A 72,089-nucleotide genomic window follows, 5' to 3' on the forward strand; every position below is an offset into this window, starting at 1 on the left:
GAAGATTCAAGATAAGAGAAGTCTGTAGATTAATTCTTTTGTGATGTACATGTTAAATTATGTGTTGCTTATCACGTTACTAGCTTTGGTGTTGATTAAAGAAGTGAAAACCTCCATGTTTAAGTTTTTAGTTGTGCAAGGTGACTGTAGTAGTAACGATAATCTAAAATCTTGTTGATGCATGACTGTTAATTCACTAGTGGAAAAAAGACTTTTAAAATTGGTTATTTTTTACTTTTAAAATCGGTTATGTAACCGATTTTGAAAGAGCCAATTTTAAAAGTTAGACTTTTAAAATCAGTTAAACAACCGATTTTAAAAGTCAACTTTTAAGATCGGTTGTTTTATAACCGATCTTAAAAGTCTGGCGGTGAAAAAAAATTAAACTGGAATGGCCCGTTCCAAAACTAGAACGGGCCATTCCAGTCTGATCAAAAGGCCAAAATATTCACTAGAAGAACGGCCCGTTCACTTGGTGAATGGCCCGTTCTGCAAGGAGAACGACCCATACTCCTTGGAGAACGGCCCGTTCTCCATGGAGTACGGCCCGTACTCCTTGGAGAACGACCCGTTCTCCTTGGAGTACGGTCCGTACTAACGACCCATTCTCCATGGAGTACGACCCGTTCTCCTTGCAGAACATCCCGTTCCAGCTTCAAAATTTTCCCAAAACGGACCTGCAACAAAAATTGAGACGAGAAAAGAATGAGAAAACGATAAGAGACACAAAAAGAACATAAGCAGACAAAAATAAAAACGAAATTTACCTGGAGACTTTAGAAAATGAGAAAGATTAAAGAAAATGAGAATGAAGGGGAATATAAAAGATTTCTGACGATACTTTTAAAATCGGTTAATTAAGAACCGATTTTGTATACTACATATAAAATCGATTATGAGAGAACTGATCTTAAAAATGACACTTTTAAGATCGGTTCTCTCATAACCGATCTTAAAAGTGCTTTTAAGATCGATTCTTTTGTAACCGATTTTAAGATTGGTTCTTTTATAACCGATCTTAAAAGTACTTTTAAGATCGGTTAAATTTTAATCGATCTTAAAAGTATTCATGTTATTTACAAAATTGCCACCGCGTCACTTTTAAGATCGGTTACCTTATAACCGATCTTAAAACTCCGATTTTAAATCTAATTTTTGCACTAGTGATTTCTTGTGAATTTTGAGTTGTTTAAGATATGATGATTTAATGATTTCATGTTTAATTGGTGGTGCTTGATGGTTGAATTTTCAGTGAGCAGTTGTAAATCCTTGGGTGTAAATTTTGTTCTTGCCAGGCGAGATTATGTGGCACCTAACATGCATTCATGTTCGAATGAACACCTATCCAAAATCATGATCTCCTTCAGCGACATATGTATTGCCTAGCGAGAGAACATTTTTGTGGTTAAGCTTACCCAGTGGGACATATCGTGCCCAATGAGAGGACCCTTAGAGGATCTTATCAACCAATAATATATGGTCGCCCAATGAGGGGATCGACATAGTGTTAATTGCTCAATGACCTTTTAATTGCCTTGCGATAAACTCCAAAGAAGTTTGGTCGTCCAACAAGCCAAAAGCTCGCTTAGTGAGGAAAGTCACACAACACTTTCTTTGCTAAACAAGAGTAGTGTCGCTTAGCAAGGAGCTTCAAAGATCCTAGCTCTCCCAATGACAATATCTTTGTCCAATGAGGACTCTATTTTCATGAATCCCTATATTTTATATTGCATATCCATGATGAATTTATAATTTATAATATTATGAAGTTGTGTTGTATTATGTTGCTATGATCGATGAATCATGTTGTGAAGTATGTTAAGTTGTTTAAGCGTAATTATATGATGTTCCTAGTGTTGTAAGTTGTGTGTTGAGTTAAATTGTCTTGATAAGATGCACGATGCATGTTCTTGAGTTTTGTTGTGAACTTAAAACTAGAGGAAAAAGTGGGTTTTAAAAGTTAAAATATTCCATTGTGTGAATATGTGTTGTGGGGTTCTATTAGACCAATGTTGAAAAATCATTCTTGAGTAAGTTGCCTTTTGAAGTGGAGTGTTGAATTTCCTTTAGGTTCTTAGTTGATATTGTATGGGGGCAAGTTCGAGTCATACTGATTTGAAAGTGATCAATTTGGATAAGATATGAAGTCAAGGGCTAAATCGCTTACCAATTTTTGAAAAGGGTGTGTAGTATTTGGAGAGTAGTCGATGTAGACACCCAATTTCGTCCGGGGGGCATACAAACAAAGAAATGGACGTCTATTATCAAGGAAAGGAACTCCCAAAGCAGGAAAATAACAAGACAGGATATCAGAGGGCCGAAAGCCGAAAACAACTAGTTTTAGTGGCCCGGAACGGCAACGGGCTATTCCAAACAAGGAACGGGCCGTTCCCAAATCTGGAACGGGTCATTCCTAAATTGGAACGGACCATTCCGAGCCACCTAAAAGGCTTAAAGACTCTTGGTTGGAACAAGCCGTTCCAGACCAGAACGGGCCGTTCCAAACCAATCAAAAGGCCTAAAAAAAACTTGGTCTGGAATGGGTCGTTCCTAAACCAGAACAGACTGTTCCAAACTGTTAAAAAGGCCTAAAAATCTAGTTTGGAATGGGTCGTTCTAAGCAAGGGAATATAGTGTTAATCTCAACTCTGGAACGGGCCGTTCTCAGTTAAGAACGGGTCATTCTCAGGTGCGTGAATAACACATAACGTTCGGATCCAGAACGGGCCATTTCGATTTTGGAAATGCCTATAAATAGATAGCTTAGGCATAGTTCTCAGGAAAAAAATTTCGTCCAAGACTCTTTAGAGCTCAAAATTTCTCTCTCTCTCTCTCTCTCTCTCTCTCTCTCTCTCTCCTATTGTATTTATTGAGATTTGTGAGGCATATTGTAGAGTGAAAGGTTGCAATGAAACACCTTCTCCATATTTGAAGATTCAATAGAGCTCGTTCAAGAGGTTAGTCGTATAATTTAAATTTTAAATATGTAAATAAATATTAATAAAGGGGATTCAATATTTAATTTATTAATTCTTATCATGTTAACTTCATCATAGGGTACAGATTGAGGGCGCTGTAGGGGTGCTCAATACCTTTCCTACACGTAACCGACCTCCGAACCCAATTCTGATTATCAAGGCTAGGGATGGCAAATATACCCGTACCCGCGGGTAATACCCGAACTCGTCCCGACTTTGACGGGGAATACCCGGTTTGACCGGGTACGGGTACGGGTATGGGTAAAACCCGATATATTAAATCGGGTACAAGTACGGTATGTACTTACCCGCCCCGTACCCGTCCCCGTTTTCATTTTTAATTTAATACTCACTTTCAATTTAATTATATTAAAAAAATTTAATATTTTTTTGTGTGAGATTATTTATTATAATATGAGATAAAGAAATAACTTAATTATAATTATAATATAATAAAAAAATAATTTAAAATATTATTTTTTTTACAAAAAATAAAAAATAAAAAAATTGACGGGTACGGGTATACCCGATACCCGACGGGGACAGGGATGTGGAGAAAAATCTATAACCGACGGGTGTGAGGACGGGGACGGGGATGGGTTTAACTCGCGGGAACGGGGACAAGTATAATGAAACCCATACCCGACCCGCCCCGTTGCCATCCCTAATCAAGGCCATTGTTGGATCTTTAAAAACCTTTTCTTTTTCCAATGTTTTGAGTAAAATATTGGTGGAGACTCCATGAACCTATTTTCAAAACCATTAATTAAGGATTAGTCTGGTGTCCAGACATTTCTTAATTAATGAGACTTTTAAAAGGATGTCTAAACAATAGGTCGCAAGATCAAAAATTTTCGGGTTGCGACAGATGGCGACTCCACTGGGGGCATTTTAAGATGGTCAGGCCCAAATAAGTGATGAAGTTAATAAAATAAGAATAAATAATTTAAATATTTTCCCCTTTAACTTGTTTGTTTTCTTTGTTTGACTTTGATATTTATTTGCTTGTTTAAATTATGCATATGTTTGAAATAAATTGCACACAACAGTTCCCCCTACACCCGGGGGCATGAGGTATTAAACATAGGGTGTGGTTAACGTACGACCGACCCAAGTTTGGCCTTGGAGCCTGCGAGCCTTGTTAGAAATTACACTCAAGGTGATAACCGGTTACTCTAACCCGAAATACTGCGACAGACCTTAGACTTTGCCAGGTGATGGCGACAAAGATACTGGATCCCTATAATGGGGGCACCTTGGGGGCCTTAAGACCGGTGATATTAGAACTATCCTATACAACAAACTTTTCTTAATAGGGACCACAGACCAAGGATTTGAATACGATCGTTCGTGAGTGTATGTTGATTGAGCATGTGTGTGTGCATTTGTTTGTATTATTTCTTTTAATAAGAGTGGATTGAAATTTTAAAATAAGCAAATAGATAATAAAAAAATAAAAAAATAAAAATAAAAATTTTATACCCCTTTGTACATTATTAGGTCAGCATTCCATTAACATCATATAAGTAGTTTCCTTTTTGTAAAAAAAAAAAAGAAATCTCATCTTTACCACGCATCATTCCCTTTTAGATAATAGAAACATGATAAAGATTAGGGAAAAAATGACATTCATTCTAGATTAGCTCATTAATTTCATTCATTTTATTTTATTAGCTAAGGAGGATTAGGTTGCCATATGTATAGAAAGTTAAGAAAAGTGAATGCTCTAATATACAATAGTATCTGCGCTTTAAAGAAAAACCCAAATCATCTTTAAAATACTATGGTTTTACCCTTGCTTTGATATGTTTGTTGAAGTAAGTCTTCTTAATATAGATTCTTGCTTAGTACTGTCAAAATCTATTTAAGCATTCACAGATAAACAAATCAATGAGACTGATATTTATTATTCTCAACTTTCTCTTCATTCTGCATTGCATTCATTTAGAACACATCCTTCTTGAAAAAGAATAAATGAGAATAAAAAGATAAATCAACCTATGTGCGTTAGTCGGAAGTAATAGAAAGTGAGCCATGTATTAAGAGTTTAGGACAAAGAACTCCACAACCATCAAGATGCTAACTCTTGCCCTAAAAGGATAAAACTGTGTCGTACAACCGTGAAATCCAAGCTGAATAGAACTTGAGGAGGACGAATCCCTCAAACACTGAGTCAAAATGAATAGAGCTTTCTTGAAAGATGATTTTAACAAGAGAGAAGCATTTCTTGTTAAGAAGCTGCTAGAATGAAAACTCGCAAAGGGCGTTCTAGGAAAAAAAAAATTAAAAGAAAAAAAGCAATGTTTGTTTGAGCTGAAAATCGAGAGACAACTTGAATGTTCCTCTTAAGAAACAAGACTCCATGGAAAGCTTTATCATCGCTTCTACCCATCCATACTTCTTAGTATATAGGTTGACAACACCTTCATGAGAAAAAGCCAACAGATTTCCCACTATACAAGATCTTATAAAGCGCTACATCTAAGCAAGTGGAGGACTAGTTCTATAGTCAGATCACCTAGGCCTCTCTAAGGGGAAACCTCCTTCTACTCCTCTGTGTATGAATCACGAACTCGGGGCATGCCCAGGCCCTCGAGCTACATTAAATGGGCACGTGTAAATTCAAAATTTTATTTTAATGCCATGCATTTTTCTACTTCATTTCTCTTCTCCCTTTCATCTACTCTAAGCCTCGTTAACAAACCCTAAATGAGTAAGTACATTTGAAATACGAACATCATTAGAAACAATAGCTTAATGCACGATAAGGAACCCAAAGATCAATCAAATTTGACATGACTTGTGGATAAAAGTCCAAATGGAATCAGTGCAAGGGGCATCCCCCTTTAATGAAGGAATGAAAAATGATCACAAATGTTGCAAAAAATAAAAGTCTGGCAGGAAACCCACTAAGGGGGCTGCGCAAAAATTAGGGCAAGGTCCGCTAGGAGACTTACAAACAAAAAGGGTAACCTAGGCAAAAGCAATGATCGAAAAGGAAATGTCTGCTAGGAAACATATCTCAAGTTACATAGGCAAAAGTTAGGACAAAGCAACATCCCGAATTGAAAATCGAGAGGCAGTTCGAGAAGATCATTTCATCAATACGCAATCTCAAGTCATCCTTTAACTTTGAAAGAATACTAAGCTAACGCGAAAAATTGTTTCCTTACCTTGAATGTGCTTGTTCATCAGCCTAAATCACTAGTCTACCTTGGCCAGCCATTCTTCTATAAACCAATTTTGAAAAAATCCTTTCTAACAAAACTTTTACAAAAAATATATGTATATATCCCCTTCTTCTCTTTCCTCTTGACCTATATGGCATTAAGATAAATTTGAGAGATACACGAAATATGCACAGTGAACACTCACAAGAAAAGTTGGAGGTGTCCTAGAACATAGTCTAGGTACACTTGATCTAAGGGCTAACATATCACATCCGGTACAAGCGAGAGGGTTGAACTACACAAACCTCAGGTTCAAGAAGCAACATTGAATTCGACAGGGCTAAAGGCTAACAGTCCATGTCAGTGATCAATGCGCATAGATTAATTTCTTAAAAGTAAAAATAAATTTACATTTTAAGCATTAGCATAGAAGCATCATTGCATAGCATGCATATGGCACAAGTTTGCACAAAAGCTTATAAGTTCATTTATAAAAAAAATTTAAAAATCCAATCCATTCCTGCTTTGCATTTTCTTTTGCATTCTTGCATTCTTTGTGTGTTTCTATCCATCACTTGTTGGAGGAATCAACAGGCCGAAGCACTTGTAAAAAAAGATCAACAGCTAGACAGCGCCTTAAGAGCCAAGATCATGTCAAAAAAAACCTAGCCCCAACAAGGGCATTCCATACAAGTGGTTTCATATAGCCACCAATAAAAGAAAGACACATCAATAACAAAACGGGATAGAACTGGACGAGGAGGAATAATCAAGCTTATAAGCATGAAGAGGCCATCACGCCTTACTTCTTCACCAAATGAAGGATAATCCAAGAGAATGCCAAGACCACCAGGAATGGTTTCCTCACCAAAGCCAGGAGTGGCTTCCAAAATAATACTCATCAATAAAGATTCAGCAAATAACATCATGGAAATAGATCCCTCCACCAATGATGACAATAAAGAGCAAAAACAACAACCTGAGAAAAAGGCAAGCTTCGCCAATGTTGAAAAAAATCGAAGCATTTAGAAAAATAGCAAAAAAGGCAAGCTTCAAACATGAAAAAGCCGAAACTAAAAAATGAAATTCAAAAAAAAAAAACCTACCACAAGCAGACGCCTGGAGAGGCATCACAATACTCAGATGGCAGGGGCAACACTAGAATCCATGTCATCCATCTATCTCTCCCCACCAACACAGGGGCACATCAAACTTCTCCTGCCCATCCACCTAGGGGCAGTCTTTCATCCCACAATGCCAATGAGAAAACATCAAGTATAAGTATAAAAAGGGTTACCTGACCTTAGTGAAAGGTTTGCTAGATCCCCAAAACTAGGACAAAGAGGGGTTACCTGACCTTAGTGAAAGGGTTGCTAGATCCCCAAAACTAGTACAAAGAGGGTTACCTGACCTTAGTGAAAAGGTTGCTAGATCCCTAAAACTAGTACAAAGAGGGTTACCTGACCTTAGTGAAAGGGTTGCTAGATCCCCAAAACTAGAACGAAGAGGGTTACCTGACCTTAGTGAAAGGGTTGTTAGGTCCCCAAAACTAGTGCAAAGAGGGTTACCTGACCTTAGAGTGAAAGGGTTGCTAGATCCCCAAAACTAGTAAAAGATTGAAGAGGGTTACCTGACCTTAGAGTGAAACAAGCTAAAAATAAAGGGACACATTATCACAAGAGAAATAATGGAGCTTCTACTCGAAGACTGAAGATCAGGTGTATAGTTTGTCAACCTTGTTACCCAATAGAGTACGCAACCAATGTTCAACTGCTCTAAAGGGTGAGGATACGAGCAAATACATCTATCCAAGGGAAACAATGCAGAAGCACCAAAGAGATAAAGAGAAGACCCAGACGAAATGTCTACGTCTTTACTTGCCTTTGGAAAAGAAATACATAGCTATTCCAAAGGACAAGTAAAGAGGGGCAACTGTAGACACCCAATTTCGTCTGGGGGGCATACAAACAAAGAAATGGACGTCAATTATCAAGGAAAGGAACTACCAAAAGCAGGAAAATAACAAGACACGGCATTAGAGGCGAGGTATGCAACGAGCCTGGAGAGGCGACGACTAATACTCAACCTGGAGAGGCTACTCAACAGTTTTCCCACCTGAAGACACTATAAGTCGGAAGGGTGGCCTGTTCCCCGGACAATTGGGTCAACTCCTTTACTTGTCAACCGGTACACCAAAAAGCCGTTTGACTAAGTAAAGGGGGGGGCAGCTGTAGACCCCTAAAATTGTCCGGGTCGGAAATAAGACTCAAAGACTCTCGAAGACCGAAGGAAAGTCAGCCGGAAGGACTCCTGGAAGACCCTAGGATGATTCTTTGTAAGTCTAGAAGTCTTAGAGTAGCGTAGAATAAGGGTGTGCGAGGATTGGAGCTCAATACACCCTCCCAGAGGTTCAGTACGGCCGTACTGAGCCATTTGAACTGCAATACGGCCGTAGTGAACTCAATACGGCCGTACTGAAGTTTTTGAACTTCAGTACGGCCGTACCAAATTCAATACGGCCGTACTGTAGTTCAAAATGGCTCAGTACGGGCCGTACCAAATTCAATACGGCCGTACTGTAGTTCAAAAACCTAGTACGGGCCGTATTGACCTTCCAGGCCGTATTGCGCCTCAATCCTATAAATAGGACGTCATTGGCACGTCCTTCCACACTTTTTACACATTCCTCAACCCTCCTGCTGAGTATTCTTGGGTTTTTGAGCTATTCTCCGCCCTAGATATGTCTCCGGGAGCCGATCCGACGAAGTTCTTGAGTCATGAACCATTAGCTTGAGATTCGAACAAGTCGAAGGGAAATCTCTTTGATTTCCATAGTAAAAATTTGTCTTTAGGGGAAAGGAGCGAGCGGACGTGTAGTGGGAAGGAGCGCCAAAAAGCCTCCTAACGTTGTTCTGATATATATAAAAGCCCGCTTCGGAGGTTTCTTTCTAAATCCTTTCTTTTACCGCTTTTATTGATTTTTGGTTGTCGCATTGCATGTTTAGAGCTTTCATCATGTAAATATTTAATCTATAATCCTTTCTAATAAATAGGGGTAATTTAGTAACTTTACACTGTTATTTATGAAATAATCCGTCATAGGGAACCCGAAAGGGGCGTTGTGGGGTGCTAACACCTTCCTCGCACGTAACCGACTCCCTTACCCGACTCTGGTTGTAATGGCCAAAGTTGATTTACGAAAATCAATTGCCTTATATCTTTTTCCAATGTTTTGAGTAAAATATTGGTGGCGACTCTAAGAACCCTTCTTTTTACGAAAACCGCTAATCTATGGAGGGTCCTGTTTGGGATTAACATAGGTTGGTAAGAATCATTTAATAAGTATTGTTAGTTCGATGAGGTCTCAGTTTGAGAATAAGTCGCCCTAACAATCCAACATTTTCCAAAACTTTAAAAAAGAGTCCAACCATCGTCACGAATGCTAACGTCCGTTTCGGCGGGTGGCGACAGATGGCGACTCCACTGGGGAAGCCTCGAGAGTCAGTCCCATTTAGTGATGGATTGTTTCTAAAATAATAGTTTAAAATTACTTCATTACCCCTCGCTTGTATGATAACATGTTTTACCTAGTTGGCTTCAATAACTGTTGGATGTTTAAAATTTTTGCAATTGTTTGAAATATAAACTGCACACGAACCTTTGCACACAATAGTTCCCTCTATACCCGAGGGCATGAGTGGAAAGCCATAGGGAGTGGATGTTAGTACGGCCGGTTGTCGAATGGGTCTATAGGTACCCGTAGACCGTTGTCGGAAAGCATCACTCAAGGTGATATCCATGAACTCAAGTCCGACAGTGCGTTGGAACTTTCCATCGACTTACGACGAGAGGAATTGGGTCCCTATAATGGGGGCACCTTGGGGGCCTCAGATCAGTGAGAACAGTTAGAACCTCCTTGAATATGCACTTTTCTGCAGGATACCCCTACCTCGTGATTCGCTCGTGACTGTTCATGGATGAGTGAATTGTTTGTGCATCGTTTATGTGACATTGTTTGAGCATACATTGCATTCTTTAAACATACAACATTCCCTTTTTTTAAAAAAATAAATAAATAATAAATAATAAGAATAAATAGGAATAAGAATCTTCCCTTACATGGTGTTAACATCTACCTTCATCACATTCATATAGGTAGTTTCCATTTTCACCCAAAAAATAAATAAATACAAAAACAAAATACCCAAGAAAAAGAAAAAAGGGTTATTTATCCAAACCAAGCGATATCATGCATCATCTTAGGAACATCCTAAAAACATGATAATGCTTAGTTGAATAAACACAATGCATGCATATTCAACGCCATCATCTCATATCATGCATTCTTATCAAAGATCATGGAGGGATCTAGGTTTGCATTTCATACATCTCTCCTAGTAATTTATTAATAACATTAATAAAAAGAAAGGATTAATCGATGCGTATGTTCGAAAAATGGATCGCACGCCGTTTGTTATTAAGTGTAAGCCAACAACTGCGCCAAGCGAACGTACATCAACTCCGTTGTTGGTAATCAAGACGAATAAAGGGGAAGGTCCGATACCATTGAAGATCACTGCTCCAAGACCTTTTCCCTACGAATCGAATAAGGCTGTGCCATGGATATACGACATTCATTTTTCTGCCGACAGCGATATCTCTAACATCGCTGGACTTGGGGGCATGACTAGGAGTGGCAGGATCTACACTCCCGAAGATCTTCATGATAAAGCTCCCAAGACTAAAGAAAAGGAAAAAGAAAAAGAGAAAACCGGGGAAACAAGGGTTAGGATACAACCCTAATAAAGATCAAAGGACGAAGAGGAACCAAAATCCTTCTCGACGTTCTTTAAGCCAGATCTTTAGGAAGGTCGGTTCACAAGCGTCAAGGCCGGTCATCGTCATCAAGTGCTCTTCTTCTTCCGATAGGGATGTATAAACCTGATGACTGTTAGAGATCACTCCTCGGGGACAGCCCGACCCCCGAGCCTCGATAGGGCACATGTTTCCACTATAATTATAATAAAATCGTTCTCTATTCTTTCTTATTGCTTCTTTTCTTGCTTACAATAAATTTCTAGACCACATTATTCTTAACCCTGTTTGAATAAGCATGAATGAAGTTGAAATTGTCTTAATAACAATAAACCCGCATCATTTTTATGCGAAAGTGTGTGTGATAACTTGGAGCACCATTCCTTGGCCTCGACAAGTGCCATCATGGATAAAAAAAAAAGAATCCTTTAAAGAATAAAAATCATAAAAACAAAAAAAAGGCTCGGCAGGAAACCCAAAAAGGAGGCTGCGCAAAAATAAGAGCAAAAGACCCGCTAGGAATCCCACGAAAGGGTGACCTAGGCAAAAGTTAGGGTTGCGAAAATAAACAAAAACAAAGGTCCGCTAAGACGCTACAAAAGGGTGTTTTAGGCAAAATAAGGATAATCAAAAAGCGAAAATAAATCCATGATGGTACCATGAGCTGAATTCAAAAAGAAAGGTTCAAGGAAACTATCTAAGTTGTCGAACCACAACGTCAACAACAAGACTTCCTTAACTTCATAAGTGTTTAATCAAACAAGCCTAAACACATAAGCCTACCTTGGCCAGCCATTCTTACAAAAACCATTTTCGAAAAAATAATCCCCTCTAAAACACAAACTTCTGAACAAAAAATATCTTTCCCTTCTTTTCTCTTGTCCCAAACGATTTTAGAGTAATCTAGCGGAAACATGGAGATATAGTGGTCAATAGGAGGGTTGATACATCTTCTAAAGGAAGGGAAGGATCACTGGGTTGATGACACCAATCTCAATATAACACGCATCATTCCTCGGTTACAGAAATCGGCAGCGCACAGCCCGTCTAGAGGAATGGCAAAAATCCAAACAGAGAAACACATCGGTTAATTCTTTTGAAAAAATAAATCAAATAGAATTAGGTGCATCATACCGCATACATGCATACAGATGATAGGTGTAATGGAAGATCATTTATTCTCTGTTTATTTCAAAAAAAAAAAAAAAAAAAAACTCAATACGCCCGTACCAGGTTCAATACGCCCGTATTGAAATTAGGGTTATGGGCAACTCTTCAGTTCAATACGGGCGTACCAAATTGAATACGCCCGTATTGACCGTAACGGTCACACCAATACGGATACGGCCCGTATTGCCCCCCCCCCCATTTTGCACAATAACGGCAAAGTCAGTACGGCCGTATTGAATTCAATACGGGCCGTACTGACCTACTTTTTCCTATAAATACGCCCCTTCCCCCTCTCATTCTGCACAACATTCTCATCCCTCTACATACTTTGTCTGTGAATGAGTCTGAGCTCCCCCCAATTCCGAGAAATGGCCGAGTCATCAAGAAAGAGGCACAGGGTCCCCACACAACTCGAAATGACCGCGCGGCATCAAGAGAGGCTGGAGCTCCTTGAGTCATTCATATTCCAGTCGTCAAGGGTGCTCGACTTCACCATTCTCCGGGCGATGGAATGGGAGGATGAGGTCCGAGGCTACATCAACGCCATAGGATGGGGATTCCTCCTTGATCCCCACCCTCAGATCTTCCCGACTGCAACGAAGGAGTTTCTGGCTACCGTCGGCGTCACTGAGTCGACGAACAGCTTTGGCGCGACAGTCTACTCAGTGAATTTTTGGATGAGGGGAGGATACCGCTCCCTGACACTGGACGAATTCAACGTCCAGGCTAGCTTCTTTCAGCGAGCTGATCAGCTGGAGTATCGGGACGCCATCTACGAGTGCCCCGATAATCTGACCACGAACGAGATGTGGAGAGAGCTCACGAGTCAGATGGACTACCACGCCGGAGTGAAGGGTACTCGGCTCCCGACGGCGCTACGGATCTGCCACAAGCTGATCACCGGCTCCATCATGCCAGACCGAAGAGCCCCGAGTCAGTGACGCGACAGGATCTGCTGGCTCTTTATTGCATGGTCACCGGACAGAGGGCCAACCCCGGATTCTTTTTCCTCGAGCACATAAAGAATTTGGGGGCAAGAGAGGGTAGCGACGCTCGGCGAGGATACATCATGGTCTCCACGCTCCTTTCACGACTCGCCGAGACTTGGGGGTGCCCCGATGGCATAGATGCAGGGGAGTTGGCGCCCAAGCCCATCAATGCTGCCACCCTGATTAACATGAAGATCATTTCCAGGGCAGGGAGGCAATTTGTACGAGCGACCACACACGACACCTTCAGCGAGCTCTTCGAGAACATCGAGCTCCCAGGTGATGTGGACCCGCAGCCAGAGGCCGACACCTCACAGCAGGACAGGGCCTACTTCGATGCTCGTTTCGATGCGTTGCAACAGAGCATCGACACTCGTTTCGACATGGCGCAGCACAGTATCGACGCCCTCAGACAGGATTTTGACAGCCTGTCAGTCTGGCTGCATCGTCGCTTCCCAGACCCTCCACAGGATCCGCCGGCAGAGGAGTGAAGACCGGCCTCTTTTTCTTACTTTTTGTTTATTTGATGGATCGGGCTGTGCCCCACTTTTCATTGTACAAATCCAATTTCATTTAATGAAATTCTCCACTTTGAATTCAAAGCTCTTTAGCATTTCTGTACAGAAAAAGCCAAAAATCGACAAAAAGAGGCAAAATTCAGAAAATTAAACAGTCATACAGAATAACTGAGCCTGGAGAGGCTCGCCGAAATAATACTCCCCAGAGACATCTCAGCTCGCACTCTTGGGCCGAATTCCCGGTGAAAGCTATCAGAGCAAGATCAGCAAGGTTCCCTAATGGAAGCATGATCATCCAAACAGAATATCCGAGTCAAAGAACTCAGACTTCCTCAGTGGAAGATGGCTTTCCAACTCAAGTGACGAGTGAGGCTAAGCCTGCATAGGCTTTCTAAATAATACTCTGGGATACACAAGATCCTCAATTCCCATTCGCCTACTCAGAGGCACTCCTTCAAAAAGAGAAAATCCAAAAAGATTAATACCCATTCCCCAAGCAGAATTCGGTATTCAGATACACACCGAGCGTCAAGATAATCCGCCTAACAGAAGAGGCCAATCAAGATCAATACGACAGAATCCCCCAGCGGATAACAGCCTACACAGAGGCAACAAAACCAGAAAAATCAAAAAGAGTCACCCGAACAAGGATAACCGGGATACTCCACCAACGTCGAAAGGACGTCAGCCAATCATAAGGCACCGCTCACCCCAGAAAGAGCATCTTCGTGTCTACATCCCCAAGGAATCAGAATTTCCCCAGTGGGCACCAACTACGCAATGGAAAGTTGGGACACAAGAACCTATGAGTAACTGCACATCCCCTAGACGGATCCTTGCGTTATCCAGCCCTCAGCGGCACAAAAATCAAAAACAACCGTCGAAGCAGCATCCTGGACTGTGGAGACAAAATCATCTCAAATCCCTGGAGAGGGAAAACTCACGCTACCAAAGTGACCAGAAGCACGGAGGTATGCAACCCTGGGGAGGGCAAATCGCAGACCCTGGAGAGGGCAAACTCACGCTACTGAGGTTGTCAGAAACACCGAAGTATGAACGAGCCTAGAGAGGCGACGACTAATACTCAGCTACCCCGTCGTCAGAAACACGGAGGTATGCAGCTGCCAAGGTTGTCAGAAACACCAAGGTATGCAACGAGCCTGGAGAGGCGATGACTAATACTCAGCTACCGACGTCGTCAGAAACACGGAGGTATGCAGCTGCCGAGGTTGTCAGAAACACCAAGGTATGCAACGAGCCTGGAGAGGCGACAACTAATACTCAGCTACCGACGTCGTCAGAAACACGGAGGTATGCAGCTACCGAGGTTGTTAGAAACGCCAAGGTATGCAACGAGCCTGGAGAGGCGACGACTAATACTCAGCTACCCCGTCGTCAGAAACACGGAGGTATGCAGCTGCCAACGTCGTCAGAAACACGGAGGCATGCAGACCCTGGAGAGGGCAAACTCACGCTACTGAGGTTGTCAGAAACACCGAGGTATGCACGAGCCTGGAGAGGCGACGACTAATACTCAGCTACCCCGTCGTCAGAAACACGGAGGTATGCAGCTGCCAACATCGTCAGAAACATGGAGGCATGCAGACCCTGGAGAGGGCAAACTCACGCTACCGAGGTTGTCAGAAACACCGAGGTATGCAACGAGCCTGGAGAGGCGACGACTAATACTCAACCTGGAGAGGCTACTCAACAGTTTTCCCACCTGAAGACACTATAAGTCGGAAGGGTGGCCTGTTCCCCGGACAATTGGGTCAACTCCTTTACTTGTCAACCGGTACACCAAAAAGCCGTTCGACTAAGTAAAGGGGGGGCAGCTGTAGACCCCTAAAATTGTCCGGGTCGGAAATAAGACTCAAAGACTCTCGAAGACCGAAGGAAAGTCAGCCGGAAGGACTCCTGGAAGACCCTAGGATGATTCTTTGTAAGTCTAGAAGTCTTAGAGTAGCTTAGAATAAGGGTGTGCGAGGATTGGAGCTCAATACACCCTCCCAGAGGTTCAGTACGGCCGTACTGAGCCATTTGAACTGCAATACGGCCGTAGTGAACTCAATACGGCCGTACTGAAGTTTTTGAACTTCAGTACGGCCGTACCAAATTCAATACGGTCGTACTGTAGTTCAAAATGGCTCAGTACGGGCCGTACCAAATTCAATACGGCCGTACTGTAGTTCAAAAACCCAGTACGGGCCATATTGACCTTCCAGGCCGTATTGCGCCTCAATCCTATAAATAGGACGTCATTGGCACGTCCTTCCACACTTTTTACACATTCCTCAACCCTCCTGCTGAGTATTCTTGGGTTTTTGAGCTATTCTCCGCCCTAGATATGTCTCCGGGAGCCGATCCGACGAAGTTCTTGAGTCATGAGCCATTAGCTTGAGATTCGAACAAGTCGAAGGGAAATCTCTTTGATTTCCATAGTAAAAATTTGTCTTTAGGGGAAAGGAGCGAGCGGACGTGTAGTGGGAAGGAGCGCCAAAAAGCCTCCTAACGTTGTTCTGATATATATAAAAGCCCGCTTCGGAGGTTTCTTTCTAAATCCTTTCTTTTACCGCTTTTATTGATTTTTGATTGTCGCATTGCATGTTTAGAGCTTTCATCATGTAAATATTTAATCTATAATTGTTTCTAATAAATAGGGGTAATTTAGTAACTTTACACTGTTATTTATGAAATAATCCGTCATAGGGAACCCGAAAGGGGCGTTGTGGGGTGCTAACACCTTCCTCGCACGTAACCGACTCCCTTACCCGACTCTGGTTGTAATGGCCAAAGTTGATTTACGAAAATCAATTGCCTTATATCTTTTTCCAATGTTTTGAGTAAAATATTGGTGGCGACTCCAAGAACCCTTCTTTTTACGAAAACCGCTAATCTGTGGAGGGTCCTGTTTGGGATTAACATAGGTTGGTAAGAATCATTTAATAAGTATTGTTAGTTCGATGAGGTCTCAGTTTGAGAATAAGTCGCCCTAACAATCCAACATTTTCCAAAACTTTAAAAAAGAGTCCAACCATCGTCGCGAATGCCAACGTCCGTTTCGGCGGGTGGCGACAGTTGGAACGGACCGTTCCAAACCAGAATGGGGCGTTCCAAACCAATCAAAAGACCTAAAAAAACTTGGTCTGGAATGGGTCGTTCCTAAACCAGAACGGGCCGTTATGAACTGTTAAAAAGGCATAAAAACCTAGTTTAGAACGGGCCATTCTAAGTAAGGGAATATAGTGTTAATCTCAACTCCGAAATGGGCCATTCTTAGTTCAAAACGGGTCGTTCCCAGGTGCATGATTAACACACAACGTTCAGATCCAGAACAGGTCATTCCAGTTTTGGAACGGGCCATTCTGACCACTTTTTGATGCCTATAAATAGACAGCTTGGGCACAGTTCTCAGAACAAAAATTTTGTCCAAGACTCCTTAGAGCTCGAAATTTCTCTCTCTCTCTCTCTCTCTTCTATTGTATTTCTTGAGATTTGTGAGGCATATTGTAGTGTGAAAGGTTGCCATATAGCACATTCTCCATATTTGAAGATTCAATAGAGCTCGTTCAAGAGGTATTTCAATCAATCTTCTTCTATATCTTTTATTTCTCATCTTTATCTCTATCTTTTATTTATAACAAACACAATCATGTAGATATTTTAGGGTTAGTCGTATAATTTAAATTTTAAATATGTAAATAAATATTAATAAAGGGGATTCAATATTTAATTTATTAATTCTTATCATGTTAAGTTCATCATAGGGTACCGATTGAGGGTGCTGTAGGGGTGCTTAATACCTTCCCTACACGTAACCGACCCCCGAACCCAATTCTGGTTATCAAGGCCATTATTGGATCTTTAAAAATCTTTTCTTTTTCCAATATTTTGAGTAAAATATTGATGGCGACTCCATGAATTTATTGTTAATTCCATTTGGATTTTCTTAGTTTAAGTGACGAAATTCAATAAATCATTATTGAGTTAGTATTAAATTGGTACCCAAAATTGTGTTTTATGAGCTATATACTATAAGTCTTTTAGTGTTGTTAATTTAGTAGGGTCAGACTACTTAAATTGTTCACATGTGTTGTAAGAAATCTCTTGATTAAAATGTGTGACAACACATAAAGATATTGTATTATTAAGATGTGTTATTAAGCTGTTGTTATTTTGATATGTTGTTGAGTTGGTATGTTGTATGGAAAAGTTAAGATTTTGAATTGTATTCATGTTGTGAAGTTGCTTATATAGGTAATTTATAAGTTATATATATATATATATATATATATATATATATATATATATATATATATATATTGTGTTGCTTTCTTTGCATAAAGCTTACCTTTATTTTTTCATGTTATTGAGCTGAGATGATTATATTATTATGGGAGTAGGAAAAAATTAGGTGAGACAACTAGCAAGATTGTACGAGATTACATTTTATGATAGATGTTGTTTTGATACAGTAAGTTATTACTTGATCGACAATTTATGGTTTTATTGTTCTAGTTCTAGAACTTGTAAATATATATAAAGGATTATGTTGTAATCTCACAAAAGGATTTTATGTTTTAAATTTTTATAAGCAGTCTGTTTCAACTCTTCTGCCATATACCTATATTGTTGCATAAATATTTAGGTATTATTTGTATGAAAATCTTAAGTTAGATGATATTATGTTTTTCATTGCTTATTCACTATGTTGTAATAAGTTTAGAAGTTTGTCAATTAGGAATAATTAAATAACATTAGTATAATTTTTATCAACTTTTTAAAGTATTTAACATATTAAAAGTTTTTAATTAATAAATTAAAAACATATTAATAATAAATTCTAATTAGTTCACTGTAAATATATAATCATTAAATTTGATCAATTAATTTCAAATGAAAAGATATTTATGTGTAGTTTCTAATATTAATTTTAGTTTAAAAAATAATTTGTAAAATGTAAAATGTTGACCAAACATTAAGGAACTTATCGTGAAATTTCCTTGTGAGTCAGGAGTAAGCTGGCGTAGGCTGTCTAGGCACACGCTCGGCTCTACCAGCTTTTCTTCGCGCACGCGTGGGCTGTCACGCGTCAGCGAAAGTAAATATTTTAACGCCATGATGCAAATATTTTAGGGTATTTCTAGCATGTTTATGGTGAAGTCTCTGATAGTTAAATTTGATAAGTGGTCCATCCGTGCTGCATGTTTAGGGTTTAGGATGACCGTAGATATAATATTAAAATATTGAACAGTTGAGATTTTGATGTAATGAGTAAGATTTAAGAATTACAGAGTAGTCCTTGTAATTTTGATATTTGTCGGTGTTTTATAGGTTTATGAAGGGTTTTGCTGTTGTTTAGGGTTTTCCATCATCAGTTGATTTGTGATCCGGTTAGTGTGGTGTTTTGGTTGTAGCAGTTCCGATTAGCAGGTGCGATAGGCGGCGGCGTCATTTTGTGGAGAGCATATTCGAAGTGGGCGTCCGGCGGCCCGTCCGTTGTTGTTGGTGGTAGTCCGCAACCGGTGCGAAGATTTGTTAGGTTTAACAGGTGAGCAATCGATTTTATTTATTTTTGAAACCTAAAGTGTCTGGTACAGAAGGAAGCCATTTTGGAGGTTAACGTTTTTTGTTTAATTTGCATTTTATTTTATATGTATGTGCAATGTTGTTGATACATCTGTTGCTGGTGTGTACAGTTAATAGAGAGATTAACTGCTGCGGAAGTCTTTTGAGGTTGATAGATTGATTTATTGTTATTTTAGGGTTGTGTCCTTTAATATTGTGTATTGCGTTGTGTCATGTGTGTCATAACTGTGATGATGAAGGTTGATATTGTTTTTAAGTTTGTGATGGTCTTAAAAGGTTTAATTGAGGATTAAAATTTTTTAGGTGGCAGTAGATAATTGTGAAAGCATAAATGAAGGAGTAGATAATTTTGAAGGCATGAATGAAGGAGTATTTAATTTTAAAGGAATAAATGAAGGAGAAGATAATATAAACGACAATGAGGAAGATGAGAATTTGGATATTGATTTACAGCAAGTTTGTGAAGAAGAAGTGGAAAATGTTGTTAATGCAGGAAGATTTGAGGTTTTTGACAGTGAAAACGGGGTTATAGTTTCTACTTTGGATGATATTTTTAATTTAGATTTGCATTTAAGTCCCCATGAGCTTAGGAATGTTCAATTTGTAAGTGTTGAGATGGCTTACTTATTTTATTACTGGTTTGCAAGAGTTAATGGATTTACCGCAAGAAAGAGCAAGATTTTGAGAAATATTAAGGGGGAAAAATTACAACAAACATTTGTTTGTTTCAAGGAAGGATTTACAGATAACCGTCGTTTGAACATACAGAATCAAAAGCGAAAGCAAACACCGGTGACAAGGTGTGGATGTGAAGCAAAACTAAGAGTGCATATTGATAGCACATGTGGACTATGGTACATTACATATTTTGTGGATAACCACAACCATAGTTTTTTGGAAGATAAGTATTGTAGAATGTTAGCATCTCATAGAGATATGAGTGAGTTAGATATAATGCAGTTGAATAAAATGAGAAAAGTTGGCATAAGTAGTCCTCAAATTTATGGGTCACTTGCAGATTAGCCTGGAGGGTATCAGAGACTTTCTTTTTGTAAAAAGGACATATACAATCAAATTGGAAGGCAAAGAAGGTTGCAAGGTTTGGATTCAAAAAGTGCCTTGGATTTTTTGAATGGTTTAAAATGCAATGATCCTTTAATGTATGTTGCTCACACTGTTGATGAGGAAAACAGATTGCAACATTTGTTCTGGTGTGATGGCATGATGCAGATGGAGTTTGAAGTTTTTGGTGATGTGTTAGCATTTGATGCAACATATGGGAAAAATAAGTATTTATGTCCTTTAGTTGTATTTTCTGGTGTTAATCATCACAATCATACGATAGTATTTGGGAGTGCTATTGTTTCAAATGAAAGCGAAGAAACATATATTTGGGTACTTGGGCAATTTTTAGAAGCCATGAAAGGAAAGTCACCAATATCTATTATCACTGATGGTGATGTTGCAATGAAAAATGCGATAAGAAAGGTATTTCCTAATTCACACCATAGATTGTGTGCATGGCACTTATTAAGAAATGCGACAACTAACATTAAGAAGCCAACATTTACAAAGGATTTAAGAAAATGCATGTTGGGTGAGTATGAAATTAGTGAATTTTGAAAGAAGTGGTCTGAAATGTTGAACAAGTTTGAGTTGCATGATCATCCTTGGGTTATAGAGTTATTTGAAAAGAGGAAGATGTGGTGTACAGCTTATATTAGAGGGGCTTTCTTTGCTGGTTTTAAGGCAACTTCTCAGTGTGAAGGATTACATTCTGAGTTGAAAAAATATATTCATCCGAAGATTAATCTAACAGAGTTTGTTCAACAATTTAATCGTCTTGTGAGTTATATGCGTTATAGGGAAGTTGAAGCTGACTTTGCATCCATTCATGGTGATCCTGTTCCAAAAACAGATTTTCATAACCTTGAGGTATCGGGGGGCAAAGTGTTATACGAAAGAAATATTCAAATTATTTCGTGATCAACTTCATAGTTCATGTTTGATGAGGGTGATTGGTTGCAAGCAGACATTTGGTTGTTGTATATACATAGTCAGAAAATATGAAATGATTGACAAACAATGGCATGTGTCATATCAATCAACACCGTGTGATTTGAAGTGTTCGTGCTTAAGAATGGAATCGGTCGGCATTCCATGTGATCATATACTTGCAGTGTTGGTTCATCTGAATTTATCAGAATTACCAAAATGTTTGGTGTTAAAAAGGTGGACTAAGGTGGCCAAGGATGAAGTGAAGGGCAATGTTAGTACACATAGGTGGGACTCTGAGAAAGATGCTAGATACTTGTCATTAATGGAGTATTTTAAAGAGCTTAGTACTTTGGCATGTGAAACATATGATGATTATGTTGATAAGAAGGATAAAGTTGTAAATGAATTAGTTGAAATAAGAGGTAAAAAAGGTCATGAATCCGAAGAAGGCAATGCATTAGGTGATGAATTAAGTGTAGCTATAAGAAATCCTGCCATTGCTAGAAGTAAAGGAAGGTCTGTTGTTGAAGGTTCATGGCGCAAAGGTAGGAAATCAAAAAAGAGTATTAAGTGTAGTTTTTGTAAACAAATAGGTCATAACATGAGAACATGTCGAAGACAACAAAATTTGGATGATATGGAACAAAGCACACGTCGAATGAGTTTTGAATTTGAAGAAAGTTATGTAGGTTACCAAAATGAAGAGGTAACGAATATAAATTATATTAAAATTATGTATTTGTTGGTTAAACAGAGTTACATGTGATGTGTGTAATGTTGTCATTGTAGGAAGATGATGGAATTGAAGATTTGTTTGACAAATGCGATGAATTTGATAATGAGGTTGGTGAGATGTCTGTTTCACAGTCAGAATCAATATATAGTTATGAAGTGTCGTTATCTCCAGCATTCACTGATGCAGGTAATGTTTATGAATTAGTAACTGAAGTGTGTTATTGTAGGTGTATGAGAAGTAGTAAGTTTATTTTTATTGTATTACTATGATGTTATATTATTTTACTTCTGTATGTGTAATATTGGAAGTAATCGATTGCTGATAATTGTTATTAAACTTTATTTGCAGGTTTTTTATACAATTGATGACGGATGCAGTAGAATGGAAATGCATGAATTGACATAGTTTGGATTGAAAATTTAGATGAATGTGACTTTTGTTGGTTATTTATGGAGGAGTTTTATTTTATATTGTTTTTAATTGAAGTTGGAAAATATTATGCAATAATGAAATTATGTTACATGAATTGATGTAGTTTGGATGGAAAAGTAAAGATGAAATACAGTTTTGTTGTTTAGGGTTTCCTGCAATAGTATTTTGTAATATGATTAGTTGAATTGATAAAAAAAATAATTAATTAATATTTTCATGATTTGTAATTAAGAAAATATGAACATACAATATGGATTAAAATATTTTATGTTGATAGAATAAAATAAATTTTTAGTAGTTAGATTTTGTTTATAATTTTAGTATAATAGAAAAAAGAAACGGCTGATTGTTTTATACACTAACACAGGATAAATGTTGTATTGTTCAGACAGTTAATGAGAAAGTAATTTGAATTGATTATTAATAATAAATTAGTAATTTTTATAATTTGTTGAATTAATTTAGGGTTTCGTTTAGGGTTTGTTAAGTGTTTAATTGGAATAGGTAATAATTGGTAGTTAATGACCTTAAATGTTATACGATGAGCATTTTATGTAAGTGTCATATTTTGAGTTGTTTTGGATTAAAGGAGTATAATAAAAGTAAAAAAATAAATACTCATTAATGGGTTTAAAATGTTTAGGCTAAAATGAATGTCTGAAACTGAAAAAAATATGATTGAAATTCCTATAACATGTGGTTTTATTGAATGATGTATTTAATTATGATTGTATGATTTTCTGATGAATAAGTAATAAAATCAAACGTACGAGGTATTTTGAAATTGCATGTCCTAATGCAGTGTTGTCCATATGAATGAATATGTGACTTTGTTGAGCCGAGCCACAATTCGTTACATATACATAACAACCATTGATGACATAAGTGGTGAAGACAAAAATATAACATGAGTAACGATCAATATCCGGAAGATGACAGTCTCAGATGGCAAAAAAAAGTACATAATGATATAAGTTACAGAAATATTTAAGTTTTGATGATTGTTAATTATGATACACATCCAAAGAAAAAAGAAGTTTGAAATGATAGAGAAGCAGTTTATAAGAAAACAATAGTTATAAAACAAGCATGAAGTCATGCTTTGTTAACAGTGAGGACGAGTTTGTTTAAGTCAATAAGTTTTTCAATCTTAAGTCGTAAGCCTTTCTGGTATCCTTGACGTTTAACAAGCTGACCCCATTCCTTCCCTAGGTAGAACTCCTTTTTGTTGCGGTGTGTTGATGTTCTTTTCATGTCAATTTGTACCATTTCTCCGTCTTCATCAATTAAGACACAAATATTGTATTTGTCTATGGTCCAAACATCAAAAGTATTTAACCAGAAAATACTACAAAGAATAGTGAAAGAAAATTTTGTACATTAATCTATATACTAATTATTGTAATAAAAGAAGTTATTAAGTACAAGAAAAATTGTGATGTAATTCCATACCAAAGGTTGTTTTCCAGTTGATGCAACTTTTGTGATAGTGTGAAACCAAGCAACCCGATGTCTTGCCATATGTTGTGTTGGAAAAGGCAATTGTAGTTGTTCTTCTTGTGGTTATGGTGAATCAGGGTCCGTTAGATCTACAATTTCTATTTTAGGCTCCAGAAGACTAACATTAACGTTGCTGACAAAAATAAAAGTGCAAAAAAATTAAACAAAAGCCAAAAAAAAATGATAAATTAAAGTTATTGAATATAAAGGGTTGCAATTATATGAAACTTTTTGAAGTGTGGGCATTTTCGTTATTAATTTGAGGATATAATATTTCCTCTTCAGTAGCAGTAAAGATTCGCAAGTTAAAGTTGTTTGACCCCTTGTACCAGAACTCAGCAATATGTTTAGTTTTGATACCATAAAAATCTATCATTTCTTTGACCCCTTTATTAAACATACCTACTGTTTTACATAAATTTTTGAGATAAACCTTGAACATATTCCCTTTTGGGTCAGTAATGATGCACTCGCCTGGTTCTATTTTACAAATCCAGTACTTGTAAAAGTATGCATTAATATAGATCCGACCCTACAGACAATGAAAGAAGGATATATATATATATATATATATATATATATATATATATATATATATATATATATAAATTATGAATACAAGTGGTGTATGGATGCATGACTTTTATTGATCATTACATGTATGTAAACGTTTTAAATACAGCCTATGGCAGAACATGAAACTTTGAGAATTTTGTATTGAAGTTTTAAAATAATAATAAAAAATTGAACGAAAAAAGTTAATGACCCTTATTGATGTTTAGGGTTTCATGTGGAAGGGGCTGTTGTGAATGTCAATAGCAGTTGCATTGTTACATTCGAAGATTTGTTATTTGGGTCATTTTAAAATTAATTACTTTAATACAAAATTCAGAAACTTTTATCTTCTGTGATAGGGTGTATGATAGGTAATACGATTAGATGCATGTAATGGTGATTATTGATGCAACACGTATGCAGGACTTGTAAAAGTTGTGTATGAGAGACATGACCAAAATCTTCACCTTATTTGGGGACATGACCAAAATCTTCACCTTATTTGGGGTGACGTCGCATCGGAAGTGTGTTGGTGGGTTTTCCGGATCTGGGTTGTTTAAGAACTCCATTTTTCTACATTGAAGGAGGAAGAAAGACAAGTAAAATGACGGGTTTAGGGTTTACGGTTGATGTTATTGTGTTTTTTCATATATAAATCGTAAAGTGTAAAGGTAAAAAGAGATAATGTCAAAATAATGTATGGAATGCATCGAGATCATCATAAATCAATGTGGGTTATACATGCAATGGAAAACATTGATTTTATTTTTATGATACACATCATAAAGAATAGTGTAAAGGACGAATTTGAATGATTAATGGGTAAAATGTTAATCGGTAAAAAAGTGCATTTTTTTACAACAACGACAATGAATAGGAAGAAGTTACCGAAAGATGGACAATGAAGTTGTTCAGATGAGTGTGGGAAGAAGATGAGTCTGGGAAGAAGATGAGTCTGCGAAGGAGATTACTTTGGGAAGAAGATGAAAGTTGTTTTTTGTGTTGTAGTTGGTTCGGCGACCCAGGTGAAAGGATGTCACTTTATCTGTGTTTAATGTTTAGGAGGCCCCTTTGAACCGTTGGAATTCGTGAAAAACTGGAAAATAAAAAGTCAGTCTTTGTTGCCCCGTTTCACTTTCCGCAGTCGTTTTGGTTTGAAACGTCAACAGCTGTCAGGGAATAAAGATTGGTTTTTGTCTTTTTGAATATCAAAACGACCCCACTGTACCTTCCGGTATTAGTAAGAGTATTTCTCGTAATGGAAAAAGCATATAGGGTGGTTTAATTTGTTTAATTATATTATTATTATACATTAAATTGAACATTAAGAATTTTTGGCCGTCTAATCCGGAAGTTGAGAATTTTAAAAATGAATATAAATTTACGATTCTTTAATAAAAAAGTAACGTTTTGAATTTATTGTTTTATTTTTGAAATGGATTTTGTTTTAAAGTAGTTTTGGATAGTATCTGTTACCAAATTTATTTAATTATTTTAAATTTCCATGTTCATAGCAATAAAATGGAGTGATTAGTAGAAATTTATTCAGCCTTGTGTATTCAACTTGTGTGTTACTGACAAATATATATTAAATGATATTTAATTCATAAAATGTAGTTAGTAAGTACATTGATGCTATAATGTTGTGTTTTTCGTGGTTCATTCATGGACTTAGGCAGCAATAGTCGAAAATGATTTGTGGAATGTTTATTTGTGGAAAAAAAATGTATATTACTGTAATTTAAAAATATAAATTTTTTAATATGAAACGAAAATATTTATAATTTATGCAAATATTGGGTTGCGATTGAGGTTGGTGTTGTCGTATGTTGTTGGCACGTGGAAAGTATAATCCCAAAATTGGGGTTTATTGCTGAAATTATACGGTGAAAATTAAAGTAAAAAATAAAACCATGCATCGGACTAATAATATAAAAAACGATATAAAAAAATTCTTCAAATTTATAAAATGTAAATAAAATAAATTCAATTTAATAATAAACAAACCTTTGTTATTGTGGAGGTGTATTCTTGTTTGGTGTGACCTGCAAAGACAACCAAATATATATTTCGCCACCATACAAGCAAACTAAATATTTTCATGCAAGTATTAATTAAACACATAAAAATATATAAATGGATGAGAATATTAAAGTAGCAGTATCAAAAAAATAAATTACAAAATACTAAATGTTCAGTTCTAAATTCGAAGTAGCAGTAGCAACCGTAAACCCGCGCATGTTCAGAATCAAGCTTTGTCAACATTCAAAACTAAATAATTGGGGTCATTCATTTTTTCAATTTTCAACATTTGGTCTTCGTTGTATCCTTGTCGCTTAATCAGTTGACCCCATTCTTTATCCACGTAAAACTCCTTTTTGTTACGCTTTGTACACTTTCTTTTAATGTCAGACTTCACCATATTCCCTTGCTCATCAATCAACACACAAATTTTGTAGTTGTTAACGTTCCAGACATCAACATATTAGACTGGAAAATACTGCAATGAGTAAAAGTTGTTCGTGATAAATGTTAATATTCATTTATAAATATAAAAACTAAAAATAGAATTCATTTTATTGCTAACCAATGGTTGTCGTCCGGTTGAAGCGGCCTTTGTCAGCGTTGGAAACCAGCTTATTGGATGTTTTTCAAGTTGGGTTGCAGGATGTGTTTCAAGTTGGGTTAGTGGAATGGTGTCATCATTGTCAACTAAATGTTGATTTTGAATTCCAGGTTGCATAATTTGCACAGTATCCATGCTGAGAAAATAAAAACTGTAATTTACTAGTACAAATATTAATAAAATAATAATACATTGGGTTTATGTGTATGTAAACTTTACCTGATATCTGTTGAAGTGTTGTTGGTTTGTTTTTTCAACTGAGGATAGCATATTTCCTCCTCAGCAAAATTATAAATACGCATATGAAAATTGTTAGTGTCATTGTAGTAGAAGTCAACCATGTGTTTGGATGTCAGACCATAGAAATTTACAATTTGTTTTACCCCATAAAACATGCCAACAGTTTGACCTAAATTTTTCAAATTAAGTTTAAAGGTGTTCCCGTTTGGGTCTCTTATCATGCAGTCGCCTAGTTCTATCTTACCATTCCAGTGTCTGTAAAACTGAGCATTTAAAAATATCCGATCCTAAGAATAACAAAAGAATTCAACGAATGATCAGTATGAATATTAATACTTTGTAATAGTATTAAACCATTTATATGGAATTTGAAACAAAAAAATATAAAATAACTTAACCTTATTCGGTGATAACTCAGATCTGAACTGTTTGACTATGTTATCCATTTCAGAATTCATAAGAGGGTCAATTTTCTGCATTTTAAGGTTTTTATTTAATATACACGAACATGCAACAAAGACAATACATGGAACAAAAAAAAGAGTTTTAGAATCAATGATTTTGTTTATGATAACAGTAATAATAATCATAAAAAACTAAAGGTTTGTTAATTTTTTCGTGAAATTTGTTATACTATAAAACCGGAAGTTAGTCAAAGGTAAAACAACATACATTTAACTGTCCTGAATATGTATGTGTTAAGAAAGAAATGTCAATAAAATAAAGAAAATATAAAATTTTTGAATGAAATACAATCATACCAGTAGATCCTGTTTAGGGTTGCAAAATGGAAAGGCGGTGAATTTCGGTGAATCCCTTCAATGGATATTAGGATTTTCGCAGATGGAAGACGAAGAAGATGAAATACTTGCTTTTACGAATCGTCTGTATCCGACTTGTGAAAAGAAAATATGATTTTCTGAAACGTGTAATTAATAACTCTCCATCGTGCGTTTGGCAGTTGGAATTATAAATGCTTACGTGTATCTATGGAAACCAAATGAAGGGTCACATGGCTTTATTTATGTATATATTTTATTTTATTATAATTAGTTGTTTTTTTTAATTCATTGTTTTTAATAATTTATGTTTATCAAATTTCTTATGTCTTTAAATTTTTTTTATATTTTTTAAATTTCATCTTAATGTACCATGTATTATAATTAAATATTTTAATATTAATATTTTGTTAATATGTTTAAAGTTTTTTTCAGTCTTAATTATTGAATTTATAATATTAATTACTTATTCAATTACATTATTTATTAATTTCGTTTTTATTATTTATTAATTTTTGTATTAATTTAATAATTTTATAAATTGATTATAAATTTTCTTTTTTAGTTTTTAATAGTCATTGTTTGGTTTAACGTTCCCATGCGTGTTAATGTTGGTTAGCGGTTTATTTAAAAACAAATTTCTTCATAAACTATTAATTAATAAATTTCATTATATAATTTATTTAATAAATGTTTTCTTCAAATTCCATATACCAATGAAATAATATAATATATATATATATATTAACAATAAATAAAATTATAATATATATATTATATAATATTATGTATACAATACAAATACCAATTGATTACATGTTTAATACCTAATGGTAAACATTAAAATAGAAAGCCTAGACTAAATAAAGCAAAAAATTATATTAACTTTAGGTTGAAAGAAGTGTCTCTTCACAGACTATCATTTGGTGTTCAAATGGGAGTATATGGTCAAAAGTCGTATATTCTAATGTCTCATCCATTGCATTCCATGTGGCGAAAAGTCCGCTTTCATTGTTGACAAATACAAGGGAATTCTCTGAAGAACAGGCGGGTAACATATATCCTGAAATGTGATTACTGACCTGCATACATGTCAACTTAGACCAAGATGTTGTGACACCATATTCCTTCATTTCCCATATGTCCACCGTGTAGTCCCAGTTTTCATCATGCATGACTGTACACAAAGCCAAACTGTCTCTTATAATTCTCAAACAACAGACACTATAGCCCTGTAATTCAACTTCATCTGGAATACTTAGTTCATAAAATTTAGCCTCAAATATATTATAAGCCAAAATAACATCAGCATTTGTTTCATAGTTGAAAGTAATCCAGTGAAGAGAATTTTTGGTCTACTGCTAGGTCATAGTGCTTTTTCGCCAGGACAGATTATGCAAACAAACCAAACCAAAGCTTATACATTTTTTTGTTTGTTTTATATTTTAAGTGGATTTAAGTGGATGAGGTTGCACGGTTTTCAGTATTTAATAAATATATAAGTAATAAATATAGAATTGTCTATTCCAATAAATACATATTAATATATAAACAACATGTATACAACGGGTGAATTATATTTAATTAATTATATAGTGAAGTACTGAATGAGAATCACATAAAATTGAGACTTTTAAGACAAAATATACAGAAAATTTTAAGTAATACTTAACATTCAATAAAAATTATAATAATGTTATTTATTAACATGTTTATTATTTTCTGTTTTAAAGTAATTTGGGAAAATGTTACGGAGATTTGTGTCCGAACACGTACAATTGTTCATAATGAACCTGGGTCGTAAAGGATGCATACGTCTACGAGTTTATGATGTGATTCTTACTTTTTACTTGTGAAATCATGATTGCTTCTGGAATGATTCATTGCAGACTTGCAGTGATACAAACAAATTTGATATCATCTGTGTGTGCTTGGTAAATGTAAAAATCGCTTTTGTGTCTTTTCGGGTTATTACGATTAATTATTTTATAAGTAATTAATACCCATTTCGGTAAAGGGTTTTAGTGTAAATTAGCAACCCTTCATATTTGGTGTTATATGTAAAACCTTTCAACTTAAAAGCACGACTGCTATTTTTGTTCACCAAACACAGGCTTTTCACATTCCGTCTTCCACAACCCAACACCATATATTTCCAGTTCACTTGATCGTTGTCTCATCCAGGTATGTCGATTTTCAGTTTGATTTTCAATTTTATTTCAGCTACAAAATCCAACAACATAAATAATTGTTAGTAAACAAATTTATTGGTTCAGATTTTCAAAATGGCATGTTCATCGACATCGGTAAACAATGGCAACTTCAAATACTGGTTTCAAACTTCCGGTTCAAAATTAACTCCAGGAATGGTAATTTAATTTTATTTTTAATGTTAAGTAGTAGTGTTTATAAAGTGTTTTTGTTTGTAATGCAACTGTTTATATTTGAATATACGAGATTCAATGAAAATATGCAAGTACTTTAACAAATTTTGGGGTCATCATCTGCTGACCGATTTATGTTATGCCATGGATCCGAATGGGAATGTCAGCACACTTGAAATTTATAAGAGAAAACATAAGCATTGGTTTAGAAGTGGCTGCACTCGTATGGCAAATTTCTATGAAATGAAGACAGTTCATATTATTTTCATGCACTTTATAGGGAATAATTATTTTCATGTACGTATATTCAATGACAAATATGTTGAAATAGATTATCCAATTGCAAACGCATTAATGGACCGAAGTAGTATTGACTTTTCAACCAACTTTTGGAAAACATTCAAAACCAACCTAAATAAGGAACAGGTACTCATTTTACAATCGTCCATAAATAAAATGTGTGCAGTTTCTTGTATGAATATGTAATTTGAATTTTTTTTATTTTATGTTATATTCATTTATACCAGGATATATTGCCACTTGGAGGAACTTTTAATTTGTATTGGCAACATAAGATGAATCTTGGCGTTGCGGTAATTACTGATCCTGCAGGAAATGAATTTTGCTTTCAATTAGAATACGACTCAAGTGGAGTTAATTTCCAATTGAGAGGTGTTTTGCAACTGGTACAAAGTTATCATCTTAAACAGAATCATCTGCTTTGGATTCATTATGTGGAGCATAATAAGTTCTTAATAAGGGTTTTTTCTGCAACCAAATTTGAAATTAATTATGATATTGGAAAAGACGAAGAAAATTTACAACAGTTTATGGTTGACAAAAGTTGGATCAAAATAATTATTGGGGATGATTTATTTGAATTTGAACCCCTGGTAAGTATTCTTAGTATTTAAGTACTCAAAATTACTTTAAATAATCAATTTTTTGATCACTAATTATAAAATGTTGTTGTTGTAGACTATTCCATATGATGTTGTTAGAGATTTTATCCCAGATGAACAACAAAAAATAGTCATACAAGATGAAGAAGCAATATTTATGTTAACTTAAAGGAAGTTGTCATAAAAGGTACATTGCTGCAGGATGGTATGAGTTTGTCTGTTCAAATAACTTTTTGGTGGACGATGTCCTTCAATTTTATTTTACTCGTGATCCGAAGATCCTATATGTACAAAAAGGGTAATGGTGTTTGTCTTTATTGCAATAGATTGTGTATTACATGACTTTCTTTATCAGTTATAATTTGTAATCATTGACGCTACAATTATATTGTTAGTTTATAATGAAGCTCAGTACATTAAATTAACACAAATTATACACACAATATGTTTATATTTAATGACTCAATTTAAACAGGCACACTCCCATGAAATATGAATCAATTTGTGGATGTTACAACAAAAGTAAATGTAATTATATGTAACATGTCTATTAATGACAAATAATTGCACCGCATAACTCAAACAGTTAGTGTTGACTGCATAAATAAATAAAGACAAGGTTCGGTGAGTTCAGTGGAAGTTGAACAATTATGATGAATATAACACATTCGTCATTTTAAAAAAGGAACAAGTTAAATACATACACCATATCATAAAACATTATCATAAAAGGAAATAACCACCCCATCCAAAAACATCAAAAAAAGAAACAAAAACATTTATCATGTCCTTAACATAGAAAGAAAATATGTAGTGACTACGGCGGAGTAGGATACATGTTTGAAACAATCATTGTTCTTCTTTTTCCTTGGCACCACGAAAATTTGCCATCTGTTCATTTAACATACAAACCTCCATCTCCAGCTCCAAATTTTGATTCATTGTTTTTTCAAGTTCTTCCTCCAGGATTTGAACATTATAGTAGTTGTAGTCACGAATCTTTTTACCCGTTGCTGCTAGTAGTCGACAAATCAATGAAGCCGACACATCCTCTTGAGCATCGTAGTCATTTGGTGCAAATTTTCCCAATGAAACCAGGTTGCCAACATCACCCGTAACCAATGTTCCATAGTACCTACGATACTCAACTCCTTCAACAATTTGTTTTCGCTCCAATGTGAACATTGGGTCAGGATAACCACGAACGGAACATATGTGAGACAACAATATTGCCATGCTTTGATGAACAAGAAACACATCAGAATTAGTGTCCTCTGCAATATCATGTAGCTTACTACCTAATAACAACAACAAAAGAACAAAAAAGTAATTATATATTTGTAATAAAAAAATTATTCATAAATTAATGGAAAAATGAACCTTCTCTGCTACTCGTTGATTGTTTTGGACATTTTTTGTGACCTTTGTTTTTATTTTTTTTTCTTCAGTGCCTTCTTTGTTGCAGTACATTATCCAAGCGGACCATGCTTCTTCATACGTGGCATATAATTTATGTTTGTTACCCTTGTAGCCACTAACCTGTGCTTCACATTCTTCCCAACAATAATAAATTACTGGCTTCCGTCCCTAAAACACGACATAAACCTTTGCCTGAGAGTTGGGTGTACTCATTTTTTTTTGGGTTGAAAGAGGAGGTAGGGATGAACTCAACCTCACAATACACATTACCATTTATAATCAAATTACGACATTAATAAATAATAATGAAAACATTTTTAAATTTATTTATATTCTACAAGATGTGTATAAAAAAGCATAAACCCATATGATTTGATATTTTGTTTTGGCATGTTATTTGGTGAATGAAAAACTAAAACAAAGGTGTACACACTGGACAACGAAATTAAAACTAATAAACTATTTGAAAACCATTGCCATCATTCAACTTTGCCACTCAGACATCCATTTAAAATTTAAATGAATGACTTCCAATCCACCAGTATGCGGTCAGTAGGTTAGGTTTTGCGGATGAAGTTGGCACATAATGATGACAATAAAAATGATTTGATGTCCTCGGGTTGCTGTCCACGTTCAAAAAAAATATCTATTGTATACATGGTAAGTTAATTATATTCACAACCAAAATGGTGCAACTTAGGTTTGAAACAATGTCACCTATTTTGTTGTCAAATTCTTGTAGAAAGAAAAAATTATGATATACAATTATTATAACAATTTTTTTTATTTAACGGGTATAATTCGTCAAAAAAAATGTGTGCATCAAAAAAGATAGTACGTCAATATATCTGTTTTATAATATGTATACAATGTATACAATATGTATACATTAAAATAAATAAAAGAAGATTTTTAATTATATTTAAGGACTTTAATCGTCAACTAAAAATTTGACACAAAATTTGTGGTTACCAAAATATATCCTGTTTATAAGATATATACATCAAAATAATGTTATTTAATATATGTATTAAAATACTGAAAAATATAGAATAACAATACGTTTGAAATTATTAATGAATAAATTAAACAAAAATTTGTTATACTGTAAACAGTTGTACAACAAATGAAATTTGATATTATTAAAGTATTTTAATTTACTTACGAAGACGTGGTGTTGTGCATTAGGATTACTTGTGTTGTGTCTCACATGTTGTCTACCGTACTTCGCGCGTTGTGTTCTTTTTTTGCTATATGAGGTGACTACTCACCACCGTCTGACTTGTGACTAGGGACATGCCGCATCACATCAGTTATGACCAGCCTTTGACCAACCATTCCCTTAATGCCTCTCATTCTCGCCCCAAGTGTTCCTCCTTTGCTTTGCGTAAATTTTTTGTTCTCTGCTACACTTCCTTGCTGTAAGTGTTATTTTTTATTAATTTTTGTTTTTATATATCATATTTATATGACAATAATATAAATTATTCATACTTGATATATATTTTGTCAAAATATTTGTATTGTTCATTTGCAGGTTACAAATAAATTTCATGTATTTACTACTAATTTTGACACGTAAGTCTAATATAACAATTGAATATTTCAGTTTATCCTTAAATTAATGTTCTAATCAAATGTCATGTATATGAAGTATTTATTAAAATAGAATACTATATTTATTATAACCCATATTGTAATAAATTTGGTACTTAATAAATACTATGTAACATAAATTTTTTTTAAATAAAGTTTAAACATTTTAATATAAAAAATCTATGTTTTCATATATGTAAGTTCTATTGTAAGTTAATATAAATAATATATTTAAGCAGTATTTTAAATATTTTATAATAAACACATTTAAGAAAAAAATTCAAATTATTGAACACAACGTACGAAAAATCCTCAACGTACTGAAATTATATTATTTTTCACATATTATAAGTTAAATGATTTGAATTAATTTAAATAAATGTACGTAGCGTCTTTAACTAAATTATTAAATACTATAAATATCATAAATATATATATATATATATATACTGAATGTACTATTAAATAATTGTAAATATAAACCGTACATCAAATTTATTTTATTTTTTTAAATTCAAATACATCATAAATATTAAATAATTCACAAAATCATATAATAATATTACAATAATAATTGTTTTTATTTTATATTAGAAATGTCTCGTAGAGGACTCGATTACGTGCCAGACAGCGATGAGGAGCAAGACTTACTTCGCTCAAAGGAAGAAATCATACATGAACAATTACTATCTCAATGGAGAAGGATTAGGGCAGCTAAGGAAGTTGTTGACGGTACACAACAACGGCCATTGTCTCCATTATCACCACCACCGCAAGAACTTGGAGACAACAATGATGACCATACATTTAGGTCATTTAACATACCCATTGTTATTCCTGGACCTGCTGGTGTGGTGCAAGCTGAGATCAGGAACAGGCAATCTAATAATCCTTTATCAACGCAACAGTTGCATTCAGATATTGGCCGAGTTGCCAACATGATCTTCAACACTAACCCGTGGCGTTATGCTCTTCATTATGTCAAATCCAGAGGTTTTTTTCCAGTATTCATCTCTATCTCTTTAAATATTTCCACGCAATTAAAATAATGTGTTGTATGTGTTTATTAACAATAGGACTACCAGAAGTCACACCATTGATTAACATAGACCATAATTTAGAAAGAGTTTCAATTGTTGTTGCTTTTGTGGACTCCATGACCTCAACAGGCCAGGGCAATTATAAAATTAATTTGAAGGTATCATTACTGAACTTGGTAAACTTCATAAAATTTATTTGTTTTAATAATAACATAATGTTTAATTTAGGACCCAACTGCAACCATTGGGGCAAGCCTACATTACAAAGCAAAGGAGCACCCACAATACGGCCAACACATTGTTGTTGGTTGTGTCTTAGTGTTGACCCAGGTAATATTTGTACTATAACAATATATCAAATTTTACTTAATTGTTCAATTTATTTACATTAAATTTTGTTCAGATTGTGGTCTTTGCCCCAGCCCGTTTTCGTGGTCCATACTTTTAAAACATAACCAAAAACAATGTGCAACGGGTGAGTATACACATTCAAATATAATTTAATAACATTTTTATATTGCATATAAACCAATTAATATTATTTACTAATTGTTTCTTCGATGTTTGTTTCAGGTAATTGAAAAGGATATATGACTTAATGATCATAACATTATTGTATTTTAAGTCTATGTTGTTTTCGAATATGGATGGCTGTTATTTAATGTTTTATTTTGATTGTTAAATTTTCATTTGCTGGATAATTATTAGTAAATATTGCTATAATTCTCGTATATATGGTGGATTACCAACTCGTCAATAGTGCATGACAAGTTTCAATTTCATACATAATTTATAAAATTCAACTTTATTTTTCAAAAATGTTAAAAATAATCTATAATTTTTAATAAATAACTTTTATAAAATTTTCAAAAACCAACGATTGCATGTGGTTAATTAGTATAAAGTTTTATACTTATTATCCATAATAATCAATTTTATAAAAACTTTTGACAAACTCTACGGTTAGTTGTCAAAAATCATAGTATGAGCTATAAAAATGTAAACGTCATTATAACCAATTTTTATTTGACAAAAAAATTGTATAAATATAGTATGAATATATATATATATATATATATATATATATATATATATATATTTTTAGTAAAACATGTATATAAAATTTAAATATCTACCTTTTGAATTTATTCTAAATTATAAGTAAATAACATAAAGTATATAACGTATAAAATAAAATTTGTGTGTACAAAAATTGGTTTATGGTTTGTGGTTCTGAGTTTACGGATAACATTTTATGCTTTATTGTCACTATACCCTTTAATGTTAACACAAAAATTAATATATATTTTAATATCATACATTTTTTTTAGTTTTTATAAGTATTGTGTTATTTTGTTACTAAAACATTTATAGTGAATATTATAAATATATAACAAAAACTATAAAATAAAAACTCAAACTATAAACACCAAAAATAATAATATTCTGTTTATATGATTTATGGTATGTGGTTTTCAGATTAGGGTTTACCTTTTTATGGTATATTATGACCAAACCCTACAAATATTAACCCTAAACATATATAGTGTAACTTCTACTTAAATAACAATTCATATTCGATTTACATAATACATTTCATATTAACATTTCCCATGTCAAGTATGTAGTAAATACATTATTCTAACTTATCATTAAATGACCCTTCATTAAGGGTTTCCTTCATACTGTACTGTAACTTCTACGACTATGTCCTTAACTATATTTAATTACAAATTTACGCATATAATTAATGTAAACATGTAATTGTAAAAGAAAAACATTATCAATTATAAAACTTTATTTAAATTAATATAAACCTCTAATACTAATACAGAAACATTATCAATTGAAATGTAAACCTCTAATTCTAATACATAAACATTATGAATTTAAAAAATATACTTCAATTTTTAAATGTAATTTAGGAGAATGAAATAAATATATAATTTTACTTTAAAAAATTGTTATGACAAATATGTACTTACAACGGCCCGTTCTGAATGCACAACGGCCCATTCTGGTTTAACTAGTGCTGCCTATGTTTTGAATCTGCAACGGCCCAGGGTAATGTTGGAACGGGCCGGTCAGATTTCAGAACCGCCCGTTCTCATCCATTCGTGATGTGTTTGTTTTCATCTGGAACGGCCCGCTGTCATCCATTATTCATGTCTTATTTTGACATCCGCAACGGCCCGTTCTTATCTCAAAATGAGCCGTTCCGAAATGCATTACCAGCACATGCACTACATCGTAACACGTGTTATTTTTTTTTGTGTTTTTTTAAATAAATTCAATAATTTGACTCAAATAAACAGAAATTTGGCCTTTACATGGATGACCACCTTTCTCATATATTTCGTAGTATAACAGTTTATATTCTTTGCTCTTGTATTATGGGTCTTACTATAACACTTTTTGGGTTTTAAGCTTATTACGCCTAGTTTTGGACTTCATGGGCCTTTGGCCTTTTGTTTCCTTTTGAGCTTAGTCAGCCCAATCGGTTTGGTGGCCCTACGGTACTCTTTGCTCGGGCTTTACATGGATGACCACATTTCTCATATGGTTCATGATATATACACCTCCTTTTTTCTATAAGTACACCTCCTTTTAAAAAAAGTAATCAAAATTTTATAATATTTTTAATTTTGTTTTAAATTTTTTAATTTTACATTCACAACATTTAATTTAGTACTTTTTTTTTATTACATATCTTTCTTCTTCTTTTTTCAATTTTTACATGCACCCCCTTATTTTTCCTTTACCTCACCTATTTTGGTAGCATGTGAAAATTGAAAGACAAAAAAAAAAGTGTGTGAATAAGAAGAAGAAAATAGTAAATTAAAAGTTGAAAGTGTAAAATTAAATTTTTTTAAAAAATTATAATATTTTATAATTTTTTTTAAAAGAAGGAGGTGTACTTATAAAAAAAAAGTATGTGTATATATCATGAGCCTTCTCATATATTTGGTACTATAAGAGTTTATATTCTTTGGTCTTGTATGATAGTAGGGGCAGTTGCCCCCACTGCAATTTTACTCATACATATTTTTTTTATCTTAAAAAATTATATATTTTTAAAAAAATTATACTTTAATCAAATAAATATATATATTTAAATTATTATATGTAAAATTTTTAACATGCATGTTTACTTTTTGTGCTTTCTATATATAATATACGTTGATTAAAAAAATCAAAATAGTAAACATTGTAAGACTGTATACAATGGTTTCGGTAATTTAAAAAAAAATACTTTCAGTAATAATTTTGGAAATTTGGATCCAGTGTGGTAAGCTGTATTATTGTCTATTAATTTAGATCTATCTTAAGGTTAAAATTGTTGGTGCACCCATGGACCACTTGTCCTAATAGTTTATCACACAAGTCACCTTGTTTTATATGTATCTTATGGTTAAAATTCAGGCTGCACTTATATACCACTTATATAACTGCTTCATCACAGAAGTTACCTTAAACGCTAAACGCTAACGCTAAACCGTAAAGACTAAACCCTAAACCCAAAACACTGACATAGATGACAATTTATAAAAACTTTACTTCATACTATTCATATTAACATTCAATGTTTGAAGTATGTACTTAATACTTAAACCTAACTTCTATCACTAAAGCCTTTAATGTTAACAAAAACTTTAATATATATTATAAAAACATATATAAATTTAATATCTAATTTGTAACAATTGTTTTTTTTTCTCTCTTCACTAAAAAACAAATATTATACATTCATAAAAAATTAAATTTTTATTATTCAAATATGAAAACTCAAATACCAATATTGTAAACACTAAAAATTAATTATTTGTCTGTACCGTTAAACATTTATGGTTTCTCAAAATAATGACTTCTTCCTATGAATTCTTATATATATTGATTTTATAATATTCAAATTTTGTTATAATAAATAAATTAACCATTCTTTTAACAAATCACACAAATTTTGTATTTCTTTTTTCTTTAATTTTTTTGTTATATTAGTTTTTATTATAAACTGTTATATAAATAACTATCATAATCAAAACTTCTGCATTTGTAGACTATAAACATTAAATTAATATGAAATTTCTTAAGTATCACAGAAATTAATTTTCACTCTTCATATTATGTAAGTATCATAAATTTTTAATTATAACTAATTTTGTTATAATACTATTTACTTTTGTTCAGTACATCACATTTACATTTTTACCCACTACCTCGCTGCATCAATACTCTTCATGGACGGGGTTTGCGGGGTTTCATCAACCTTTTACTGTCCCGAGGAGGCTCATTAAATTGCCAAGACACCTCTATCCGTCCCACTCATCAATTAATCCAAAACTTTTTCGATATTAATCCAAATATGACCATCCTAGCATCCAGCGAAGTGTCACAATATCACTATTGCTGTCAAAAATCATTAAATTAATAAAAAAATTTACATAATTAATTATTACGGTTTGCGGTACAAAAATAGCACACATTTCTTACAAAATATCATTGCATGCAATTAATTCTTCAGTGACTACATGTCAAACATTAAATCAACTATTAATGAATTTCATTATTAACCCTAACTCTACAAAATTTATATAATAAAATAAAATCTCAATTACAAAACCTTAACACACTTTACTCCTTTACAATGGACACAAATAAACTACATTCTTCACCACTTGCTATGAATTCTCCTGATGCCAACCGCATTAACACAACCAATTACTATGGAAATGTCAGGGCCATCAACAAACAAAAGTCCAACCATTACGTCGTCAACAAATGCTGAAGCCTTTGAAACCACATCAACTTCTTTTGGGTTAGTTTAACAATGCATTTATTGAAAATCACTTGTATTCATTCATGGAAGTTCCATGCTTGCTAAACAATGCTTTTTTTACAGGCCAATAGAAGTTATTGCTCTAACCAATAATCCTGACACAACCAACCAACATGAAAATCATTCCAAGGTAACATTTTTTTTCTACTACGTCTCAAAAATCATTCACATTACGTACATACATATGCTGAATTCATTTAATGGTTCATTTTGTAGAATGCAATTGAACTACTACTTGCTCAGAAAACTATTCAGGCCATATACTCCGCAACAAAACTCATTTCTAACATGACTCAGGTTTCGCATCAAACATTTTATGCTTATTTTTTTATTCAACAACCTCAATCATATATACTAACTTATTTATTTACAACCTTCATTTATAGGGTGTTAATGAGCGTCTCCAGGAAATGGAGAAACAACTAAATGAAATACATCACAAGCTTGTAAAGATTGAGACCCAAATTAATATTACAAGAGACATAACTATCACTGCAATTTCTCGGTCAATGAATGTTCAACAAAATTCTCCAACATTACCAACTACAAATCCAGATACTGGAGTAAACACCACACCTAAGAGAATATATTCTCGGAATTCATCTCCATTGACAAAGCAATCCCAACGCAAGTTCGTCAATCAGTCACACATTCTCAATCAAGTTGATACAAGACCAAGTAAGCGTAAGATGATTGGTAAAAGCATTTTGAGCAATAACAATATAGTTGGATATTCATCTTCTAACAAGACGAATGCAATTGAAGTGGAAGTTGATCATCGTCAGTCAACCCAACGACCCAACTACAATCAAAATACTAGTTTTTCCATTCCACTCAAACGAAAGGTCCTATATAGTTTACATTACATTTCATTTACAATACATTCAATTACTTCTCAATCAAATTAGTTTTTCCATTCAACTGACTACAATTTATTTTTTTTAGCCAACAATTAATGAAGCCTCATTGGAGTCACCTTCGCAATCCAATGTCTACAGAAACTTGACATTTAACGACTCAGCTGCACAAACCAATGTTAAAATACCTAACATACCAACTGAGTTAACACAAAATGCAAAAAACCAGGTTCAACAACCAAACAACACGGATGTGGAACATATACCATCAAGCGATGATGAGTTAGATGGTATCGTTGGTGTAGGCCACATTTTGCCACGGGTAAACATTTTTACATTTTTACTTTTTTTTTCATTCAACTCGTCTAACACACCTCTATTGTAGAAAATTAACTCAATCTTTAGGCCCACCCAAGACATGGCATTAACAAAAGATCAATTACGACTATGCACCTATATTTTTTTACCCTGACTATAAACTCAGGTTACCATTTTCATAAATCCTTCATACTGTATTAAATATTTACAACTTCACTTTTTTTGTTTTTTTTTTACTTAATTTTGTAAAAAAATTTTGTAGTGAAGTACTCATAAAAATCAATTACACAGAGGTTACAAGACAACAATTACAATGTTTAAGTCCTGGAAATAAAATCAAACGTCAGGTATACGTCACAATTATCTATTTCATAATGTTTATTCATGTACAACAATACTCATTACCGTTTCTGCTCTCTAACCTCATTAGGTTGTTACTTGGATGTCAATGAAGATCACTATTATGCAGGACAGGATTACTGACCAAACCATTTGGTCTCTTCCTCCAGAATTTGCGGTAAAATACTGTAATTTTACTTTAATTTTTTTTTATAATGTACAATTATAAAGTTCAAATAACATCCATTATCAACATTTTGATGATTAGTTATTGTTCTTTACTACACCTAATAACATGTATCAAAATTGTCATATTTGCAGAGAGCTATCATTGAAGGAGACACAATTGAAGACCTATTGAAAACATATGCCAAACACTGGATGAAACCATATAAAAAATTAAAATATGTATACTTCATTCCATATTTCTTTCACATCAAATGCTAAACTATTTATTTAACTACATTTGTTTTACACATTTAATACAATATATTCCTTTTGATAGATATATGTGCCAATTGAGGAATATAGCGAACACTGGTATTTAATGGTTCTTAGCTTAGAAGACAATGTAATATACCATTTGGATTCTTATCTAAAGGAGGAAAGATTTGGTCGCAGATGTGACAACATGATGCGAATTGTATGTCACAAATAACTTCAAATAAATCAACCATGCTAAATTCACTATCAATTTCATTCATACTTTTTTTCTCTTTCAGTCCAATGTCATAATACAAATGATGGAATCAAGTTTTTATCCTAAAGATTTTGTTAAAGAATTAGTACATGGAGAAAGCTGAGATATTTTACAAGGAAGGGCAGTTCCAAATTGTGGCCATAGGTAACCAATACTAATTTACTTTACATTTCTTTTTCATAATGAATTTTACATTGACAATTTCTCTTTTCCAATGCATAACAGTAACAACTCTATTATTTGGGTTTTGCAATGGATGGATATGGAATAATGCAATACCATTCATATTACATCTTATTTTACTTATGCATATTAATTTATGTCAAACAATGTCACATTTTTAGAGCCTTGATGAACAAACCGTTCGAATGAAAATTGCGTTAGATTTGGTATCTGGTGATCATAATGAATGTAAACGCACCATCGAGATCAGAGCTGCAGAATTCTGTCAAAATATTGGACTTTCATAAATTGAATACAGACAAACAGCTTCACCAATCAACCTACACCTTTACGATTAACATCATGTGTTGTGCTGGACATTTTTTGATGTTTATTCTGGATGCAAAAATTACTATCACTTGCCCCAATTACGTTTTGTTTGCTTTTTTTGAATATATATTTTGTAACACATCCAATATAATTGTACCTTTCTTCCCAACTTTCCAACACTCACCCAAACAATCACATTTTTGTCATTTATTAAATGCAATGAATCCAATATAATTGTACTTTAAATGTAGTATTTAAACATGTTTTTTAATTATATTCTACATCCAAAAACACAAATCCATTTTTAATCACATGCTTTTTATTATTTTAATGCTTAAGAGTAAAATTCATTACTGACATTATTAAATCACTATTTCTGCCATTAACAACTTCCAATCAATAGTTAATGACCAATTTCATCTGCTACAAACATGCACGAATCCATACCCAATTAAAAACTATGAAAATTTAACATACCCATATCTTAAATATCTAAATTTACAACGACATAATGCAACCTCAAACTGCTTCCAACATTCTAAATTAAACCACACTTTACCACACAACTCACCATACCTATAACCTATCTATCATATTTCACATAACCAACCCAAAAAATATATACTTGCCACACCAAATTCATAGTAACTAATCTGTTCAATTTCACGTTTGAACAAATTAACATGCAATATTAGCTAACAATTACATTTCTTCATTTCATCAAACTGCTATATATCAGTTATAATTGCTAATGAACCATTGTTTACCCACACGAATATAATGAACCTCACTTTTAAACACCATTCTCCTTCAACCATCAAATACTTTTCCCACAACTTTTGTAATTATTAATAACACACCTAAAAATAACATATTCTGCTACACAATTAATTCATCACGGACTTCCAAACCTATCACAAAATTTGTATTCTGCTAACAAACCCAACATTCTACAAAATTAACAACATTAAGGGTTACAGAGACACCTAACCATGACGACCACCTGCTCATAAAGTCACACAACTTATTCCACGTTCTTTAACCTGCAGCTGTATCTGCATTCTCTGCTTCAACTAACGAAATTTTGTGTTTAACAATCTATCGCAGGACAAACAGCATTACAAACGTATACACACAAAATGATGGATCAACTTCATAAACTTCGTAAAACAATAACGTACCTAAACTTCCTCAAATGTCGCACAAACGTCATCTCTGTAAAATACAACCTCACACTGCATTCACTCAATATGACTTCGCCTTAAGCCCTTAACTGCATAACACGCCGCACTGTGTTACCATTCATCTCAAACTAAATTTTATATAATCAAATATAACAAACATCAAATTTGTCAATAACATTTTTAGATAAACGGAGGAAATGGAGTAAACAACAATACCATTACCCTAAACCCAAATTTCAACAAACCCTAACTCTAAACCTACATTCAACAACCTTTAAAGCACCACATATGTTAACTTAAAATTACAAACCTACATTCAACAACCTCTAAAGCACCACATATGTTAACTTAAAATTACAAAAAATAGGTAAAAAAAACCAAACAAAAATGGAAACAAACAACAAAACCAAAAATTCATCTATCAACCATGTTCACCCGACGACAATCTTCTTCTTCTTCTGCGCAAAACCCTCAAAAAACGCATCAACAATCACCTCTGCCAACTCCAAATTCCACAAACCCTTTACCTCATATCTCAGCTTCACGGAAAGTAAAATACCCATCAATAATGCTTAATGTCAAACGAATTTCATAAAATGTCAAACGAATTTCAAAAAGGCTTCGTTTTTTAAAACAAATTTCTTTACCTGTACAAAATTTTGTTTACGGATTTTTGGACGCCTGGCGGACTGCAACAAACAAAACAGGACGCCCGTGCGCAGCCGCCCGTGCGCCGACGGACTTCACCCACGTTTGCCAACACCCAACAAAGACAATGACAGCACCTCCACCTGCTACCACCTCTCTTACCTCATAAACCGAACCCTACACGATACGGAAAAACACCAAACTTCGAAGGACTACTCTGCAATTTGAATATCTTACTCTAAATTTCAATCACAACCGTTAATTTTTTTAAATGTTATATCTACGGTCAGTAATCATTTACTATTCATTCACCACCCATGGACCACTTGGGAAAGTGGACTATCAGAGAATTCACCCATGTTTATATTCTCATTTAGTTCGTTCAACCTCAAAATTATAAAAGAGCAAATTCAGGAATTAAGTAAATGAAACACGCTTTTCGTCTTTAGTTCCACTTCAAGATGCATTCCACCGAATTATTGCTTAAGTTACTCTCTTTAGTTTCTATGTTTTTATTTAATTAGATGCAACAAAATTAGTCATATGTGTGTTTTCATGTTAGTAATTTTTTTTCTAAACATTTATAAATAAATTTCAGCATTTAGAAAAGTTAAATGATAATTTTTGTATAAAATTTAAAATATATAAATTGACTTTCATTTCTAATGAAAATTTAATTCATTGTTTTTTTTTTTTTTTAATTTTGAGAGAATAAATTTCAAAGTAAATTCATTATTATATATATAAGTTTGTACAAGATAACTAATCAATACCATATAATTTAAAGATCACTAAATACTAAAGTTACCATAAGTTTTCTTAATCAAAATTACTGAATATTGCATAGATTTCTTTTTGTAAAAAAAAATGAATACAAGTCATCATATGATCTTATGCATTTCAAAAATAAATAAAAAATTAAAAGTAATTTATGCAATTTTAAAGTATTTGAATGTATCATTATTTAAATTTTTATATGATCCAATGTCATTTTAAAAATTAAAAAATTAAATTTTGACAAAAAATAAAATCAAAATATAAAAAGTAACTACATAATTTTTAAGAATAATATTATACATCACAATAATATTAAAATAAGAAAATACAAGTCACCATTCATCTAATTTTAGTTTAAAAAAGATAAAATTTATAATAAAATATGAAAAATAATTATATATGACCATGATTAAAAATTAAGAATCATAAATTTTAAAAATTAAAAATTAGTTCTATATATTTTATAAAACCATGATTAAAAATATTATATAAATATCAACAACAAAATTATTTCAAGTTTCAAGAAAAACCAATTATGAAAATTTTAATAATAAAAAAATGTGAATTTTCGGAAAAAGAGATACAATTTTTTTGGAGAAGAAAATAAAAACAAAATGAAAAAAAACTTTTGAAGAGAGAGGCAAAAACCTTTGGAGAAAGTAATGGAGAAAATATAAACCAATTTTTAGTATAAAAAAAAAGTTATTTACACGAGATTCAAACGTATGCATTTCTTAATAAATTGTCGCATAAATTAAATAATAAATTATATTGAACAATTAATTAAAATAAATTTAAAATATTTTATGAATTACTTATAAGATATTTTATAAAATTATCTAAATACTTTTATAAATATTTATAAAATAAGATAAATATAAATAAATTATTCATAAATTCATCTTAATAAAAAAATCTGAGTTTTTTTTTTAAATATTTCATTCACACTTACTATTTTTCTTCCCTATCGTATTACTTTATTTTTTTTCCCTTAATTTTGTTATCTCTTTCTTTTCCAAACTGTCACATTTCATAAATGGGCGTGAAAAGAAATAGTATATTTTAAAATGCATTCGCAACCTTAATTTTGCCCAATTTGAGAAAGGGAAGATTCAATTTCAAACAGAGGAAAAGTGTTTCCCTATGCCTGTACAGAGAGGAATTAAATGGAAGTGGAAATTGTTTGAAGAATTGAAAGATTTTTTTTTTTTCTCTTATCGTAATGGGCGCTGTTTATATACAGAATTTTTTTATGAGGAAGTAAAAGGGAGTGAAGAAATAGAGAAAAGAACCCTAAACAGATAAAGAATTTACAAGAGGGAACCGTGGGGTTGGAGGTGAGAGAGAAAGAGAGATATAATAATTTTATTATTATTACTCTTTATCATATTCCTTTTCATTTTAAAGGTGCATAATAACATAAGGTCTTTATCAAGGGATTGCTGGTGAGAGCTAAAATAAATTTTTATTTTTTAAATTTTAAATGAAAAAATTATACTTGGAGTATTTTTTATCGACATATATGCTGTTTTTATTTTATAAAACTAACGGAACCGAGCTTAAACTCGGTACTAAAGTGCTAAACAACATCGGATGAGCGCTGCCAGACATCGACCAGAACGAAGGCCCACTATCTGAACGGATCATAACCGATCTTAGGCCCAAGACTTAGATAAATCCTAATTCATATCAAAGTATGTGCATTATATATATGAGACTCATACACTCACACATACTAACTTTAACATCGAAATCTTTTTTGCAGGTACCACCCCACTTCGGAACAGCCGACATACCCAGCGAAGAAGGCTTACCAATCTTGCCCAGCAGATCATCCCTCACGACCGATCTCCGGTAAGAGCAATAACATTTTTTTATGAACCTAAAATTTGAATTTTAGTAATTTTATTCTTAGTTTAACCATATGATCGTTTATAAACTATAGCCCAAATTTTTATTTAAGATGCACTTTCGAATAATTAATTTTAAAAAAATATTATAAATATTTAAATTAAAATTTATATTTAAAAGAATTTAATTTTGATACACCACTAAAATACTTTTATAATATTTAATAATTAAAGAAAATAAATATTACTTTTAAAATAATTATTAAAAAATTCCAATTTTGTCATATATAATAACCTTAATTAGATAACTATCTAAAAATATTAATATTAATAGTACATCCTATAAAATTCAAAATATAAATTAATTCACACTTGCTGAGAAGGAACATTTTTGTGATGATTCCTTGCAAAAATGGGGGCCTCTTTACCGATTGCCTGTTTGATGAAACTTTTGGGTGTATATTATATACTGTGAAATATAAAAAAATATTATTATAAATATAATATATTATAAGTATAAATTCAATGTAGTTATATATAATTTTAAATAAAATTTAATAATTTATATTATATGTCACTATAATTTATATTTATATTTTTAATAATATATTAACATATATTAAATTTATTAATAAAAATAAATTTTAATGATAAATATTGTTATTATAGAATATGTATTATTATATGACAATTCTCTTATAGTAAATGAACGTAATTTTTTCTAACTATTTTTTCATTTGTAATAAAAAATATATAAATATATTCATTAGTTTAATCATGAATATTTCACACTATCAATTTTTATTAAAGAAAAGATAAAAGGTTTGGCATTTTGTTAAAGTTTCATTTTAATTATTTTTTAACGCAAAATGCTGAGCATAAGTCATTATTGTGGAGGTGTGAAACATAATTCTTTAACAAAAAAAAAAAATATTGTGAAGGCATACACTTCATTTTGTGGTATGCATTGTTTGAAAGAATAGATTTAGAAAAGAAAAGAAAATGTTTGACGTGATAAATAATATCATATAAAAATGAGAGATTAAAAGAAATAAACTAGAAAAAAAATGAGTGTATACAAATATAAATATTGTACTTCATAAATATTTTTTTTTCATTTGTTCATGTAAGACGTAATTGATGCAAGAAAAGAATAAAATTTGTTGTTACATTACTTTTGGAGTGCATATAATTTAGGAAGATATACAAACAAAAATGAAAAAAAGAGGAAATAAAACATAATAATGAAAAATTATTGAGCATTTATGTGCCAATCTACACCGAAAACAAAAATATAAAGAGAAACAATTATCCATATATGGGAAATGAAATTTAATGTAATAAAAATAAATAAATTACATAAACACTTATTGAAGTTTTGTGATATTATATAAATACTTTTTACTTTTTGTTACCCTTACAATATAACAACTCTTAACTATTATAAAAAATTACATTAGCACTCTTAGATATTATATTAACCTGTACCCGTACCCGTCGGGTATATGATTTTCATCCCCATCCCTATCGGGTATCGGGTATACCCGTACCCGTATCCGTACCTGTCAATTTTTTTTTTATTTTTTTGTAAAAAAATGATATTTTTAAATTTTTTTTATATTATATTATAATTATAATTATGTTATTTCTCTATTTCATATTATAATAAATAATCACACATAAAAAAATATTAAAATTCTTTAATATAATTAAATTAAAAGTGGGTATTAAATTAAAAATGAGAATGGAGACGGGTATGGGTACGGTATGAGGCGGGTAAGTACATACACATACTCGTACCCGTACCCGATTTAATATATCGGGTTTTACCCGTACCCGTACCCAGTCAAATCGGGTATTCCCGTCAAAGTCGGAACGGATTCGGGTATATTTGTCATCCCTTTATCCAACGAGTATGTGATTTTTGTCTCTATTTTTTTGTCTGTCGAGTATTGGGTATATCCATACCTGTCTCATAATTGTTTAAAAATTAAATATTTTTTAAAAATATTTAAAAAAAATTTAACATAGAGTAATAATTACAAAAATTATATTAATTTAAAATAGAGTAAGAATTACATAAATGTCAAGTATTTTTTTTTAAAATTAAGTTTCTAGAAATTTAAAGTGAGTACGGGTGTAAGACAAGTATATATATATATATATATATATATATATATATATATATATATATATATACTTATATCCATCCTCATACCTAATTTAATAAGTTGAATATTATGTACAGTCTGTCAAATCATATATTCCTCATCAAAGTCAAACAAATTTTGGTATTACCTATAAATATAAGTTTACTTGTCATCCATATATATGCACACACACACATACACATATATCATATCATATCAAGATTTGCAAAACTTAAAAATCTTAAGTTGCCGATCAAGTAACAACTAATTGTATAAAATAACCTCCACCAAACAAGTCATCTCCAGCATGACACAACATCTTATTTACCTTTTGGCCTAATTCTACTTTCATAATAAATATGATCATCAGAGTCCAACAACATAGAAAAATAAGAGTAAACTTGTATGCAAAGAAAATAACATAATATAAAAGTCATAAGCTAACTACATAAACAACTCCATCACATGAATACAACTTCATAACTACGCAACTTTGCCACACAACTTTCAGCTCAACATTCAACAATCTACACAACCTTCAACAATATTTTTATTAAACAACACTCTAATAAGTTATAAAACTTAAAAACATGTCAACATCACAACTTAATAACACAACATTTAGCAACATATAATTTTTTTTCAATATTTCAATTAACAACCCAACATTTTATAACACATCTTAATCAACACTACAACTCAATTGATAGCACAACGATACATTTAACAACTTATCAACATAACAACACAACAACTTAGTAACACAACACTTTGGCAACACAACAACACATTATACAACTTATCAACATAACATCTTAACAACACAACAAAGTTATATGTAGTCATGCATTTCAACTATCAGATTTCTTATAACAAAGATGAACAAACTAAGTGACTTGACCTTATCAAACCAACACAGCTTTTCTTACTTCCTAGGTCAATAGTAAAGTTGGATATCAATCCATTTTCAACACATGATTTCTCAAATTTTGCCACTTATGTTAGAAAAGTTCAATACCAATCGTTAGGTATATTATAGTTTGAATGTGGGCCTGCCACAATACTGACAAGTATTAACCAAGTTACATATGAGAATAATTTGTTAATTATCCTTACGATACCATGCACCCTTCTAATAATTAATTAAGAATTTTATCCCTCGATTTCACACCTTACTCAATTTGATTACTTTTAAACTAGTATGATTTGACCTTACCTCTATACGATATCAATTAAGGACTTAGAGGAGACTCAACGCTTCACTTCAAGAAGCAACAAATTCAAGAAGTGTTTTTCAATATTTGGTCTCTTAGAGCACTATAATAGATATCTATACAATGGGATATTTTAATTTTTTTAAATATCACTCCTCTAGTCCTAAGTTCACAACACAACTCAACAACACAACTCAGCAACATGCATCATCAACATAGTTATATAACACAACTCAACATCATGCACCACTAACATGGTCACACATGACACAACTCAGCAATATAGAATAACAACACCATACATATCTTATTAAATTTAATAATTTATTAAATAAGTCATTGAAATTACAAGTCTTAAAAGAAATCATTGCTTCAACCTCAATTGGACATGCTTCAAGCGAGCCAAATTCACTCCAAGCACCCAACAACTCATTTTAAGCAAGCTAAGATAAAGGCTACGCCTGAGAGATAAAGCTAGCTTGCTTTAGCAAGGAGAATACTCGCTTTGAGTGAGTGAAATTTGCTTGGAGTCACTAATTGAGCACTTCAAACGAGTCAAGGAAGAAACCACCTCTAAAATGATTGAACAAGCTTGTTTAAGCGAGTCACATTGACTCTTTAAGCAAGCATACTCTAATAGATATGGCATACTTCATACAAAACACACATCTAAAACAAGCTTCATCAACTTAAACATTTCATGCTTCATTTAAACAATTTCAATCATCAATCCATATCAACACAACATGAATCCAATAAATCAACATATATACATCAATAAAAACTTAGATTCAACAAAATAAACAACATGCAATTATTACATGATCCAAGATAATTAATTCTCCTTAAAAAAAAAACCATAAACCTAAGCAACAAGGTTTTTCACTTCTCAATCCAACATCAAAGCCGGGCAAATCAACGCATTAATCAACACAGATAACACAAAAAGATCAATTTACAAACTTTCTTTACCTAGAATTCATAAGAAACAAGGAAAGAAAGAAGAAAACTCAAAGAAGTCCAAACTCTCATACGAGAGCTTCTCCTTTGATTCTTAACTCTTCAACTTTAAATCTCTACTCAATTACAACAATCTATTTCCTGAAGAAGAATAAGAGAACTTCCAAGAAGTCAGAAGATAGAAAAATCTCCTTTAGCTCTAAATTCTATTTTTAACATCTTTTTTAAAATCTCTAAAAAAGGAACTTATGAAGTTCAACTCTTCAAAGAATCTTATATATTTTCCTCAAACACCATCAACTTTGACCTCAATATAAATCAATCTCAAACAATTAAACTTTTAAGAATTTATTTAATCCTTAAAGTTTTAAAATATTAAAATAACACATCATCAGTAATCATTAAATATTAAACTTTAAAATAAATAAACAATTTAATACGGTGTTATAATTAACCTTAGGAGGGAATTATGTACTTGTGTATTGAGTGTATTAAAATTATAAATTCTTAATCTGGAGATATTTTCCAAAATTTATGACATAAATACATATAACCCTAATTAATATATATATATATATATATATATATATATATATATATTTTATAAAAGAGATATAGTTTGGTAATCATTTTGTTGGTTTTTCATTTTTTAATTAAACATTTTTACCACTAAATTTATATTACTTACCCTTTGCAAAAATTAAATAAAAAAGAACTCATTTCGATTGTCAACTTTAAAATTTTAATATTTTTTTACAACCATCTTCTCTTAAAACTCCTTTAGAATAAATATATAGTGATATAAAGTGATAATTTATTTTCCTACTAGTATATATATAATGAGGATAGTAAATCATTACTCTAAGTTGTTTAGTAATTGACACAATAATTCACATATATTCAATCGAAATTTATTACTCTAATTGGCTTTAGACTTGGAAGTACAGTTTTCATTCATTTGATTGGAAAAAAAAAATAAAGCAAAAGAAAATGAATTTTCACCACTTTATTTTTCTATTTTCTTCTGGTTTAAGAAGTGATTTTATTTTAACGTGAAAGAACCTAAGACTATTGTTTTCTCTGCTACTTCTCTCTTCTCACTTATAACCATAGCAACGGGATGTTTATGATCACCTCTTCTTTGGTGATAGAAACATAAACTTATTTCATTTTATTGTATTTTCTATTTCTTTGCGAGAAGAACTATCCTCATATGAAGTGCACGATTATATGCAACAAAAAATGATTGATAAACACTGAGTAGTTATTTAACACATATTGTTAGAAAAAGATTGTAGAAAAAGTGAATGAATAATATAATATGGTAAAAAAATTTTTGAAAGTATAATAAATATTAACAAAGTGTTTGAATTGAAGAGATGTCCGTCAAACAATAAATATTAAGAAAATAAAAACAGTAAATATTACTTCATATTCCCGTAGATTATGAACAAAAATGATTTTCGGACACTAAAAATGCTATTTTATCTTTATCTTGTTTAATGTTTTTTATTTATAAATTATGTAATACAAAAAAAATCAATTTTTCCATAAAATAATTTTGAAAATTTTTATTTTACCTTTTTGTTTGATTTTTATTACACAATAGTATACATATTATTTGCTTTCTAATTCTCTTTAAATATTAAAAAAAATAAGGATATAATCGAAAAAAGAGTTATTTCTAACTTTGTAAATGTTATATAATAGGATTTATTTTTCAAAAATAGTGACACTTAAAAAGAAATACCGGTATAGTGTTAAAAATTAATAAACAGGTGTTAAGAGAAAAGAGTGTTAAAAAATCATTACTCGTTTGTGAATTTATAATAAGAATTGAATCTTGTAAAATTGATCTTGCCATATGGGTGCAATGGTATGCATTCATCTATATATGCGGCAAACTAAATCTTAAATATGTTTTTTAATCAATGTTTATTTTAACAAATGATATTTATCCACGAGTTCGTTCCATGCGTGGATTGTTCTTACTCTATACGTAGTTCACTCCTCCTAGATGACATTTTCGTCTTGATCGTTTTTATTTTTATTTTTATTATTATTAATTAATCGCAAGTGGATTTATAGGAGGCTAGAATAATTAGAAAGTAAGTTTTGCAAGAGTTGCAGAACGTACTGAACTATTGGTGGTCTGAGAAAGATCTTGTCAGAGTGTCAGGCAACAAACCTTTTCCACTAGTTCAAGCACGACACAAATATGAACTAGTACTATATTTCACACAACATAATAATATACATAACATTCACCAGAATCACTACACTCTCTCTCTTATTTATCACTTAATTATCAGCATTCAACGTACAATTCTACTTAAGGAAGTACAACAGCAAAACGAGTCCACAATATATATATATATATGAATGGGGAAATAGCAAGATTTATATGATAACAAACAAGACATAGTATTTATTCACTTTCCTCCTATAGACAATGTACATTTATTCTCCAAATATGAACTAGTACTATATTTCACACAACATAATAATTTACATAACATTCACTAGAATGCCAAGGTCTCTCTCTCTTTTATTTATCACTTAAGTAGCGAGTGGTTCAGGTTGAGGGTTGTTGGGGTCAATTGTTTGAACTCTAGTTCCGGCGACCACCCGGATGCTCCAACCTCTTCCTGATAAAAAGATTGTTATTCTGAATACCATCACGCCAAAGAGTAAGGCAACACTTGCTGCCACCACGGCTATCATGTTGTTGTTGCCCACGGCCGCCGGACTTTTATCATTCCCCGCCTTCACCCTTCTGCATGAAATTATTTTAATTATCAACAAATCATGCCAACTCTAGAACTAGACCACCATGAGTCTTGATGAAACTCTAAACCCCACATGAAAATCTTGCATATCTTAAACCCAACTTTGACAACAGTGTTCCACCATTAATTTCTAAGGCTTACATTGTATTCAAAACTTAAAGAAAATTTCTTATCAAGTTACCTCTTGGAGGACCTGGGGCAGAAAGTGATGATATAATCAGCAGAAACACAAGTGAAGGAGGCACGATCGTTAGGGCATGCACTCTTGAAAAACTCTGAACTCAAGCATGGTAGAGCCCGAGTCTTGCATTTGCTGTTGCAGGCGACGCTCTCTCCGTCTCTCGTCACCTTGAGCTCCGTCGGACACGCTACGTTCAAGTCCATGACGCAACCGGTGGCCTTGCAGCTCCCGGTTCCTGTTGTTCCGCCTCGCGGTTTCACCTTCATGGGGAGGTTGAAACCATCCACCAGGCTCACCTCGTACAAATCTGCTCCACCGTTGCCATTTAGGCGGAACCCAACTTTGACAACAGTGCTCCGAGGACTCCGCTGGAAAATTCTCCTGCGCCACCGCAGACTGCGGCTCCTCCACTGTAGAGTGCCTCGGCGGCAAGGCCACCCCGCCGGTTACTCTGGCGGAGTTCCGCCTAAATGGCAACGGTGGAGCAGATTTGTACGAGGTGAGCCTGGTGGATGGTTTCAACCTCCCCATGAAGGTGAAACCGCGAGGCGGAACAACAGGAACCGGGAGCTGCAAGGCCACCGGCTGCGTCATGGACTTGAACGTAGCGTGTCCGACGGAGCTCAAGGTGACGAGAGACGGAGAGAGCGTCGCCTGCAACAGCAAATGCAAGACTCGGGCTCTACCATGCTTGAGTTCAGAGTTTTTCAAGAGTGCATGCCCTAACGATCGTGCCTCCTTCACTTGTGTTTCTGCTGATTATATCATCACTTTCTGCCCCAGGTCCTCCAAGAGGTAACTTGATAAGAAATTTTCTTTAAGTTTTGAATACAATGTAAGCCTTAGAAATTAATGGTGGAACACTGTTGTCAAAGTTGGGTTTAAGATATGCAAGATTTTCATGTGGGGTTTAGAGTTTCATCAAGACTCATGGTGGTCTAGTTCTAGAGTTGGCATGATTTGTTGATAATTAAAATAATTTCATGCAGAAGGGTGAAGGCGGGGAATGATAAAAGTCCGGCGGCCGTGGGCAACAACAACATGATAGCCGTGGTGGCAGCAAGTGTTGCCTTACTCTTTGGCGTGATGGTATTCAGAATAACAATCTTTTTATCAGGAAGAGGTTGGAGCATCCGGGTGGTCGCCGGAACTAGAGTTCAAACAATTGACCCCAACAACCCTCAACCTGAACCACTCGCTACTTAAGTGATAAATAAAAGAGAGAGAGACCTGGGCATTCTAGTGAATGTTATGTAAATTATTATGTTGTGTGAAATATAGTACTAGTTCATATTTGGAGAATAAATGTACATTGTCTATAGGAGGAAATTGTGAATAAATACTATGTCTTGTTTGTTATCATATAAATCTTGCTATTTCCCCATTCATATATATATATTGTGGACTCGTTTTGCTGTTGTACTTCCTTAAGTAGAATTGTACGTTGAATGCTGATAATTAAGTGATAAATAAGAGAGAGATTGTAGTGATTATGGTGAATGTTATGTAAATTATTATGTTGTGTGAAATATAGTACTAGTTCATATTTGTGTCGTGCTTAAATTAATATAATTTTTGTAATTGTTACTTTATGTTAAATTTTTTTAAATATTTTTAGAAAATATTTAATTAATTTTTAAAGAATTATGAGACAGGTATGGATATACCCAATACTCGACAGACAAAAAAATAGAGACAAAAATCACATACTCGTTGGATAAAGGGATGACAAATATACCGAACCCGTTTCGACTTTGACGAGAATACCTGATTTGACTGGGTACAGGTACGGGTAAAACCCGATATATTAAATCGGGTACGGGTACGAGTATGGGTATGTACTTACCCGCCTCATACCGTACCCATACTCGTCCCCATTCTCATTTTTAATTTAATACCCACTTTTAATTTAATTATATTAAAGAATTTTAATAATTTTTTATGTGTGATTATTTATTATAATATGAAATAGAGAAATAACCAAATTATAATTATAATATAATAAAAAAAATAATTTAAAAATATCATTTTTTTTACAAAAAATAAAAAAATTGATAGGTACGGATACGGGTACGGGTATACCCGATACCCGATACCCGATAGGGATGGGGATGAAAATCATATACCCGACGGGTACGGGTACAGAGACGGAGATGAGTTTGACTCGCGGGGACAGGGACGGGTATCATGAAACCTGTACCCGCCCTGCCCCATTGTCATCCCTAGTTGGATATGAGAACGAAAATATGATAAAACTCATATTCGCTCCATCTTTTTGTCATTCTTATATATATATATATATATATATATATATATATATATATATATATATATATATATATATATTATGTATAAATATTCAAATGTTATTTACATAATAATCTTAGATTAAACTATATTTATATTTTTTATATTATTGAGTCGTTGAACTATAATAAATGTAAAAATTTGTGATCAAGTTGTTACATTAACATAAAACTAATTACTCTCTTGAATATTTTGAATCTAGAATATTAAATAAATTATTCTAGAAGAAGACATTTATACTAGAACAACTATTTTAATCAAAACACTCTAAAGATTTATCTATTTTATATAATTTTTTTCTTTTCCCCTACTTTTTTCTTTATATAAAAATACAAAAGTCTAAAGTAATTTTACTAAATATACGCGGAAACCAGAGACTCTTGTGTATATATATATATATATATATATATATATATATATATATAATATGAGGAGGGATCATTTTACTCTAGGAGTTAATTTACTTAGACTTACTCCATTTAATAACTCATGTTCTATATCAAATTTTAATGATCCGATCGTTCAATTTAAAGTTCTTAATACATAGATCAAATCTGCAAATTTTTAGAAAATTTAAAAATTATTTGATACTTCATTTCATTAATTCAAATTGACGGATAATTATAAAATCATTTTATACATTGATTTGAATTAATGCAACAAAGTATCAAATGATTTTCAAATTTTCTAAAAATTTGCAGATTTGATCTATACATTAAGAATTTTAAATTGAACAGTGGAATCATTAAAATTTGATGTATAACATAAGTTATTGAACAGAATAAGTCTATATATATATATATATATATATATATATATGACATCTTTCGAGTAAATTTCTATAACTTTTTTGTTTAGAATAAATTTGATTAATTGATATTTTTAAAAATTCATAAAATTGTTCTAACAGCTTTTTTTTCTTTACCTGAGTAGTGACAATGTAATATATTTTTTAAAATAATTTAGACAGGTTAACATAATATCTAAGAGTGCTAATGTAATTTTTTATAATAGTTAAGAGTTGTTATATTGTAAGGGTAACAAAAAGTAAAAGGTATTTATGTAATATCACAAAACTTCAATAAGTGTTTATGTAATTTATTTAATTTTATTACATTAAATTTCATTTCCCATATATGGATAATTGTTTCTCTTTATATTTTTGTTTTCGGTGTAGATTGGCACATAAATGCTCAATAATTTTTCTTTATTATGTTTTATTTCCTCTTTTTTTCATTTTTTTTTTGTATATCTTCTCTAAATTATATGCACTCCAAAAGTAATGTAACAACAAATTTTATTCTTTTCTTGCATCAATTACGTCTTACATGAACAAATGAAAAAAAATATATTAATGAAGTACAATATTTATATTTGTATACACTCATTTTTTTTCTAGTTTATTTCTTTTAATCTCTCATTTTTATATGATATTATTTATCACGTCAAACATTTTCTTTTCTTTTCTAAATCTATTCTTTCAAACAATGCATACCACAAAATGAAGTGTATGCCTTCACAATATTTTTTTTTTTGTTAAAGAATTATGTTTCACACCTCCACAATAATGACTTATGCTCAGCATTTTGCGTTAAAAAATAATTAAAATGAAACTTTAACAAAATGCCAAACCTTTTATCTTTTCTTTAATAAAAATTGATAGTGTGAAATATTCATGATTAAACTAATGAATATATTTATATATTTTTTATTACAAATGAAAAAATAGTTAGAAAAATTACGTTCATTTACTATAAGAGAATTGTCATATAATAATACATATTCTATAATAACAATATTTATCATTAAAATTTATTTTTATTTATAAATTTAATATATGTTAATATATTATTAAAAATATAAATATAAATTATAGTGACATATAATATAAATTATTAAATTTTATTTAAAATTATATATAACTACATTGAATTTATACTTATAATATATTATATTTATAATAATATTTTTTTATATTTCACAGTATATAATATACACCCAAAAGTTTCATCAAACAGGCAATCGGTAAAGAGGCCCCCATTTTTGCAAGGAATCATCACAAAAATGTTCCTTCTCAGCAAGTGTGAATTAATTTATATTTTGAATTTTATAGGATGTACTATTAATATTAATATTTTTAGATAGTTATCTAATTAAGGTTATTATATATGACAAAATTGGAATTTTTTAATAATTATTTTAAAAGTAATATTTATTTTCTTTAATTATTAAATATTATAAAAGTATTTTAGTGGTGTATCAAAATTAAATTCTTTTAAATATAAATTTTAATTTAAATATTTATAATATTTTTTTAAAATTAATTATTCGAAAGTGCATCTTAAATAAAAATTTGGGCTATAGTTTATAAACGATCATATGGTTAAACTAAGAATAAAATTACTAAAATTCAAATTTTAGGTTCATAAAAAAAAGTTATTGCTCTTACCGGAGATCGGTCGTGAGGGATGATCTGCTGGACAAGATTGGTAAGCCTCCTTCGCTGGGTATGTCGGCTGTTCCAAAGTGGGGTGGTACCTGCAAAAGAGATTTCGATGTTAAAGTTAGTATGTGTGGGTGTATGAGTCTCATATATATAATGCACATACCTTGATATGAATTATGGTTTATCTAAGTCTTGGGCCTAAGATCGGTTATGATCCGTTCAGATAGTGAACCTTCGTTCTGGTCGATGTCTGGCAGGGCTCATCCGATGTTGTTTAGCACTTTAGTACCGAGTTTAATCTCGGTTCCGTTAGTTTTATAAAATAAAAACAGCATATATGTCGGTAAAAAATACTCCAAGTATAATTTTTTCATTTAAAATTTAAAAAATAAAAATTTATTTTAGCTCTCACTAGCAATCCCTTGATAAAGACCTTATGTTATTCCGTTCAACGCTGATTCTTGCTCTGTACGATTTATTTGAGCGAGAAAATTTGAGGACCCCCTGATATCACCCATACGGTCACCCTGTTCAAACACATATAATAATAATATACCACAGTTCCAGAAAAAAGAAAAAGAAAAAAAAAAAAAAAAAAAGAGAAAAGTCTCTATGCATGTATGGCCGCACACACTTGAATCATAAGTTTTTCTTTTATATATTTATTATGCACCTTTAAAATGAAAAGCAATATGACAAAGAGTATAATTTATAAATGTAAAAATTATTATCTCTCTCTTTCACTCTCTCACCTCCAACCCCACGGTTCCCTCTTGTAAATTCTTTATCTGTTTACTTTAGGGTTCTTTTCTCTATTTCTTCACTCCCTTTCACTTCCTCATAAAAAAAATTCTGTATATAAACAGCGCCCATTACGATAAGAGAAAAAAAAATCTTTCAATTCTTCAAACAATTTCCATTTCCATTTAATTCCTCTCTGTACAGGCATAGGGAAACACTTTTCCTCTGTTTGAAATTGAATCTTCCCTTTCTCAAATTGGGCAAAATTAAGGTTGCGAATGCATTTTAAAATATACTATTTCTTTTCACGCCCATTTATGAAATGTGACAGTTTGGAAAAGAAAGAGATAACAAAATTAAGGAGAAAAAAAAATAAAGTAATACGATAGGGGAAAAAAATAGTAAGTGTGAATGAAATATTTATAAAAAAAAACTCGAGTATTTTAATTTCAAGAGTTTTTCAAGAGTGCATGCCCTAATGAAATTTACAAATAAGAAATATTCTTATTTGTAAATTTGGTCTTAGAAATATCGGAGATAAAATCAGTTAAAATTAGTTATTAGATTAGAAGTGTTATGAAACTAGAGTGACTTGTCTAATACACAAATAAATAAAAACTAACGTGAATATTTGCCACGATATATATTGTGCTATAACTTATTAAACCGGCATTCACCAAATAATAATATAAAAAAATTATCAAACCGGTGACTCGACTCATTCAACTGGGCCAATAAAACCCATGACTGTGCTCTGTAGTAGGGATGGCAAAGTAGGTTGTGGCTCGCGGACTGGCCCGTTGACCCGCAAAAAATTAGCGGGCCGGACCCATCATTTCAACCTGCCAAACCCGCCCCCACCAAGCCTGCCAACCCGCCGGGCCAAATAGCGGGCCGGCCCGCCACAACTCGCCGGCCCGCATATAATTTTTTTAAATTTAATTATTTTTATGTTTATTTTATTTTGATGTAGAAGATGAGAATGAAGATAATCAAGAAAAAAAAATAGAGACATCTTCTTCTAAGAGAGCTTCTAATATTCTTAAAATAAAAATTTAAAGTTAATTAATTGTATTTAAACTTGTTTTGTGAACTATCAAAAAATTTAGTTGTGTAAGTTTATAATTTTGTTTTGATTTTGGTGTAAATGGACTAATTTCTATTTAATTTTGTTCTAAGTTTGTAATTTGTTTTTGTTGGACATATATTATGTATAATATGTATGCATTTTTAATTTCATATGGTTATATTTATTTATTTGTAGCAAAAAAAAATTTATTTAAACATAAAATATATTTTTTTTCTATTTTTTTTATTTTTATTTTTGTATGCAGGCTGGCCCCCAACCCGCCAGCCCGTCCTTAGGCGGGGCGGGCCAGCATCTCCAGCCCGTTTTATGTTGGCGGGCCGGTCCGGCCTACCCGATTTTTGGCGAGCCAATGGCGGGACGGGCCAAAACGGACTGGGCTGACCCGTTTTGTCATCCCTACTCTGTAGTGGATGCTTTATCTAATTAATGTGGTGTAAATTTCTTAAGTTATAGCACAAACTTATTCGTAACATTTTAAAAGTAAAATTAATTTCATATAAATAATATATACTTTTACATTAGCCAATTAAAATTCATTCTAAACATAAGTTTTAAAGTAATATTATGTTAACAACTTATCAAACATACTGTAAGCAAAACTTGAAAACTACATTGTACATAAATATTTTAAATTAAATTAAAATTTATAATAAATAAATAATTTTTAACATATAAATTATATTTTATATTTATAATAAATAATTTATATTGTGATACAAAATTATTTTAAATTATTGATATTTTTAAAAAAAATTAAAATGAATAAGAAAATAACATATTAAAAAACATAAGAGGTTAAAAATATATTGACAAGAAAACATAAAAAAAATATTAAAAAAAATAATAATAATATATATATATATATGGTCATGGGTGAAACCCTGCAAAAATTCTCTTGTTAAAAAATCTGGAATTGAATTATTCTTTCTTTTTATAAATTCAATTTCAAAATCAAAACAAGATATTAAACTTTGCCATTTGGCGAAAATCTGCTTTGCAACCAAATTTTTAACATCCTTTTCTAAAATTCTTTTGCTGATTTACAATCTATTCTTAAAAGAAATTTTTTATTTATTAAATTATGCTGAAATTTTTGCATGCACAAAACAATGCTTAAAATTTCTTTTTTAATTATATATATATATATATATATATATATATATATATATATATAACTTAATGAGATGTGAGGTTAAAAGCATATTGAAAAATTAGGAAAATTATATATTCAATAGATAAGTGATTAAAAAATATTGAAATAAATATAAAAATGATTAAGAATGATATTTAAATTTGGATATAAATTATATATTTTATTTTGATATTTACTTCATATATATATATATATATATATATATATATATATATATATATATATATATATAATAAATGACATGGGGTAAGCGCCATATAACATCGGCCAAAATAGAGGCCCACTACATATCGAACCGAGACCAACCTCAGGCCCAAATCAACGTTACCCTCGCATAATTCACATCAAGGTACGTGTACTATATACATGAGACGATTACACCATCAAAGACTAACTTTAGCATTGGAGTCTCTTTTGTAGGTACCACACCCACTTCGGAGCAGCCGTCGTACCCTGCAAAGAAGGCTCACCAATCTTGCCTAGCAGATCCTCCCCCTTGACCGATTTCCGGTAAGAACATTTGGCGCTCACCGTGGGGCCGATCAAGACATCTCTTATTGGCCATGCTTATGGATTTCACCCGAAGCCATAGTAGACGAGCAACAGACAAACAAGATCACATAGCAAGAATGGAAGGAGAAGCGACATTGAGACGACTGATCGAGCAGGTCGATCAAATGCGACAACAACACGCCACCGACCTGGAGAACATCCGTGCCCGACATGAAGTCGACTTAGCGGCGCTACGAGCTGAGAATAAGCGCATCCGCACCCAGCTCCCTCAGCGCCCCCCTGGTCAGCCCCCTCAACCAAGCAATCAAAACGAGAAAGAAGGGCACTCGGTTTTCCAGTCACTGACTGCACCCAGGGCGGCGACCCATAGGTCCACTACACATTGATCACATATACCGACACACAAGTCAAATCATGAAGTCAGCAACGCACCCGTCCAGGCTCTAGGACATAGGGTGAGCATCCGCCGTCATCCTTTTGTTGACAACATCATGGAAACGCCTCTTCCTTTTGGATGGAAGCCTCTCAACATTGACCACTATGATGGCACTACCGACCCAGATGAGCACGTCGATCTGTACGTCACGCAGGTAAACCTATACACTAACGATGATGCTATCCTATGTAGGGTTTTTCCGACCTCGCTCAAGGGATCGGCACTCGCCTGGTATACTCAATTGCCAACGGGATCAGTCAACAGCTTCGACACCCTGGTGAGGCGATTCACGACGCAGTACGCGACGAGTCGACTGCATTAGATCACGTCCATCGCCTTGGCCAACCTCAGACAGGGCGACGACGAACCATTGAGGACGTTCATGGAGCGCTTTGCCGCATCTTTGTCAAAATCCGCAACCTAAACCCCAAAGTTGCCTTACACACCATGCTCGTGGCGCTCAAGCCAGGACCTTTTGTTGACAACCTTTGTTGGCAACCTCCCCCGGACATGACGAACTCCGTGCCCGAGCTGCGGGGTACATTCAGATGGAAGAGCACACTGCTTTTCGTGAGCAAGTTCGTGGTAAACCATAGGGGAAGCAAGACCATGGCCACAAAGATAAGGTAAAAGTCACCAATGACAACCAATTCAAGAAGGCTATGCTGAACAAAGGAGGGAGGTATGACTTACACCCCCTTGAACGCACCCCGAGTACATATACTAGAGGAGGCCAGCAATAACAACCTGATTACTCTGCCACCACTCGGGCATAGCCCCAGTAGCGTGGACAAATCCAAGCATTGTCGGTATCATAGAAACTATGGTCATACAACCGAGGAATGTCGTATACTCAGGGACCGCATCGAGGAACTCTTCCAAGGAGGGCACCTCGGGCAATACGTCCAACGACAAAAATCTCATAGAGGGGGCTACCACGGACGAGGACAAGGACGAGGCCGAGGTTCCGGCACTCGCACAGACCAACCCTCTGGATCTCAGCAAAACACCGGCAGAGTAGTGCAGGCCGAGGTAAGTCATGATACAGGAACGACTCCCTTACATGGAGTCATCAATACAATTACATGTGGTTTCACAGGGGGAGGCTCTAGCAGCTCGGCACGTAAAAGATATTTACGGAGCATCAACCACGTCCACGCTGACACCTCGGCCCCGCACCGCAACACACCACCCATAACCTTAACGGATAACGACTACACGGGCATTTGCCCAAACCAAGGCGACCCCATGGTCATCGCGGTAGAGGTAGCTTACTAGGGGGTCTACAAGATGCTGATTGACCACGGAAGCTCAACTGACGTCCTATATTGGCCAACATTCCTAAGGTTAGACGTCCCTCATTCCCTGATCCAACCTCATATAGAAGCCGTAGTTAATTTATTTATATTTAAAAAAAATAGTAAGTGTGGATGAAATATTTAAAAAAAACTCATTTTTTTTATTGAGATGAATTTATGAATAATTTATTTATATTTATCTTATTTTATAAATATTTATAAAAGTATTTAGATAATTTTATAAAATATCTTATAAGTAATTCATAAAATATTTTAAATTTATTTTAATTAATTGTTCAATATAATTTATTATTTAATTTATGCGATAATTTATTAGAAAATGCATACGTTTGAATCTCGTGTAAATAACTTTTTTTTTACTAAAAATTAGTTTATATTTTCTCCATTACTTTCTCCAAAGGTTTTTGCCTCTCTCTTCAAAAGTTTTTGTTTCTTTTTGTTTTTATTTTCTTCTCCAAAAAAATTTCTCTTTTTCCAAAATTTACATTTTTTTTATTATTAAAATTTTCATAATTTTTTTTCTTGAAATTGAAATAATTTTGTTGTTGATATTTATATAATATTTTTAATCATGATTTTATAAAATATATAGAATTAATTTTTAATTTTTAAAATTTATGATTCTTAATTTTTAATCATGGTCATATATAATTAATTTTCATATTTTATTATAAATTTTATCTTTTTTATAAATTAAAATTAGATGAATGGTGACTTGTATTTTCTTATTTTAATATTATTGTGATGTATAATATTATTCTTAAAAATTATGTAGTTACTTTTTATATTTTGACTTTATTTTTTGTCAAAATTTAATTTTTTAATTTTTAAAATGACATTGGATCATATAAAAGTTTAAATAATGATATATTCAAATACTTTAAAATTGCATAAATTGCTTTTACTTTTTTTTATTTTTAAAATGCATAAGATCATATGATGACTTGTATTCATTTTTTTTTACAAAAAGAAATCTATGCAATATTCAGTAATTTTGATTAAGAAAACTTATGATAACTTTAGTATTTAGTGATCTTTAAATTATAAGGTATTGATTAGTTATCTTGTACAAACTTATATAATAATGAATTTACTTTGAAATTTATTCTCTCAAAATTATAAATAAAAAAACAATGAATTAAATTTTCATTAGAAATGAAAGTCAATTTATATGTTTTAAATTTTGTACAAAAATTCTCATTTAACTTTTCTAAATGCTGAAATTCCCTGCACCTGGAGCTGTGGTATCTACCCTGCACCTGACAATGAAATTCCAAGGGAGCAACGGTAAGATAATCTCAGTTAGGGCAAATCAAAAAATAGCTCGACAATGCTATGCCGAAAGCCTAAAGGCCTCACCTTCAAAAGAGCATCGTCGAAGTGACCCCCTTACAGTAGCTCACATAACCCAAGCTGATGTCACTGACCTGGATCCAAGGTCAGAATCCCATCACAATCGACCGAGTCTAATTGACGAGCTTGCTGATCTGAAAATCAGAAAACTCCCTAGCCAGTGCACCAAGATAAGCCAACATTTGAGCACGGACTTACGGTAACAACTTGTAGCTGAAATCTCCAAAAACGCCAACCTCTTTGCATGGTTCAGTGCCGACATGCCATGTATAGACTCTAACCTTATTTGTCACAGGTTGGCGATCCATAAAGAAGCCAAACCAGTGGCTCAGAGAAAATGCAAATTCAGAGGAGAAAGATGAGAAGCCATCGTGGCTGAAATGCAAAAATTATTGAGAGTGGGCTTTATCTGAGAAGTCAGATACACTACTTGGGTAGCCAACGTAGTACTCGTCAAAAAATATTCGGGCAAGTGGCGCATGTGCGTCGATTACACCGACCTGAACAAGGCATGCCCAAAAGACGTGTACCCTTTGCTGAGCATAGACAAACTGTTTGATGGAACCTCCAGTCACGCCCTCCTCAACTTCTTAGACGCATATTCGGGGTACAACCAGATCATGATATATCCACCGGATGAAGAACACAATGCCTTCATCACCGATCAAGCCAACTTCTGCTACCACGTGATGCCATTCAGCCTCAAGAACGCGGGAGCCACTTACCAGCGATTAATGCATAAGGTCTTCCGGCACCAAATCGGGCGAAATATGGAGGTGTACGTAGACGACATGGTTGTCAAAACACAGTTAGCCGAGGCTCACGCCACCGACTTGGCCGAGGTGTTCAACCAAATTCGGAAGCACAACTTGCGTTTAAACACGGAAAAGTGCATTTTCGGTGTCCAGGGAGGTAAATTTCTTGGCTTTATGATCACCAATAGAGGAATTGAAGCCAACTCGGAGAAATGCAATGCCATCATACAGATGCAAAGCCCCTAGACTGTCAAGGACGTCCAACGCTTGGCAGGAAGGTTAGTCTTTCTTTCTCGTTTCATCCCCAGGTTGGTGGAGAAAGTAGGGCCCATCTTCACCCTACTACGCAAGCCAAAGAATTTTGAGTGGACTGACCAATGTGAAGAAGCTTTCAAGAGCTTCAAAGTTTCTCTTGCCACTCCACCAGTCCTATAGAGGCCGGATCATCATTCCGACCTCCTCCTCTACTTGGTCGTGACAGAAGAAGCAATCAACGCGGTAATAGTTCAACAACATCACAAAGAGCAAATGCCCATCTACTTCATCAGCCGAGTCCTACAAGACACGAAAAAGCGTGATGGAGGACCATCCATGGTACTTCATGTGAGACCCATCACATGGATCATGGCTAGGAGATTGGAGAGATACCATGTATGGACCCATCTCCTAGGCCTAAATTGAGTAGTATAGATTTTATTGCTTTATTTCAATTTTACCCTTGTATTTTGGGGTGTTTAGGACCTAGAATTTATTTTCTTTTGTATTTCTCATTTTACCATTGTATTATGGGGTGCACTAGATGATTAGGGTTTTTAATTTTGGGCTAGGGTGTTAATTAGAGGGTGACGCATGTTTTTTGGTGTCATTGGGTCTATTTTTGGTGTTAGAAAGGCTTAGGCCCAAGTGGAGGGCAAAGGTTGCATGGTCTTATCATGCACCTAGATATAGCCAATCTAAACCCAAAGATTCCATCCTTGGCCACCAAGTTGCATCTAGGGTTCATTTGCATTTCATTTGGAGTGCATTTGCCTACTCCAAATGCAACCCTAGATGCCTCCCCTCCTATAAATACCCAATGCTCCACACCTTGTATATACTTTGGATTATATAGATTTTGAGTGAGCATTTTATGCCTCAACATCTCATCCTTAGTCCCTAGGTTAACTTCGGCTAACCCCCTTCATTCTCCACCCTTGGAGAGTGAAACCCTAGAGTGGCCTCCACCTACACTTGGAGTGAGCCAACCTTGAGCAACCATACACCATTCACCAAACACTTCCGCCACCCTACACCCTTTTCACGCCTAAAATCCTTTGTCCACCATCAACCTCCCTTTTGTCTAACCTTTGGTGAGCCTAGATCAAGGGCAAGGTGTCTCTCTCAACACACTACCATCAACTATGGAAGGAGGGACTCCATCAAAGCAGTATCAAATGATTGAAAAGTTGGCGTTGGTGCTCGTCGCCGCAACTTGGCGCCTTCGGCTTTACTTCCAAAGCCACCAGGTGGTCGTCAAAATCGACTACCAAATCAAGCAGATACTATGAAAACCAGAGCTGGCAGGGCGCATGATCGCATGGTCGGTCAAGCTTTCCGAGTTTGACATCAGATACGAGGCCAGAGGACCTCTCAAAGCCCAATGCCTAGCAGATTTCATAGCCGAGCTCACCCTGACCTTAGCAGACGATGAAGAGGTTTGGACCTTATACGTTGATGGATCTTCCAACACTAGAGGAGATGGCGCAAGTATCATTCTAGAAGGCCCAAACAATGTTACCATTGAACAGTCCCTCAAGTTTTGTTTCCCCATCACCAACAACCAAGCAGAATACGAAGCGTTACTAGCAGGGTTGAGGCTAGCACGAGACATTGGAGCCCAAAAGGTAAAATGCAACAATGACTCAAAGCTCGTGGTGGAACAGCTCAGCGGGACCTACCAGACCAAAGACAACCTACTGCAAAGGTACTACCACGCAGTGTCCCAATGGACCTCATCCTTTGAGGAGTTCACCATACATCATGTGCCTCGAGAGCAAAATGTCAGGATCGATCTTCTATCCAAGCTCGCAAGCATGAAATGTCCTGGACAACATCGAACTATCATTCAAGAGACCATCAACCCCCCCAGTTTGGATCTGAAGGTCGTCAACACCAATGACGTTGGAGACAAAGAGTGGATGACTGACGTTTGGAACTATTTACAAGAAGGAACACTACCTCAAGACAAAGATGAAGCTCGGAAACTAAGGGTAAGGTCATCTAAATTTACCATTGTGGAAGGGGAACTTTTCAAAAAAAGCATCTCGGCCCCTCTGTTAAAATGCTTAACCAAGGCCCAAGCCACCTATGTTATCGAGGAGATCCACCGAGGCATCTGCGGCATGCACTCAAGCACGCGTTCAATGGCGACCAGAGTAGTCCGAGCTGGGTATTACTGGCCCACACTGAAGTTGGACTGCAAAGACTACATGCAACGATGCCAAGAATGTCAACAATTCGAAAATGCACATCGGCAGTCATTGGAAGTCCTCCATCAAATGGCATCACCTTGGCCCTTCGCCTAGTGGGGAATGGATATCCTCGGACCATTCCCCCCCGCGAAAGGTCAACTAAAGTTCCTCCTTGTCGCCGTTGACTATTTCACTAAGTGAATTGAAGCTTGCCCGCTCGCCAAAATCACTGCCGAGAACGTACAAAAATTCACTTGAAAAAGCATCATTTGTCGGTTCGATATCCCACATTCTCTCATCACCGACAACGGAAGGCAATTCACCGCGCAAAGCTTCGAGGATTTCCTCCAAGAGCTTGGAGTCAAACACCTACCAACCTCGGTGGAACGACCTCAAACCAATGGCCAAGCTGAAGCCGCGGACAAGGTGATACTCCGAGAACAAAAAAAGCGACTAGGGAGGCCCAAGGGACAATAGGTGGACGAACTCCCCAAAATTCTCTGGGCATATCATTGCACTCCTCAATCCACTACTCAAGAAATGCCTTACAGGCTGACCTACAGAGCTGACGCCATGATCCTGGTCGAGGTCGGCGACACGTCTCATCGACGTCATACCTTCAACAGTCAGCAAAAGACTCAAGAAATGGAAATCAACCTCAACCTAATAGACGAAACCCGAGAGAATGCTCAAATCAAAGAAGAAGCATGCAAACTCCGCGCCTCTAGACGCTACAATACTAAGGTTCGACCCCGCTCTTTTTGAGTCGGAGACCTAGTATGGAGACTACAAGGAGAAGCTAGAAGAGACCCATCAGAAGGGAAACTCGCGCCCAACTGGGACGGCCCATTCTGAATTGCTGACAGCTTGGACAATGGAGCATACCGAAAAGTAGAACTCAATGGAAAAGCCATTCCACGAACCTGGAATGCCACTCACCTCAAATTTTACTTCAGTTGAATTGTACAACTAGGCGTTGCACTCTTTTCCCTACCCAGTCTTTTGTCCCAAAAAGTAGAAAAATGGGTTTTGGCTGAGAGGGTTTTTAACGAGGCACACCCACAACATTAATAAAAATGACTCATTTTACTCATATCCCCTCAATTTTACAGTGTTGTCACATGATTTATATTAAGCCAAGGTCGAATTCGAACCTTGGCACAAATTATATTGAGACAGGGTCGAATTCGAACCTTGGCACGAATCATATTAAGCCAAGGTCGAATTCGAACCTTGGCACGAGTTATATTAAGCCAAGGTCGAATTTGAACCTTGGCACGAGTTATATTAAGCCAAGGTCAAATTCAAACCTCGGCACGATTTATTTTAAATCAAGGTCACATTTGGACTTTTGCGCAAACTATGATTAAAAGGTCAAGCCTGAACCTTAAGGCTAAGTCCAAACCTCAAAAAAGCAAAAAGGTCAAGTATGAACCATGACCAAAAAACCCAAGGCTACACCTAGTCGAATTCATTCGAGTGAGAAATCAAAAAGAAAAACTCAAACGACAATGAAAAAAGCAACACATACATATAGCAAATTCATTCACAGAGTAATAACTTAAAACGTCGCTCAACACAAGCAAAATAAGTTATGTCTATTACAAAAAATGACAAGAAATATAAAGGCTCAAGCAGCAGTCTCCTTGCTGGCGCTCTCGGACAGGTTGTCCTCATTGATCAATTGCCCTCATCGCACATCCTTATGAATGTGCATCGCAGAAAGATTGACACCCCCGCCAGAAGCCTAGCTTGGCGAACTACCTTGGCAAACCCCCTCTTGTGCTCCACCAAAACGGCCCGCTCAGTCTCAACGAGCTTTTTCTCAAAGCTCGCCCTCGCCACAACCATCGCATCAAGGTCAGCCTTTAAGGCACTAACCTCCTCCTCCTTGCCAACCAGAAGCACCTCGTCGCAAAGACGTTTCTTCTCCCTCAAGTCGGCCCGCAACGTTGTGTTCTCCTCCTCTAAGGTCAGAACCCGACCTCGCGAAGTCTCTGCCTCGGCTTTGCAAACCTTGGCAACCTCTTGCAAGTTGCCAACCTGGGCAGCATACGCCTCATTGGCCCTCAGAGCGACTTCGAAAGACTTTTGAGTCTTTGAAAGATCTCTCCTCGAAGCTTGAAGCTCAACTTCACTTTTCTTCGTCGACTCCTCCAGCGCGGCCCTCAAGGCTTGGTTCTCCTCCTCCAAGGGCAGAACTCGGCTCCGCGCATTCTCCAACTTGCCCTGAAGCTTCGACCACCTATGCTTCCAGTGGTCTACAATGGCAATAGATCTCTGCATGAAGACCTCCACGGAGTCTAGGCCCTCCACTGGACCAACTTTCTCTATCATCGCCTTGTCAACAACAAAGGTCGGGTCCTCTTTAAAAAATGTCTCCGCGGTCACTTTAGAACTCCACAGTGACGTTATGTCCGGAGACACACTCACATGGTCCAACCTTGCCATTGGACGAGTGACATCGAAGCCTTGAACAATACACTTCGACCTCGGAACGCCACTGTGAGAAGGCACAACAGCAGGAGAAGTCGACGTTGGCACTTCAGAGCTCGGCCCTTTCTCGCGAGCCTCGACAGAGGTAGGCACCAGTCCCACCTGTGCAACAACAGGAGAAGTCAGCATTGGCACCTCGGAGCTCGACCCTTTCCCGCGAGCCTCGGCAGAGGTAGGCATCGAACCCACCTGCGCGAAACACAAATTTTTCTAAGTCAAAACAGCACACAACGCAACAAGAAACACTACAAGGCAAATACAAAACTTGTTTCTCATGAGCGACCTCTTCCACGGGCAC

At 33.9% G+C, this 72,089-nt stretch overlaps 3 protein-coding genes and 1 long non-coding RNA gene across 4 annotated transcripts; all 4 read left to right on the plus strand.

Annotated features, from left to right (window-relative positions):
- Positions 1–19,586: 19,586 nt before the first annotated feature.
- LOC145953527 (putative protein FAR1-RELATED SEQUENCE 10) lies at positions 19,587–20,252 on the plus strand. Its single transcript, XM_083067503.1, has one exon. It carries the CDS (start codon positions 19,587–19,589, stop codon positions 20,250–20,252), a length of 666 nt encoding a protein of 221 aa, XP_082923629.1.
- Positions 20,253–35,431: 15,179 nt separating this feature from the next.
- On the plus strand, positions 35,432–35,838 carry LOC145953003 (uncharacterized). Its single transcript, XR_014430524.1, has 2 exons — positions 35,432–35,594; positions 35,665–35,838. It is a non-coding gene; the product is annotated as an uncharacterized LOC145953003 (long non-coding RNA).
- Positions 35,839–55,324: 19,486 nt separating this feature from the next.
- Positions 55,325–55,938, plus strand: LOC109794253 (uncharacterized). Its single transcript, XM_020353718.2, has 2 exons — positions 55,325–55,527; positions 55,722–55,938. Exons 1-2 carry the CDS (start codon positions 55,325–55,327, stop codon positions 55,936–55,938), a joined length of 420 nt encoding a protein of 139 aa, XP_020209307.1.
- Positions 55,939–68,413: 12,475 nt separating this feature from the next.
- LOC145953528 (uncharacterized) lies at positions 68,414–69,409 on the plus strand. The gene has a single exon (XM_083067504.1). The coding sequence runs from the start codon at positions 68,414–68,416 to the stop codon at positions 69,407–69,409; it is 996 nt and encodes a 331-aa protein (XP_082923630.1).
- The last annotated feature ends 2,680 nt before the right edge of the window (positions 69,410–72,089 follow it).

Source organism: Cajanus cajan, chromosome 11, assembly GCF_000230855.2.
Source record: "Cajanus cajan strain Asha chromosome 11, NIPB_CcT2T_4, whole genome shotgun sequence".
NCBI classification, from domain to species: Eukaryota; Viridiplantae; Streptophyta; class Magnoliopsida; order Fabales; family Fabaceae; genus Cajanus; species Cajanus cajan.

Bases quoted from the DNA above. Each gene is read 5' to 3' on its own strand.
- LOC145953527 (XM_083067503.1), top strand. From the start codon at position 19,587: ATGAATGAAGGAGTATTTAATTTTAAAGGAATAAATGAAGGAGAAGAT.
- LOC109794253 (XM_020353718.2), top strand. From the start codon at position 55,325: ATGGACTTGAACGTAGCGTGTCCGACGGAGCTCAAGGTGACGAGAGAC. The intron at 55,528-55,721 runs GTAACTTGATAA...AATTTCATGCAG, and splicing joins TGCCCCAGGTCCTCCAAGAG to AAGGGTGAAGGCGGGGAATG.
- LOC145953528 (XM_083067504.1), top strand. From the start codon at position 68,414: ATGATCGCATGGTCGGTCAAGCTTTCCGAGTTTGACATCAGATACGAG.